The following is a 72,089-nucleotide window of genomic DNA, read 5'->3' as shown; positions in this document are numbered from 1 at the left end:
AACATTTCTCCCAGAGAGTCATTGATGCATCATTTTATGGGCCAAGAAGAGATTGCTCTGAAGTTAAGACTCCCCAAAATAATCTAAGAGTTTCTAAAAACACAGAAAGTTCTGACATGGATCACTACATAGATACTTACTTGAATGCTTCCTAAGCACCATGCCTTAGAAAGAGGCGACTTGAGTTTTACCTTGGAGGAGTTCACACTTAGGGAGGCAAGGCATACATACCCATGGGTGTCTTGCTGTTCTCAGTTACTGCAAGTTTATCGACTTAGAGCACCTCAGCTCCAGGATGCCCTTGCGAGCAGAGGTCCAGTTCTGCCATGGGCTTCATGGGACATCAGGGTGACAGCCCGGCGATAGTCCTCTCTGAGGATGTGGAGATGGTCTTTTCCTTTTCATCCTTGGCAAACTGTGTTCCTAGTCTCACGCCATGGGTCTCCTTCAACAACTTCAGATTTCTTAGATTCCTGTTATAAAGCTCCCTGAACACAGCTGGAAAGGGCTCCTTTTCCAACAGCTGGAATTCTTGGGATGGACCTCCCTGACCAATTCAGAACATTCTCCTTCCCAGCCACCTTCCTCAGTTCCCTTTGCTATGTGGGACATCGCAATTCCAAGGTCCAGGCATTCAGACCTGATTCTTGTGGCAACCCTAGTACACAGCCTCACCGTGACTCCTCACACTCAGTAGAGCGCTCTGTTGGGGCTGGCATCCATGGCAGAATGTAGACACTTGAAGCGGGTGGGCCTTGAGGCATGGATGAGCACACGGATGGGCACATCTTGCGTGAGAGCGCCTGTTGGAGTCCTGGCTTCTCCACTTTGGATCCAGCTTCATGTTAAGGAATCCTTGAAAGTAGCAGGTGATCCCAGTACTTGATTCCTTGGAACACTTGGGGGGAGACTCGCATGGATTTTTCAGGATCCTGACATGAGCCTGGCCGCGTCTTGGTTGTTAGATGCATTTGGGGAAGCGAACCAGCAGGTGGAAGATAGATCTCGCTTCCGCTTTTGTTGATGCTCCGACTTTCACTAAATCAAAATAAGCAATTTCTTTAGATTTGTTTATTTTTATTGGGAAATCAGATTTACAGAAGGAAGAAGAGACAGAGAGAAAAATCTTCCAAAAATAGAAAATGCTAAGGTTATGAAGAAGATGTATTCAGTTTACGGAAATAGATGCCATGTAGACATGAATTTGAATTTATGTCTTTGGTTACAGAAATTATCTATTTCCAAATCAAAAATTATTTCGAGTTTTATTTATTTATTTATTTATTTATTTATTGAAAAGTCAGATATACAGAGAGGAGAGACAGAGAGGAAGATCTTCCATCTGATGATTCACTCCCCAAGTGAGCGCAACAGCCGGAGCTGAGTCAATCCGAAGCCAGGAGCCAGGAGCTTCTTCCTGGCCTGCCACAGGGGTGCAGGGTCCCAAGGCTTTAGGCCATCCCCGACTGTTTTCCCCGGTCACAAGCAGGGGGCTGGATGGGAAGCAGGGCCCATATGGGATCCCAGTACATGCAAGGTGAAGGCTTTAGCTGCTAGGCTACTGTGCTGGGCCCTTAAGTCCAAAACTTTAAGATGTTTAATGTAAAACTTGTAAGTTCTTTATAGTTACAAATTTATTAGTTATGAACCTGATAGTTCTAAATCTATTATCGAATGGTGTGATAATGATCAAAACTAATTTCGAATGTTACTGTGTTCCTAAGATGTACTATTAAAAAGTTAAGCTTGTGACTCTAAGACAAATTGATAGAATATCATTGCAGAATCAAAACAAAGATTAAGAAAGGAAAAAAAGGAGCATGGGAGGGTATGGAGGGCAGAGCAGAACATTCAATAGGCAAAAAGAATCCATGGGCGTTCTGCCAGATATGACTCTACTGGCTTTCAATCTCATTTGTAAACTGGGAGGTTTCCATCACTTAAAAATCTAGCAATTACTGTATGAGAAAATGACTCTCCTTGGAGTAATACAAGGTAATTTACAGTGGTTTTTCATGCATGGGTTTTAGTTGTGCAGTCACATGTGTGGCAAACATATATGCATATTAATACGTGCGCATGTGTCAATGGGCATGCATCAGCTACGCAGGGGTTTTCCTATTATCTCGCAATGCTGCTTGAAGGCAAACGATAAAGAACACTATGAAAATATTATGTGAAAACAGATAAAGCCTATTCAAAGTCTAAACAGCTTTTAAGAATCAATAAGATTGGGTCTGGAGCTGTAGCCTCATGGCTAAAGTCCTTGCCTGGCATGAACCACGATCCCGCAAGAGCACCGGTTTGTGACCTCTCTGCTCCACTTCATTTTCAGCTCCCTGTTTGTGGCCTCGGGAAGCAGTCGAGGACAGACTGAAGCCCTGATCCTGCACCTGCGCAGGAGACCCGGAAGAAGCTCCTGGCTCCTGGTTTTGGATTGGCTCTGGTTTATGGCAGTCACTTGGAAATGAACCAGCAGATGGAAGATCTGTCTCTCCTCTCTGTAAATCTGACTCTCCAATAAAAACAAATAAATCTTTTTAAAAAGGGATCACTAGGGTGAACACTGTAGTCTGAGTTACAAGTGGATAATATCTATCCATGAAGTACTCTGTGGACCTATTAAGAAGGGGTAGCTTCTTCTTTTGAATAAAAAAGAAAAATTACGTAAAAACGTAAACTTGTGGAGTGATTGAGTCAATAGTGACAACGTGTGTTGGCGTTTGGTTTCTATTTTTTTATAACTGATTTTAAGATGTAATTTCTGAACGTGGTTTTCCAGCAAGTAATTTCAAGAGTGTTATTTTAATGCCAATTACCCAGCAAGATGTTAAAGTTGAACATATGAAAACAGCTTATATCTTTAAATTGTTTTATATGGATATACATTTTTGTCACTAGCAGTATTTTATACCATGAGAATTGTGTAGTTTTTGTCTGCTTCCCTATATTAGTGAAAACCAGCATAGATATGAAAAACTTCAACTCATGTTTTAAGTCACTTAAAATATCTTATTTATTTATGTATTTATTAATTTATATTAAAAAGGCAGATACAGAGACAAAAGAAGATACAGAGAGGAAGACCTTTCGTCTTTTCACTCCCCAGGTGGCCACAGTGGTCTGAGGCAATCTGAAGCCAAGAGCCAGGAACTTCCTGCAGGTCTCCCACGCAGGTGCAGGGTCCCTAGGCTTTGGGCCATCCTTAACTGCTTTCCCAGACCACAAACAGGGAGCTGGATGGGAAGTGGAGCTGCCGGGATTAGAACCGGCGTCCATATGGGATCCCAGTAGATACAAGATGAGAATTTTAGCCGCTAGTCTATCATGCCAGGCTCCACTTAAGATATAATGAAATAAATAACTGTTAGATGATAAAGTATTTCCTCATATGATTATTCCAAGTTCCTGTCTTTCCTCTGCATTGTAATTTAAATATTTTTAGTCTGAGATTACATGACCAAAAGAAAATTTTAAATGTTTTAGTATCAACTGGAATAATAATTCAAAGTGAAATGTGTTTCCTAAGTATGTTGTACGTGCAGTCTGATCACTCCGGTTCAAGTGTAATTAATACGGCATAAATGTCTTGACCCTTGACCCTCATTATAATCTCTCTGCAGATGAGCGTGGTGACTTAATTTGTCCAAGTTTTCTCAGTCTGCAGTATAATTATAACTTGCACCAGCTGGCCTTTTTGGCTATCTCAGTGTTTATATTAGCAAAGAAAGAAATCCATAATAAGAAATATGAAACGATAGAATATAAAAACAATATATCATACACAAATTTTGAGTTAAAGATGGACAAGATGCAAAGGTTTCTTCCAGTGACTCGCTCTTAGGATAATGTTGAATCATCAGATGTTGTGGTCATATTTTGGGAAATTCAGAAGTCATGACGCAGGGACAATACACACACACACACACACACACACACAACCCAGAAAAAAATATTAGGACACACTGGTTTGTGTCCCAGCTGCTCCTATTCCCACCCACCTCACTGCCTGTGGTTTGGCAAAGCAATAGAGAATGACCAAACCTTGGGACTCTGCACCTGCTTGGGAGGCCTAGAAGTTCCTGGCCCCTGGCTTTGGATCAGCTCAGCTCTGGCCGATGCAGCCACTTGGGGAGCGAACCAGTGGATGAAAGATCTTTCTCTCTGTATTGCTTCCTCTCTGTAAAGCTGCTTTTCCAATAAAAATAAAATAGATCTTTACAGGAAAGCATATGAGATTAAATAGAAGGGGAATACAGGCAGTGTCAGGAATCACGGGTCCAGTGCTGGAGAAGAGGCACCTTTCTGGAGAATTTGCCAGTCCCTTAGCTTTGTGAAGTCTCCTCAAGTCCAGATGTCAGAGGAAACATCTGCCAAGGATCCTTTCATTCAGAACGAAGATTCCCAAACCCTTACGCTGAGAGGTCAAGTGTGGGGGGTCAACACTGAGGCACTGCAGGGAAAACCACCATCTATGAGGCCGGCATTCCATAAGGGAACAGGTTTGAATCCCAGCTGGTCCATTCTGATCCAACTCCCTGCTAACGCACCTGGAGAGGTAGCTGATGATGAATCAAGTGCTTGGGCCTTTGCCACCCACATGGGAGACCCGGATGTTATTCCTGGGCCCTGATTTAGGCTTGGTCCAGCCCTGACTGTTGTAGGCATTCCGTGAGTGAATGTCAAGATCCATTACATGGAACTGAACCATCCCAGCATCTTTCAATCATCTCTAAGAGAGGCTGTTATATCAGATACACTGTGTGCAGTTAAAGATATGATAAAGACACACACACACACACACACACACACACACACACACCACACTGAGTTCCAGAAAGGGGAGCCTGCCCCCCCATCCCCCCGCCAACTTTGAAAAACCATTCCTGGCTCAGAATGCCATCTGGCTAACGGGATTGCCTCAGATATCCCCAAGATCACAATAAACGCACAACATGTACATATAATAAAAGGGAACCCTTGATTTTATGACGTGACATTTAAGATGCAAAATAAATGGATTAAACAGTTGTTTTGTATAACCTCATATTGTGACTATTTCGATTATCTTACATGATTGATTTTACCATCATTGGCTTCTGACCCTAGAAAAAAAGAAATAGATACCCAAACTGCTGCGTTTGACTCAACTACTGGTGTCTACCACACCAGGTGTAGGGGGCTTAGGCTTTATAAGTCTAGGGGCTCTGCAGATCTAACAAAGCAGCCCACACGTGCACATCCATAAAAGCCAGCCTGACACATAGCGAGGGGTGTTCCTCAACCAGGGCCCCTGGATTCAGAGAATCGCTCCTGCCAACTCACAACGCTCAAAGCGAAGATTATAATTTTAGCTGTGATTTCCTGATGCTCTCAAAGTTTGCCTTCTCTTACAAAAGGCAAAACACAGATCGCTTGTTGTCTTTTAGTCTGACACTAATGTGGTTCGCTCCACCCATTTTACTTGTCTTAAGATTCATTTACGTGGAAGTCAGAGCCAGAGAAAATGCTTCATCCATTCATTGGTTACCTTCCGCAGATGTGGCTGCAACAGCCCGAAGTGGCACAGGCTGCAGCCAAGGAGCCCAGAGCTTCATCCCACCTGGTTGGAAAGGTCTAAACACTTGGACCACCATCTGCTGCTTTGCTGAGGTCATTAGCAGGGGGCTGGATCAGAGATGGAGCAGTGGGGTTTGGATCCACCCCTAACGTGGGATATCAGCACCCCCGCTGGTGACCATACCTGCTATGCCACAATGCCCTCCCTGAGACAATTTCTTTCAATATACATCATGCTATTGCTTTATAGCATGTAGTGACCACATGCAAAGGATTTATTTCTGCTTAAGTATATATGGCATATTTCTAGAGGAAAAATAACCTTGCTATTTTTATCCGCGTGAAATGTCTTACTCTATCATGATGTACTTATACTGTTACAGTCATGTTCCTGGATCTTGGACTGTGGTCTCACCACAAATTCTGCAATAGACTTCCTGCGAGTGTAGCAAAAGTCATGGGTGACTTACTGAGCCTATAATTTGACCGAATGACCATGAGAAGCCTTCTCGTGGATACTCAATGTTGGATTAATAGAAAAACCACTTCACCTTAAGTCAACACACCCTCCAGTCCTGCCAATTACTTTTAATTGGATCATTTAAAAATATTGATTTCTTTGAAAGACAGAGCCATGAGAAAAAAAAAGGCCAAGATACAAAGATTTTCCATCTGCTTCTCACTCTTCAAGTGCTTGTAACAGCTATGACTGAGTCATGCCAAAAGCAGGAGCCTAGAATTCCATCTGGGCATCCTGGGTGGGTGGTGGGAGCCCCAGTGTTGGAGCCATCGCCTGTTACCTCAAAGGGTGTCCATTGGCAGGACGCTGGACTGGGAAGCAGAAGCCAGACTCCAATCCAGACAGCCTGAAGTCACACATGGCCCTCTCAGGCAGCATCTTTTTTTTTTTTTAAGATTTATTTTTATTATTATTACTTTTTAATACGAAGTTAGATATACAAAGAGGAGGAGAGACAGAGAGGAAGATCTTCCGCCCGATGATTCACTCCCCAAGTGACTGCAACGGCCGGTGCTGCGCCGATCCGAAGCCGGGGGCCTCTTCCAGGTCTCCCATGCGGGTGCAGGGGCCCAAAGCTCCTCTTGGACTGCTTTCCCAGGCCCAGGGGCCCAAAGCTCCTCCTCGACTGCTTTCCCTGGCCACAAGCAGGGAGCTGGATGAGAAGCAGGGCCGCCGGGATTAGAACCGGCAATCACATGGGATCCCCGGCGTGTTAAAGGCGAGGACTTTAGCCGCTAGGCCACACCACCGGGCCCCTCAGGGGGCATCTTAACCGCTCCTATCTGGCATCCTTACTCTGTCTTTTGTATGGACGTATTCAGTTGTGGCTGCCTTATTTTGTTTTTTCTACTAGAGAATGGACCAGTTACTGAAATGTAAACCAACTGTAGATTGAGGCAGGAGTCCCAGATAGAATCGTAAGCAATGATCTATTCTGTATCTGCATTGTCCACTAGTGGGGATGGCCCAGACACTTGTGAGGCCACTCAGCACAGAGAAAGCTCTCCTTTTGCTGTATCTCAATCAATTTGTCTTTGAATATGCACATGCCTAGTCTAGATTTTTGCATGGATGTTGAGTCCACTACTCATAATTTTACAAATAATTATCGTCTTGCCTATTTGCAACATGCTTTTGCTTTATGCATTTGCAAATATTTCTTGTCTGACCCGAATTGCAAAATTGGATGACATTTTCATTTAATCTTAACATGAGTATTTCCTTCCTCTTTGGAGAGATCTTCAGAGGAAAATGATGACCTAAAAGGCGGAGGCCAAGAAGACAGAGAAAATGAGATGACAGAATTGCATGGACAGAAAAAGCAGTGCCAAAGGTTAGACAGGCACCTCTTGCTTTCTTAAGATTATTTTTATTTTATATATTTGAGAGTCAGACTCACAGAGGGAAAGATGTTGCTTCCGTTTGCTGGTTTGATTGGGGAGGATCTAGGCTAAAGCCAGGGGCCAGAGGCTCCATGCAGGTCTCCCAGGGGGATGGTAGAGGCCCAAGTATTTGGCTTTTTTCTTGTCTTCCCAGCCACATGAATGCCAATGGTAGTTGGGCAGTATTGCAAACAGAGCAGCCAGGATCGGAACCAATGCTTTGATAGGAGATGTGGGCATTGTCCATGTAGCTGCATTTGCTGTGCCACAGCACTGGCCCCAGGGACACCTTTCTTAGGTGTGATAGGCCAACCTGGTATGGAAGTGTGGGAACCGCTAAAGGGTTTGATTATCTAGTATTAGAGCTGGAAGTAACATTGAAAAGCTCCTCATCTTGTATCTATTTCTATCTGAGGCAGCAGTTCATGGCAGTAAGTTGATACTTGGTTTAGAACCATAATACGTTAACAAGTTAACCCAAGCAAGATTGCTATCATTCTTTTAAATCACTAATCACAACAAGCCATACCTCTTTGATACGCATGCCCCATTTTTTTTTTTCTGGTGTAACAGCAAAGAGAAAGTGAAACAATATATAGGAGATGGTTAAATGGTTACCAGCATAGACTCATAGTATTCCATTTTGTTGGCTGAAAAATGGGATTATCAGGAGACTAAAGTCCCTACGAGTGATCCCTTTAATATGTTGCTCATCTGGGATCTGAAATCAGCATATAACGCAACTAAACCAACAGGAGTTTTAGCTGCACCTTGCTTGTGCCAAACCGTTAACAAATGACATGACTAGTCCAAAGGCACACAGTATTAGTGTCTGCAGATCACAAGGTCAGCCAGTTCTCCATGGTCATTTTTACAATTGCCATTTGAGCTCGAGAAACCTGGGCTTTTGAAGACAAAGCAGTGTGTATGTGTGCACACGCATGTGTCTTTAGCCAAATGCAGGCTTATCAAACGTTTCCTCCACAATCCATTGAGAATTATAATTATTCTCTTATTGATTGCAGGGAATAAAAGTCTTCCAGAGGACTTAGCATCCTGTTTTGGATACACCAAAAGTCCAGTACTTGTCAACTATATTTCAATAAAGAGAAAACAATTGTAGTGACTGTCAAAAAAGAATAAGAGAGTGGACTTTCTTTTTTTTTTTTTTAAGATTTTATTATTATCGGAAAGCCAGATATACAGAGAGGAGGAGAGACAGAGAGGAAGATCTTCCATCCGATGATTCACTCCCCAAGTGAGCCGCAATGGCAGGTGCGCGCCGATCCGATGCCAGGAACCAGGAACCTCTTCCGGGTCTCCCACACTGGTGCAGGGTCCCAATGCATTGGGCCGTCCTCCACTGCTTTCCCAGGCCACAAGCAGGGAGCTGGATGGGAAATGGAGCTGCCGGGATTAGAACCGGCGTCCATATGGGATCCCGGGGCGTTCAAGGCGAGGACTTTAGCCGCTAGGCCACGGTGCTGGGCCCGACAGTGGACTTTCATCATGGCAGTAACCACATCAGTTAAGACGCCCATGTGTCATCCAGGAGTTGTTGAATTTGGTGTCCAGCTCTGGGCTCCAGCCCCCTGCTCATGTGTCCCCTGGGAGGCTGCGGTGTTGGCTTAGGCAATTGGGTTCTTGCCTGCCATGTGGGAGATCTGAGCTGAATCACATTGTCCCTGGTGGCTATTTAGGGAATGTATCAGCACATGAAAGCACTCTCGCTCCCCTTCCCCCCCTGTTCGCAATAAAAACTTGAAAAAAAAAAAGAGATCTCAAAAAAAAAAATTAAAAGACTGAAAAAAAATATGAATGCATCATTATTTAAAAGATGAAGCTGTGCTCACCATGTTTCATGTTTCTGAGATGTCGCATCCTATGCAGAGTGCCTCATTCAAGTTCTGCTTCTGCTTCCGATATCTCTGTACATGGGGTGACAGGTCCAGGCTCGGGTAACTGGGTTTCCAACCCATGTGAGGTAGGCAGGTGCAACTTCTGGCTCCTGGCTTTGGCTTTACCCAGACCCAGCTGTTTTGGGCATTTGGGAAGTGAGCCAGTCTGAGGAAGCGTTCTCTCTGTCTCTCTCTCTCTGTCTCTCTCTCTCTGTGCTTATGTGTTACTCTGCCTTGCAAAGAAATAATACACTGTTTAAAAGAAACAAAGTGATTTTACCAAAATACTTTTGGGTTTGCAACCTAATAAATTTAATTTTCTTGCATTACCCTCAATCACTTGTCTTAGCCAGACTTTGTCTTAATCTCATGCTACTCTGCCTACAGCCCTGTCTTCTCTGAGAGGTAGCAACAGCGAACAGTGCCTACCTTACAGAGGCATCGGCTAGCTTGAACACAGCATTAATCCCTAATAAAGCACACACACACACACACAAATCCAGTAGGGTCATGGTCAGGCAAACAAAGGTTGCAAAGGTCCTCAAAGCGCAGTGATCACAAAAAGAGTGTAAACTGGCTACTTGGGACGCCAAGGAAAGGCTGGCAAATGATTGTCAAGTTCGTTTGGTTTTGCTTTTTTAAGGAGAACACGAGACAGGGGCACGGTGAGCAACAGGAAAAGGGAATGCAAGTGAAACCCTCTAAAGGGCTTCTGTTAATCCCTGTCTTTAGATAACCTTGGGCTTCAGGAACCAAGCTTCGAGCAGGTGGGGGTTTTGCGCCTGGAGGGGGCAGGGAGGGGGAGGGGAGGAGGAGTGTGGGAGGGCCGGGAGGTGGAGCAGCACGCACAAGGCAGATCTTGGTAGCAGATGATTTTAATTTTGCTTAAGGCCACTTCTGTGCAGCATTTCAAGGCTCTGGCTTCACCATCCTTAGCACATTTTGCCCACTTCCCTTCAGACCGTCAGTGGCAGAAACTCCGGGCTGTCACCCAGACGTGCACAGGGTGAGGCTCTTGCAAAGTCCGGCAGAAATCAAGCAACCTGTTGCTCACAGTCATTAGCGCATCCGCCTTGCAGTGCAAGGTGGAATGGGGTGAGAGTTGTGTGCGGTGGTGATTAGCTGCACGTAGTGGAGAGCTGTGGACGTGAGGGGCTTGGAGCTGGAGGTGAGAGGCACACTCATGATTCAGGAACTCAAGCGGACATAAGTTAAATGAAGTGCACACATTCTGCGTGCATTTGGGTGTGTGTCCTGGGAGACAGGAACACGACTATAGGCAGTCCAAGGTCAGGGTCAGGCTACAGTCAAGGCATCTCTCTGTTTCAGAGAAAGTAGTGCCCAACAAGTGAAGTGCATTTGCATCCCGTAGGGCAAATTCGTGCTGATCTGGGAGATTAGCACAGCTTCTGAGAAAAGCTGCCTGTTCGGACCTTGCTAATTCTTCTTCCATTGACACCTTTGTTTCGTTGGTTTCTGTTCAGCAATATTCCAGCCACACTGTATTGGTTCCTTAGGCCACTTTTTTCTACCTAGCTTGCACTTGTCTCGGGCTTGGCTTGAGTAAGTTGGCTTTCCCCTCGGCCGCCCGCCCTTCTCTCCCAGTCTGTAAAAAACCCCTGGGGGACCTGTGTCAGGGTTTAGGATATTCAGACAGGTCTAACGGTGACACTAGACAGAGGGGGGGGCTCAGGGACATTTGGCTGAAAGACAGCCCTTTGCTTCCCTCATAGGCTGCTTCCCCTTTCGCTTTCCCCCAGTAGATATGTAAACACATGTATTTCGCAGTCTCAATTGAGCGAATTGGTCCTCTGCCTGTGCCTGGATTGGGCTATTGGGCTGAGCCTGGCTCCTCCCTTCCGACTCGGATAGGAGCCACTGGGATCTGGAGCTGGCTTCCAAATGGAAGCTGGCCTCTGGCCAGGTGACCTCCTCTGTGGAAGTTTCTTTCCTAAGCAGAGGGGGGGGGCGGGGTGGAGAGGGGGGAGCCAGGGTCTGTTTGGTGGTGTTTGGTGGGGAAGGAGGGGGTGAGGAAGGAGGGGCTGGAGGAGAGTAAAGGGCTGTGTTAAACAGTTTCTTACCGTAAGAGGGAGTTCAGACCTAGATCCTTCCAGTTAATCACACAACAAACTTAGCTCATCGCAATAAAAAGCAGCTTCGAACTGACCGGCTCTTGGAAGCACTGAGCGCGAACAGGACTGCCTCAGCCAGGCACCTCCAGCAGTGGGATCCGCCAGCCCCGCCAGAGACAACATGTGGATGTCCAGACTTGTGCCAGTCCTGCTGTTGCAGTACGTCCTGCTGCGTCTCCTGCTGCTGCCCATCGCCATCCCTTATGCAGGTCAGTGTGTTTCTCATTCAGATGATGATGACGATCTTAACTCTTGCTAACCTTCCTATTCAACTCCCTCACTCTGCCTTGACTCTCAGTATCCTTTCTCAACTCCATAGGGGGAATGGGGTTTTCAAACCTCTCACAGTACTTTCTTTTGGCTTTCCTTTTCCTTTCTGATGCAAAGCATTGAAGATGATAATTAGCATCCCACTGTGCCACATCCCCTCCTCCTTCCGCACTGGCCACCCCCTGCACCCTGCTGTTTGAAACCTGCTCATCTGGGGTTAGCAGAGGCAGGGATGTGGTGCTGAACACGGGCTGCAATTTTGCAGGGTTTGGGCAAGTTTAAGGATGAAGGCGGGAGTCTGGTCTGAACAGGGGGAGAGGTGTGAGTCCGACAGGGACTCCTCTTTTATCAGAAGACAATTTGCCATGGCCATCCACCACTTGGCATCACACAGTCACCCCTTTGTGGGGCAGAGTGCGACTCTGCACAGGTCCGTCTAGGAAGAGACAGATTAAATTCTGGGTAAGACGCACGTTGCAGAACTGCAAGAGAAAGCCTCTGCTGGGAGTGGATGCCAGCTCTTTTGGAACCACAGTGCACGACAGGCAAGACGTGTTGGACTTTGATGAGCGATGAGTGAGGGCTCCTGTTGGTCTCATGCGTTCTCTCCCAGACTCTGCAGGTTTGGGGAGAAGTTGCTTTGAAGCTCCTGCACCCAGGAGTTTTACAGATGTCATTGCAGCTGCAAAAAGTTTTCTCTTGTTATCGGGACAAGAGGAAACTTCGGTATTTGGTTGTCTCACCCCCACGGTAACTAGGGTGACAATAGCAGAGGTGATAAACACCACAATAGACTCAGGGCAACTAAAAAAAAAAAGGATACATGGGCAGATGGTAGACACAGACTTTTTGCAAAGGAATGGACAGCTGGTGTATCTTTTGAGATAAGCTAAGCTAAATGTGAAATTTATCAGACCTCTGATCTACTCTCTGATGTAGTACAACTGTGGAAAATGCCAAGGCTTTGCTAAATGCTAAGGAAACTCACGCCAACCATTTGGTTTTCTTCTACTGTGTGAAATGGTCCTTGTGTTAAAAAAAAAAAAAAAGGACACAGTTTGTAAAGGGCCCATTGAAAGCACTTAGTCAAATTCTGGAGGTGGTGGAAGCACTGAGTTCAGATTGAGCAGGTTGTCCTTCTTGAAGATGAGCTGTCTTAAAGATGGATTTTTCTAGAACATTGCTGGTGTATAGGATTTTGAGTATAAATGGAAATCTTGGCCGATGTTCTGATGGCTTTCCTTTTAAAAAAATGAAGAATTTGCAGTTCTGAAGTAGAATACCGTTACCCGGAATTGTCTGAGTTAAAGCAAAGAAGAAAAGTGTGGAAAACCCAAACAGTAGATCAACCATGGACAACATCTATTTGTTTCTGGCATGCGTTACTGAGTTTTGGCAGAAGAGACACATCTGTAATTATATTTCACTTTGGCTGATGTTGAAATGACTGTGTTTCCTGAGTCTAGGGAGAAATGAGCCCATGTGTGTGCTGGCAGACAGGGAGAAGCCAATTGAGAATTAGAGATATGTTGCGAATAATGCTTGAAGTGGATGAAGCTAAAGTTGTCAATCAGAAGTGGACCCACTTTTGCTTGGGTGGCAAATTTATTTGGATAGTTCTTTCAAATAAGCTTCCAACTGGAAAATGTGGTAACATTCTTGGAACAGATATACAACATTTCCTCTGCTTTTTTTTATGATTATCTTGTGTTTTGTTTTAAAATTATATTTACTATTTATCACGATAAATAGTTTTATACATGTAGGAGTTTTCCCCTTTCCTTCCTCTTCCTCTCTCTGCTCTCCCTCCCCCATCAATATTCCCCAGATGATGTCATCTGAGTAGCGAACATTTAAATGTTCATTCTTCTTGTTATAACCTGCTGTGGATGCATTTTAGTTTATGCAACGAATCCATATTATTGCATAATCTAAATTAATATAGTGTTTAAAAATGAATCATATGCTGTGCTGACTACAGTAATGAACAGAATATGCCATGGAAATACTTTATTAAAAAGTTTCTTGAGGAATAGTTAGTGTTGTGGACACCAGTCGTCCCTGTAGGGTTGGGCTCCGTTGAATGACCCTCTGGGCATCGCCACCTACACTGGGAACAATCAGCCAATTCTTTGTAGCAAAAGAAGCATCCAGTGAGCGTCAGGTGTCCAAGGGACATTGGGGAAGTCGAGGTGCGTGAATGGGAAAGAAACCTGTACTTCCTGAGCACGTGCTGGGGACCAAGTACTGAACCAAGGCTGATTTCATGCTGACAGGACTGGCAGTTCAGGATTCATTTTACAAGAGGAAACTGAGACTTAAAGATGTCGCTTATCTTTATAAGTTAACAAGATAGTTGACATTCCTACCGAAGGCTTTGGGAAATGAAATAGGTGATTCCACAGCCATGAAATGAATGAATGGAAACTTTCTCTGAAAACTTTTTTTTTCCTTTTGAAAAAGGATCTCGTTAAGTAACATAATAAACAATCTCTGTGTGTTAGAAATATGATCATATTGAAAGCAGGCTTAAGGACGAGTTGGTATCCTGAGTAGGAGATGGTTGGCAGCATGGCTGGGACCTAAGTCAGGGGTGACCAAGTATGTGAACACAAAGAGGTGAGAAAATGAAGGGAAACCCTGGAAAGGAGATCCAACAGCAACTGAAGATAGCTACTGGGGGCTGGGGGCACGTGTCCTGGGTGAGGGAGTGGGTTGTTAGGATGGGAACGGTGGGTAGACTGGCTAGGGTTGGCTGCTGTGCTAAACATGTGGTCTCTGTGGTGATTGTCATGACAGGATGATTAACTCAAGTTGTATTTCAGAGTGGGTGCTCCAGTTACTCTTGTAGCAACAGCTGTAGGCAGACACAGACAGCAACCTTGGAGACCCTGAATGAGGCAATGGGGAAGAAGAGAAGGAGACAGAGGATAAAGGGGAAGAGGGCGAAGCCATGTAAGGAGGCTCCTAACCTCATAAAAGCTTCATCTTGTTTTAGAAATTTCCTGGAAGGAACTGCTGTGTTTCCTTCCACACACCCACACTGGATTTTAATCTGCCACTATCTCTTCTTGACATCTTTGTTCGTGATCCAATTGCCTTCTCTAAAGCAGGCATGCTCTAAAGGCCATTGTTGGTTTGAGGAATTACAATGAGAGTCATATGAGTAATCTTTGGCCCTGGGAAATTAAAAAAAAAAAATCTCCAGTCACAGCCATTCCTATCCATGAAATATTTGTATACTTTCATCTTAACATCTTGCCACTTAGAACTGTTGATCACTAATCATGGGAGCATGTCTTGGAATATGTGGAACCGGATTCCTGCTTCTTTCCACACCCTGCAAATCCTTTCCTTGCATGAACTGCCTTTGATGTCAATGCTTAGTCCACGCTGAGAAGAAAATATATGAGGTACTGAGAGAAATGAGTGTGAGGCCAGGGACCAGGGGGAGAAGTGTGTCTTTCTTCAAGCACCTTGATACATTTGACCTTGCTTTTCGTGTGTAGGTTTTTCTCACCAATCCTTATGACTTTCCCCCCGCCCCCAAAATTAATACTTAGGTTCTTCAGGATATATAACTTCCAGAATATTTTCCCATACTGTCATAAAGGGAAAAGAAGTTGCAATTGAAAATACAGGGAAGCATGACAAATCTGTGGTGATCTCTCACCCTTTGAACCAATTCAATATTTTGTTTATAAACTTGAGCTCACAGTCACACGCACAAAAAAACAGCAGGGCCAAATCGGATCCAAAGATATTTTTGAGTTTCTTCCCAAATTAAGCTAGGATTTTAAATGTTTTCAGTAAAACTAACATCAGTTGTTAATACATATGGTAGAGACAGTTGAAACTATTTTCAGCAAAAGGATTTTATTTTCAGATGCTGTTTTCAAATGGCTTCTGTTTGGAAAATTTCTTGACTAGGCATTAATTTTAAAAACGCATAGATTCCTTGTTGCAGAGCTTGCTGCAACTTCATATTTTGAAGCAAGTGGTTATTTACCTGGCATAAGTGACTGACTGACGTAGTGAGAAGTGAAACTCTGGTGATCTAGTTCTGATTGGTCCTGATTCATTTTTGTAGTCTCAGTCTTCTTTAATATCTAATAAGCGAAAACCATAGACTTGTTTTGTTTTCAGAATGCTGTTTGATCTTTACACGGAAGCAGTGGTACGTGACACAGCAGGTCAATTTTAATCTTGTAGTTTTAGCTAACAGAGTTAGCTAAACATATGGGAATATACACATGAATTCTTCTATTTCAGTGGATAGACAATTTTGTCAGGTGTGTGTGAGTGTGTGTATCTACCAGTTATTTCTTTGATATTTTATGGATGATTTGAGATGGTGTATTTTACTCAATGTATCTTTTGAGATAGTCTATTTTAATTTGTATCCTCGTCAAAGGCATAATGGTTTTCCTAAGGAAAAAAAAAAAGCTCAGTAAAGAAAAAGTAAAACTGGTATTCGTTTTGGAGAAGTACTCAGATAGGAAATCAAATGCCTATTACACTGTGTAACATTTCACAATGCCAAGAAATAGTGCTGCAAGGTCAAAGAAGGAGAAGCTCTTAAGTGGGGAGAGTTATCTGCCATTAACATAGTTCTGTGACAGAAACCAATTATGCCTTCTTTGCTTGGGAGAATAGCAATTTCTTCTCTTACGCCATAAATTAACGAATGAAATCTTGAAGACTCATACTTTGCATATTTGTCACATTTTTTGGGTCCAAATTGTTTTCAAAATATTTACTTGGTGAGCACAGCTTACATAGCTCCCTTAAGTTCAAAGTGAATTTAAGCTGTATTTAGTAGATTGCGTAATTAACAGTTCAGGTAATCAGGTAGAGTCATTTGGCAAGTTAATAAGAATGCCAGAATGATCATCTGTCTCTCAACCTTATGCAAGTCGTTTGCTCTGCACCCCATAAATAACATGTTGATTGATTGTTAGGTTGATTGAATTTTGCTGTTAAAATGTCTTTTACATTGTATTTGTTGTGCCATAGCCATTGCTTTTTGTGGGGGGAAAGAAAAGTTAACAATTACAGCATCATTACAGGAAACCATAGAAGTTTTTTTTGGAGATGGTGATTTAAAGTTTTACCAAGCACCAGGCGACTAGAGGACCTCATGCTTTCTCTGATTTTTTTTTCTTTTCGTTTTTTTTTTTCCTGAATTCCAGGTTAGAATAGACATTAATGAGCAGCATCTGTATGCTCAATAAACCAACTGGAGCCAGTGGTTGCTGGCAAACTTCAGTGGTGTGATGCCAGTCTCAGATCCTCATTCTGCTATCCACATTTTCGCATTTTCTGCGCAAAACCTTTCACCCTTGTGTCTTGACACATGTCACCACATATGATGACAATGTAATGCTTTCCCGGCCTGCCATCCAAGTTTCTTCTGTGCTGAGAGTTTTCCACCACATCTTTAGAGAATGTTTACAAACCATGTGTCCATACATATTTGAGCAATTCTTAGATAAACGTGGTGTGGCTCTCAATGGGAGCACTAAAGTCAGGCAGCTAGCTCTCCCCTGTGAGATGCTCTCGGGGATGAGCTAATTGACCTACACTTTGATCATGACTTTGGTTATCAGGGTCTTGCCAAGCACTGACAGACAAAGGCAGACAGTTTGCTCCCTTGTTATTAGCCAGTAGCTGCACTGTGAGGAAGATGACGCATGAATGACTTGCAACTAACTTTGGCCAAATTCAGAAAAAGAAGCAAGTTCTTGATACTCATCTATAAGATTAGGTCTCACATGATGCTTTAGTTCTGTTTTCAGGTTCTGGATTTATTTATTGATTGATTGATTGATTGATTTTTGCGTGGCAGGAGGCCTCATGCTATAGAGTAGCCTTGCACTTTGATGAAGAGAATGGGTGTTGGCAAATTAAATGATGAAGGTTTACATACAGCTGATTTACAGCATTTGGCCAGATCTCCAAAGAAACGGATAAGTGGTATGGAGTAGCAGTGCCCAAAGAACATTGAATCTTTTTTTTTCCATTTTTAAAAATTATCTTTATTATTTTATGATACAGTTGCATAGGCTCTGGGATTTCCCTAATCCCCTCCCCAAATGCCCTTTCCCCTACCACTGATTTTCCCTATATATATTTTTATTATTATTATTATTATTAATTATTTTGCATTATGTGACAGTTTCATAGGCTCTGGAAATCCTCTCCCTCCCCACACCCCTTCCCCCTGGTGGATTCCTCCACCTTGATGCAGTATTACAGTTCAAATTCAATCAAGATTCTTTCCTTGCAAACATATACCAAGCATAGAGTCCAGCTACTTATTGTCCAGATGGGTTGAACAGTTTGTTGGGGAGACTATTTCTGGTCCGAAGTTAGAGCTGGTAGAATATCATCCCAGTCAATTAAGAGTCCCAATATAACATCCACAGCTGTTTGCAACATTATGGAATTGACATGGTTGTGAGTAACCAGTATAGAACATTGAATCTTGATGCAGCAAGTGAGAAAATAAAGCCAAACATCTAAATTACCTACAACACTCTCAAGAACAAATTGGAAATGTCTGCTAGCTACACTGTTGTCAGCGAAGACTTTCTTAGCAGTCTTTGAACTGGTTTATTGCACTATCGCCATAGCTGGCATAAAGATCAGTTGCAGAAAAAGTGAAAAATGTCAACCACGCTGTGAGAGTCCTGTGGCTTTGAGACGTGTTCTCATATCGTTTGTGCAGAATGAACTATTACTATTTTTTTTTCTTTGGGATTACATATTTGCTTCTTTAGGATAAATCCTGTTCTTATTTTTGAAAGCATTCTTCATTTCACAGAGTGTAGATAAATAACTCCCTGATTACAGTACTTCTCCCCACCTTAGTTTTGCCTCCAATCCCTGGAGGACTAGGTTGCCACATAGCATCTTCATCTTTGTAGCTAATTCTTCAGAGTCCGTCTTTCCACTAGGAGCCCTTGAAAACATCTCTCCTAAACGTGTTTTCAAAACTTTCCCATTCAGAGGGACAGAAGAAAAGAAGAAATACGCTTCATGAATTTAAGAAGTCAGCCAAGATGACACTTATCAAAGAAGACCCGCTGTTGAAGATAAAATCTAAAAAAATGAACAGTGCTGATCAATGTGCCAACAGGTGTATTAGGAATAAAGGACTTCCATTCACTTGCAAGTAAGTTACTTAATTTTGTTCTTAGGATGATTTCCCAAATTTGGCATATGCACATTATAATCATGTTTCTTTTATTCCATGTAATTTATCCTGAAACTTAGAAGTGTGACCGTACTCTGAAGCCCATTTCAGTGGAAGGCTTAACTGTCAGTGATGGGAAGCATGCTTTGAGATCACACAAAAACATTAGCTCTGAACTCCAAAGAGGCTCTGCTTCTGGAATGAAGACTTTCTTGTATGAAAAACTGAACCTGGGGGACTATGCCCAGATGAGATGGACTTTTATCTCTTCTCTATTTTACAATCAGTTATTCAGAGTAAACTGATTTCTCTTGCTAGAGAAATGTAGACATGTTCAGAAAGGAAATTGGGCAAATAGCCAAAATTTATTGCAACTTGTATCATTGCGGGGATTGAAATCAAAGGTGTTGAGAGAATTAGAGGAACAATAAAAAGAAACGCTAGAAAGATTGCCTGGGCGTCAGCCAACGCGGGCTGTTTAGGAGAAGTTAGGAAATGCAATGATGAAATCTCAGGTGAAAAGTCATGGAGCAATTCAGTGTCCTGAGACGAATCCACAGAGAGGCGCTTCTCTTTTACTCCCCTCCAGGAAACCTCACAGGGAGGCATGCATGCTACTTTGATCAGAATTGTACAGCAGGAGAAAACCTGTGGTTTTGAGATGGAAATTTGACACTGTCTTCTGAGTGGCCTCCAGCCTGCTGGGACAAAACTTACTGCCTTTCTTGTAGTCTTCATAAACTTGTCCTACCTTTGCGTATTTTCCCTTCTTTCATTTCCTACTTCATCCCGTTCCTAAGAACAGGATTGAACATAGAATTCAGGAGACTTTGACTCAAAGGTGCAGTAAAGTTGCAGTAAAGTTGGGCTGCCACTTTGAGAGTGTTACCTCCCCAAGGGAGTGATCAACTTTGCAAGGATATTTTGTGGGATATTTCCATTTCTTTCCTGGCTTTGCTATAACCACCCAAGCTCTCCCGAGCATCCCCACTCCTCCTTGGAGTCTGCACTGGTTCTTCTCTGCTTACAGAGTTGAAAGGGCAGAGGAAATGCCTTGGGAGCATGACAATTCATTGCCCATTTTTACCTGTACTTTGAAAATAGCCTCTCTTGGACCCACTTGTGAGCAAATATTACTACAGGACAATTTTCACAATTGTCAGCCTATACTTAGAGAAAAAAAAAGTTGTCTTTGGGTGTCATTTAGTGAAGGGAGGTGATGGTATTAGTAAATGTTCACATAACCCATGGATATAAGGCTTCATATTTGCCTACTGATTCTAGACAAGTGATATTGAGTTTCCAAGCTTGTGGCTATTTATGCAGGAAGCCACATGTTCTAAAAATTTGCCCAGAAATGATCACATTTTCTTCATCTGTTTATCCTCAAATATATGTATGTTTGTATGTTTGTATGTATGTATGGATATGTGTGTGTATTATCTATGTGTATACATAGTACTTTTATGTGTATTATATATGTATTTGGGGGTATTTGGAAATAAGTTATTCAGAATCCAGTGGCCATACTGTGATATTCTAAAATGAAATCCCTAATAAGTCAATGTATCTTACTTCTAAACTTGGTATTTGGACTGAAATAATTGAAAAGCAATGAGAAAACCCACACATCTGTTCAAAAATTCCAAAAGATGTGTATGAAAACATCTGGGAATTGAGCTGGTATAGGTTGACCATCTTGAGAGCAAGCTCCTCCCGGTTGAGCAGGAGAGATGACCAAAATATTTACATTCTAAGCTCTACAGGAAAATCGGAATTCATGCATTAAGAGGAGAGAATCAAGATTTGCTTCCTCTAGCCCTGACTCAGTCACTGGATTTGCTTTCCCCAACCCCCCCTCCCCCCACTGCAGGGCTAAACAGCTAGAAATCAGACAACATAAATTCTTGAAAAGAAGATGCTTATGAAAAGAAGGCTGGGGTAGCGACGGTTACATTTAGAAGGAGATGCAGATCATGGAATTTAACAACGGCCCACACTCCATCTGGAGATGTAAAATCTGATAGAGAAGAGTATGTCATGGCACTGGAATGAGAGAAAAAGAGTTAATGACATCAGTAAACTGGAAAACCTGTTACCCAATTTCCAGATGGAATCACTTTAAAAAAAAGTGTTTACCTCTTACTATCGATCATTTTGTGTCTAGTGACCAACACCAAAACCACTATAATACTTGAAAATCGTGGCTTGTGGATTGTCATCCTTGAGCTATTCATTTTTTTTTTTGATAGCAACATTACATTCTGTAATCTTGATAGCTTTTTTTAAATTAAAATGCTGATGCAAGCAGTCTGTTTAGAAAATGCTGAGTTAAATCAGCAAACTTGCCCTCTTACAAAGATGTCTGTAGTGTTTAATAAGCTTCACTGCTTAGTCACTCAAAAAGTGATATTTATGCAAATATTTCTAAACTTGTTTGATTTCACAACCTGTGAGGTTTAGTTCCACCCACTGGTCTCTCATAGCCCAGTCTGGACCAGATGGAAACTGGAAGACAGGAGCTACTGATCTCTCCTGCGGTGGCAGGGCCTAAGTATTCGGGCTGTCTTTTGCTGTCTTCCTAGGAACATTAATGGGGACCTGGGGAGCAGCGGCAGTAGTAGGGATTCCAACCAGAGTTTTAATTTACATTGCTGACTTGCAAGCCTTATGATAAACCTCCATGCCACCATGGCCGTACCCTGATGGAGGGTGGTCATTTTTCTTTTCGTTTTAAAGATTCATTTATTTTTATTGGAAAGACAAATTTACAGAGAGGAGAGACACAGAGAGAAAGGTCTGTGATCTGCTGATTCACTCTCCAAATGGCTGCAATGGCTCATGCTGAGAGAGTCTGAAACCAGGAGCCAGGAGCTTCTTCTGAGTCTCACACACAGGTGCAGGGTCCCAAGGATTTGGGCCATTTTTTTCTGGCTTTCCAAGGCCACAAGCAGGGAGCTAGATGGGGACTGGAGCAGCTGGGACATGAGCCAGCATCCATAGGGGATTCTGAAATGTACAAGGTGAGAATTGCATCACACTGGCCCTGGTAATTTTTCTAATGCAACGAATCATGATATATCAAATAACATTTCCATCTTGCTATGCACTTGGCAAAAAGTAGTTTTCCTAAATAACCCAAATTGTTGTAACCCTCATTTCTCAGTAAGTCATTCCGAATAACCTGAGAACATTTCACAGCACTCAGTTTGATATTTCAATGTGCAACTGCAAAAAGTTAGTTTTATTCTTTCTGGTTTGGTCATCAAAATGGTAAGTTTCATTATTCCACATAATTATGTTTGTAAGTAAAAAATGCATCTGCTTTATATTGCGTTCCTGGGTAAGTCAAATGCCTCATTCAGGTGGTTTTTTCTTCTTTCTTTCTGCAGAGCCTTTGTTTTTGATAAAACAAGAAAACGATGCCTCTGGTTTCCTTTCAATAGTATGTCCAATGGAGTGAAAAAGGAGTTTGGCCATCAATTCGACCTTTATGAAAACAAAGGTAACTGACCTTACCCTAACTACTGCATCAGGAAATGAAGTACAAAAGGCACATTAAGAATTTCCTGCCAAACTACACCTTTCAACTGATTTTTTCCCTATTATTTGCTGTATGGATTCTGCTGCCATTTTATCCATTAAGACAGATAAAACCAATCCAGCATTTTAGACTGAAGAGAGCATTTCCTGTGCGTTCCATAACCCAGCATCCCTCCTCATGTTTTGTGTTTTTCTAGGAGTATCTCCCAGAATTGATTTTCTGCATACTAATTTTACAAAGTTTCCTTGTAAGGATCAGCATAAAATATCTTCTGGCAAATTTTGGACTAACTAATTTATTTATGCCTTAGCAACTTTACATGATTCTTCTCAGTGATGATGGCAATGGCTGATAATAGAAAAATCTGGAAACTTTGAAAAACAGTTGAAGCTGTGCCTTACTCGTATATTTTCAAACATCTTTATCAGAGAACACAAGATCCTAATATATGTTAATATGTCTACTCTGGTGATCTGACATGGTGTTGGCAAAGCAGTTATTTTGTCTGAAAGATGGTTTTATGAATGTGAGAGTTGCAGTGTGTTAAATATGGATTTTCAGTACCTGAATCTTTTATCACAGAATTCATGTGGAATCTGTTTGTGAAAAGAGCACTACATTCTACATTTGTTTTTAGAAAACATTCTGGTTCCCTTCACCTTTGGATACTAGATTCGGATATTTTCATGTCAATAAGATAAATGTCAAAATGAAATAAAACAAAAGCTTATGATGAAAAATAAAATAATCTCTTCGTGCTCCAGTAACCTGCAGCTTGTACATAATTAACTAACTAATCCAAGTCCATTCTCCAATCTTTCTTCAAGTTTGTTAACTGCATGCATTATCAAATAAGATAGGAATATGTAGCTTGGTATAATTGAATCGTGGCAACAGCAATACTGGCAAAAGTCTGGAAAACAGTAACCTTACAGTTTTGGGAATGTAAGGACAATTGATTAATTGTATTACGTTAGGAAAGTTTCTGAATTCAATATTGGTTTTAAAAATCACTCACTTTTCAGTCTAATATTTTCTTAAGTCTGTTAATTAGAAAAAAAATCACATGTATAGCCAGGACAGAAATTCATCTTAGTTGCTGCCCCAGTATTTACTCACAAAATTAAAACTCGATCATTGTTCTGTTCATTTGTTCTGGTTTGTTCTGGAATATGTCATTGGGAAAGAAGCTGTAGGTAATAGATGACATAGCTTAGGAAAATCCCTTAATTATATACCAGTTTGAAGGTGATCTTATTGTAGCTTTCCCTCTTCGGCCGGACAGCATATGTTTGACATAGCTACAGCATTTTCCCTGTTTCTTTGTTTTTTTGTTTTTTTTTTGACAGACTACATTAGAAACTGCATCATTGGTAAAGGGGGCAGCTACAAAGGGACTGTGTCCATCACTAAGAGTGGCATCAAATGTCAGCCCTGGAACTCCATGATCCCACACGAGCACAGGTAAGAATAGTGTGAAGAAAAGACTCATTCAGTATAATTCGATAGTTCCGCACTATCTTCCCCCACTTCACTGCGTTGTGCTAGGCCAAGAAACGTGAACACATCATGGACATCTAGAAACAGATGAATGTGTTTGTCATTAAAATCTGCCTTGTTAGGATCTCAGTGCCTTGATGTGTTGCTCATAGTATTTGTGAAGACCTAATGTCAATTTCGTTCTTCCTCAGTTTACCTTTGGAGGAAATGCAGCCCTACGTGGCTGCTGAGGTTGGCTGAGTGTTCTCCCCATTTAGTGGATCCCAAGGTTGATCATACATCATCATCTCCAACTGCCCATTTTTGAGGAAGCCTGCCGCCTATGTGTCAGCATAGGTCAATTAGGTCAGGAAATCTCCACCAGAAATAAGGCGTCGGTGCCTTCATCAGCTCCCCATAGGGTTACCAAAATACAGTTCACATAGAGAATCATGACTCAAAGCTGGTACGTACCTTGAAACCACCCACTTCTCATTGCATTTGCCGTTTAAAGACTGGAAAAGACTTATTTTATCCACACAAGGTAGATGCCTTGTCTGAAGTGGATGGCTATGATTATTGTGACAGATGGATTCTATTTAAAGACCTGTAAACAAGGTGACTTTTGGATTATTACACTGTGAGTTCTCATGATAGAAAAAACAACACCAAAAACAACAGCAGCAGATGTATCTAATGCCTGCCAAGGTACCAAATATAAGTTTGTTTTCAGGGATTATTTCAGCAATAATTGTAAGAGGAACTAAATAAATTTAAAACAGTTCTTCCATTAACCATGTGCCAAGTATCTTGCCAAAGAGTTTACCTGGCTCACTTTCTTTAATTCCTGGAGGAACTGTCCAGTGGGTAATTTTGTCCTATTCTACATCCATGATGAAACTGAAGTGCAAAATGCTTTTGTGACTTTCCCGGGTTACAAACACTAAGTAGTTTCACTAGAATGTGTGCCCTGCCTGTATTATTCCATAACATATGCTTTTAACAACCCCAGGTATGAAATATTAAGCCCATCGATAGAACACATGCTGTGGCTTCTTTTGGCAAACAGGGTGTTGAGCGCATCCTGATGAATTCACATTGTATTACATTCCCTTCTTTTGGCATAATTTTGTGATCTGATTTTACTTTAGTAAAAGGGAATCAGTTAATTGGCAGAGCATTAAAAAATGAGTTGCATTTCTTCACACTGGGATTAGAAGCTATCATTCCAGACTAGTAAATGTTCAAGGTGGTCATCCGGTAACAGAAAATAAGAGTTTTCCCAAATGTGTTACTTACAACTAAATAGGGTACATCTGACACAAGGTAGTCTCCTTACATTTCAGATTATATAGACTTGGTTTTGTCCTTTTAAGGGCTTGCAAGGTGTCACACATTGCATAGGGGAAAAAAGACATTTCATTTAAGCAGATAGACCTAAGTCTTTCATGAACAAAAGAATAACATTTGAAATCAATCCTACCTATGATGGGAGACTGAATTGGGCTGACCTAGTAGAGATCTTATTTCAGCCCAAGTTCTCTATGATTCTAATTCCTTGTTAGAGGAGCAGATCTGAAATAGATCTCTCTGGGAACTGACTTCGAAGTCTGATCAGCTAAGTTACCAGCGAATATTTCTTGTGATACATAGGTTTGCAGCCCTGAGGAGTTTTTGCGTTAACCGAATCTTCTCGTACTTTCAAGAGCAACATTCAATTTTCCTCAGTTAGTAGCCTATTGCAATATCTGAAGGTTAGCTTAGCACTTTGAAATTAAGTGTTAACTAAAACTTAATTTTATGAGGGCTGGAAAGAGAAATACGTCTCTCTCTCTCTGGAGGAATGATTTAGAGGAATATTTTGCGAGTCGCTTGATTGGACGATGATGATAGATGGGAAAATTAATATCGAGGCTTAACCAGAAAAGCAGGTGACCCAATATCTACATCTATACCCTTCAGTAGCCACCCAGTATTCGTTAATGAACCACATGATGGAATGGATCATATTTGCTATGAACATGCTTTGTATTAAAACAGGGATAAGGGAGGCTAGCACCCAGAGGACCTAGTTTAGATTTCAAAGTATATTTGGGTTTAACCCAATTTGAAATATTTCGCACTTATCTCTCTCTGAAAGCCTTGCTAGCAGCAAGGACAAAGACCTAAAAATAGTAGGCATGCAAATAAAAACTTCGTGCAGAGCCGACTAGCTGGTGAGGGCCTTGTGAGTAGTAACAGATTCTCATAAGCACCTGTTGAGTGACCACTGCTAAGTGAAAGGTGCAGGAATAACTTCATCCTCTGGTGGCCTAAACACCTTGCTTATCCCAGTGAAAGGTCAAATGCAAGGGGTTTTCAGAAAGTTGGCTAAAATTGCTTATAATCAAAACACCTTGCATGACGTAAAAACGTACCTGATTCTACTTTTTTTTACACCTTTTGAAGTAACCTCATACATCAATGAAAAGATCAGCCACATAGCCCATTAGCCCTCTGTAAAAACTAACAAAGAAGGTGATTTTTCTCCTCATTTTTAAAAGTTTGGTGGGAAAGGTCTTTTGGCCATCTTACTTTTGATTTCCCTTAATCTCCTTCCTATTTGTGTGTTTCCTACTCATTTATTGATTGATTCGTTCGCTGCTTCTTTGGCTTTCCACTGGAAAGTGTGTGTGTGTGTGTGTGTGTGTGTGTACCTCTGTGTATGTATGAAATGAAAAACCCCTCTAAATTTTTTTAATATTGAGTATATGTCTATTGACCTTGTGATAAAACCACTATGTAGTTTCCTATCTCAGATAAATTATCACTCTGTACGGAAATGCAGTTTACTCCATTGATCTTGTAAATGAAGCAATTGGAAAACTCAGAGTTAGTAAGTTATCTAAGGAGGAGTCTCATGCATTAGTCACTAGTGCAGAGGAAGCATCCATGTTGGATTTGTGAGTAATGATAACTTACTACTTCCACACTAGTGGACCAGTGACTCCTTCAGAAAAGAGAGTTACAGTGGAATTTTCTTTGGGGCATTTAAGTTTGTCATGGCTTTGTGAAAATATATACAGCAAAAGTGAACAATGATTCTGCCAGAAAGACATGAGCGTTTTCAAATCAATTTCCTAGAAAAAGTCAAGTTTTAAAAACCAAAGAAAATGCATTTGAAACATTACACAAACAAAATCTTGCTAAAATATTCTAGAAGGATGGTAAGAGTGAAAAGTAAGACAAAACACAAGTGACTGCAATTGTCGCAAATAAATTAATAATAATTAATAATTGATTGATAACAATTAATAAAGAATAATTTTGCAAGTAAGAACTATGTAAATAAAATAAGCTTTATTTGCATTATACATTTAGTAAATCATATGACCTAGTCTGTTATCTTCATTTCCCCATAATGGACTGGAGGTAAATGAACATATACATTTATTATCTGATGACATCTTGGAGTCACCTATTGTCTATAGTATGGGTTTGGTTCTTTAAAAAGTTTTATTTAATACTAGATTTTTTATAATTGACCATTTAGAATCTTTTTGGCCTAGAATTTGTGTGTCTCAAGGCTTGCCTATAGCGAACATTCAGGTCTAAATGAAAGAATTTCTTTGAAAAATATTGTGAAGACTCCATTTATGTCCGTTCATTCTGTGTCAAAACATTAGAGACAATTTCTGAACTAGAATTTCCAGTGAGTAGAGAGGACATTTGATTCCTTTTTATTCGTAGACTGAAATCCTTGGTGTTTAAATGCCCTATAGATATCAGAGATTAGTGAAAGTATAAGTAAAGCTTTGTAGCAAAACCAAACTGGACCATTGGAAATGTGATCGCATATTATTGTTGGCTCTGGGTACATAATAATTAATGTGCCGAGTTGTTTCTAGTGCACACACAAATATGGTATGGTTGAGTCCACTATCACAGGGACAATGAAAAAGTCAGTAAGAGCACTTGTCTCTCTTCTGTGCTGAAATATTTAGTGCTAGTGACGATTTTACCTGCGAGGAAGAGAGCTGCAATTATCGTTGATGGCAGCCTGCTGTTGGGAGGTAGCACATGGGAACACCAAGTGGCATCGCAGACCACTTTTCCAGAATTTTGAACAGAATAGTTAGGACAGAGTAGATACTGCCAGGTGAAGTGCCCGTAATAAGAAGCAGGGTGTGTTTAGTGCCAATAAGTGCTCCATCATCTCTGAACTTCCCAGAAAATCTACATCCGGCATCACATGTGATTGGTTATGTTTAAACTCCAAGTCCAGGTAAGCTAATGGGCTCCCGGAGGCTGGCTGCCTAGCAGGGTCTCCTAAGAAGAGAAAGAACTGAAAATTGAATTCTGGTTTCCTTAGTTCTGGAATCCTTTTTTTAAATGTTAGTTCATCAGTGTGTTTTACAACTGTGAGAGGGGCAGGATGCAGGTGAAGAAGAAAGAGAATGGGATTTTTAAAAAACAAAACAGTAAACAAACAAGCAATAATCTCCCATGAGGAATTCAGTAGGGAGGTTGCAAAGTCCCGTAAATACCTTCCTCATTCCCTCTTGCTACCATTGAGTAGCACTTTGAAACTGTTTTAAATAAACTGAATTAAGTTCTAGTACGCTTAACCACTAGCAAATCCGAGGGATAACACGTTCTGAACTTGAAAATGAAAAGGTGAATGCACTGTGCTGAAAGTTAGCAAGATTCAGCTATTTTAAGCCTGGAGGAAAATGTCAGAATTGAAGTTAAAAAAAAAAAAAAGGGGGGGGGGGGGGGCGGGGGGTATGAAGGGATATAAGATAGAGGCAACAGTTTCACCACTTTTAGGACAAACGTATCTGCTAATTAGTACAATCAATAGCCCAACAGTAAAGCTGCATGCTCTTATACTGTAATGATTATCATTTTAAAACTAGCTTTTTGCCTTCGAGCTATCGCGGTAAAGACCTACAGGAAAACTACTGTCGAAATCCTCGAGGGGAAGGAGGGGGACCATGGTGTTTCACAAGCAATCCCGAGGTACGCTACGAAGTCTGTGACATTCCTCAATGTTCCGAAGGTAAATGAACCTGAATGCCACGTGGGGTACTCGATTCCCCCTATGTGTAGATCTGTAACTCCCATTAAAGGTGAACAGAAACAAATCAGTCACCATATACGTGTTGTTTATTCCAGTGCAACTATAAATCACTAGTTGAGCCTTTCTGACACACTATTTTCAAAAGCATCTGATTACCACCAGATGAATATAAAATGATGGAGACCATTGTCGGTCGGGATTCCAACATAGTGTGAAATGCGCCTCTGGAAAGAGCAGAAAGAGGAGCCAGATCACCTCCTGTCTTGAGCTCACATAGCTCCCAATCTGTTCTATCCGTCTCCCATGCAAGGAGATGAATGGAATATGGCTCGCTTAGTAAGGCCACTTTCATTCATTCAGTATCTGCTTCTGCAGAAAACTTTGGCCCAAACCACTCTGAAGTGGTGCTGGCAGGATCACACGCATCCGGAACACAATGAAAGCTTGACATCTCCGTGTGGATGTTGCTGAAAAAGTTGGGCTCGATGTATCACTCAGGGTGGTATCTGCAGGGACCAGGCAGTGGATCCCGGCCAGCTTGAACGTAGGCACCCAAGGGCCACATCTGTGTTTTTAGCTCTTGCCCCTCATCACAGGGCATCGTCCTCGTCTTTGCAGTGGAAATCTGTGAGACTGGCAAGCTGCAAGAGTAACCATTGCAGCCATGTACGTGATTTTATTTTTCCTAGTCATCTAGCTACTGAAAAGCTAGATTTTTCGGTTCTGTTGGAAGCCCTAAAACTCCAGAAATCAAAATGAAATGCAGATTATGTTGTATTCAACATTAAGGTTTTGAGGTCACTTGGGGTTGGTGAGGAGCTGTTTGAATGCTGTGCATTTTTTTATAGTAAGATATATTACTGTGTGCCATTGATCAAATATTCTTGCAAGTGTTTCCTTCATGAATATTAATTTCATATTAGGTTGATAGATATTTATTACATAAAGCAGTAAAGGCCATCTTTGTCACGGAGAAGGTGGATTTGTTTTCTGTTGTTGGTTAATTTAAAACCATTGACTTCATGTGCTAGAGTTAGTCCCATCTCTTGTTTGTACAATCCTACTCTCCATTCCATACCGTATCCTGTTCCCTATAACTTATTCATTGTCTTCTTTTAAAAATAATAAACTTGTCTATGATAACGTTATGCACCAGTCTGGTTTGTATGACTAAGTCTGTGATGAAAATGTGTTGTAAAAGTTTGCGTATGGCAAGAGGAGTCCCGGCATTTAGGAACATACGCACTGTGACAACTTTCTGAAATTGAAAATCACGGGCGACAAATATACTTCCTGTTTTTGTTTGACCTGGCGGAGTGTTTTCAAAAGCAAGTAACTTGGTCAAATTGGAAAGATCTGGGCATTTCCAGAATGAGCCTTGTCCTTGTGGGAAGGTGGGTTTTCAGCCCCTGATTTCTAAAAGAGACTTCGTCAAAATACACAAAGGTAAATCTAAATCTTCAAGAGGAGTTTTAGAACCGAGTGCTACAGAAGATGTGACTGAACCGATATTATTTTCGGTTGTGTTACACTGCACCTCTGTAAAATGCCTTTGTAGTTCCGGGTCACGGCATCCTTAGCAGAAGGGATTGCTCCTTCATATTAATGGCTCATGGTGCCCTGCACAACTGTGGCACTCAGCATTGCAGATCTGCAATTTCTGGAAACAATTAGATGTCTGGCAAGAGTAGAATAACCCTCCCATGGGAAAACAGAATCAACACCTGCCTTTTAGGCTAAACGTTTTTTAGCGAGTGTAACTTGAATTGTGATAGCTTTAAGTTTCAAATAAAAGGAACAGTTTCAGTTTACTTTCAATGAGGACAATTCAAATCATCATGGCCAGTCAATTAGAAGGGAAAACATGGTTATTTTTAAAAGAGACACTGTAAGACATACAAAATCATGGACTTATGATATCCATTTCTACTAAAACACATTTATGAAGCAGACACTTTAAAATAGTTAAATGGTCTCATGTCTGGGCCATATGTTCCTATAAATAATAGTTTATGGAGTAGAAAATTCGAAATGCTCCATCATTATGGATGGCAAAACAATTATCAAGTCACTCTGTATGTTTGAACTTACCCAGGAAAAATATCTCTGACAAAATTTTGAACTATTCTTTTGAAAAAAGCATAAAGAACAGTATTTTTGTTTTGAAATTTGCTACTATGTTAAACATTTTAAAAAATATATATGTATGTATTTTTGAAGAGTAGAGTTCAGAGAGACAGAGAAACAGAGAGAAAGGGCAAGAGAGAGCTCCCCATTTCATAGTTCAGTCCTTGAAGAGAGGAAACTGCCAAGGCTAGAGCAGGTCAATTTAGGAAACAAGAGCTCCCTCTCTGTCTCCCATGCTCACCGAGGCCCAAGAATTGGCCCGTATTTTTGTGATTTCTTGGGCACATTAGCAAGGAGCTGGATTGGGAGTGGGGTATCTGTGGCTCCAGTGCCCATGTGGGATGCCAGCATCATGGGAGGTAGCTTAAACAAGTTATGCAACAATGCTGGCCCTACTACACTCAATTCTTGGGCAAACATTCATCTGAAATTTGTCTAATATCTTGGTTTATGAAGGTAACAGATTTCTAGTGAATGCCATCATTTTGTTTTAATTTAAACTTGAAATATGACGATATTCCAAGTAAAAGCAAATTGACTTTTAGCATATTTAGAATCTTGCAATTGCATAGGGAAAAAAGTTAGAAAAGTACTTCGTATAAAATGGTGTCTACAGTTCATATTAATATATTAAAAATGCTAAGAATTGACATAATATTTCTTATCCCAAATAATTGAGATTGCATATTTGTGTATGTATATATATGAACATATTATATCAACTGGCTGGTTTTGGTCAATGTACTATTTATACGTGTGTGTGTGTGAATATCAACATCATGCTGTTTGTAATTTATTGTGTGCTATTTTAAAGAAAGAATTAATTTAAAAGTTATGGAAATCTGAGGTATATAAAATTCAGTTTCTTGCTTTTGCATTTGCTTGGGATTTAAGGTAAAAGAATCATTTGTCATTGGAGCAAATGCCATTTTTAATGACAAAGATTCAGGTAAACACATTTTCACAAGCCATAATCATTATCGTTGAGTATCTTGTACTTAAAAAAAATCCCAGTGTTGCCAAAACTTTATCTATAGGGTCTAGAGTGAAAATTTTGAAAACACGGATTTAAATAAAACCATTATTTATAAATGTGAATTTGTAATTCTACATCCTAAACATTTTGCTAAGGAAATTGTTTGCAATTTTTTGCATTAAAACTAAAGTCATGAATAGCCTATCCGGATACTTCAAAAGAATTGTTTTAGTCTTTAAATTCACATCACTTTTGAGTTTGCGCTGAAGAAATATGGCTAACAATGTTTGAATTTTGTTGCTCGTTATAATGAGAAATTATGAAATTCACTTTTCATAGGGTACAATTTATATGTGGCATTTTTGACTGCTTCCTACTGTGTAGGCCAAAACTACACTTAGAAAATATGCTGTATTTATTGAACAGAAAAGCTGTTACTTACACTGAATTCATGTGATCTGGGACTGTGCTCCTGCTCCCATTTTAGTGTGTGTGATTACTACTATTATTTTAGATGCGCTTGGTGGGATGGTTTAGTCGGATATTGACCCTGCCCGAGCCAAAAGGTGATCCTCATATTCTCATATCCCTTCTGTTACATCCTTCATCTTTACTTCTTTCCCTGAGTAGGTGGACTAGATTCCCACCTGGACTGCTTGATCTTAAGCTGAGAAAACACAGAAGCTTTTTCAGAATTATGCAAGCTGGCAAAGGAAATGGGAGGTCAAAATTTGGCTTTCTGGAGATAATTTTTATGGCTAACTTGATGGTTTCATTCATGGGTAAAAGAACAAACTTGTCAGTTGTTGACCTTGCTTGGATAAGCCAACCCAGCTAGTGGTTTATGTTCAGTTTTTCTGCTTCTCCTCCCGCAAGGAGACCAATTAGCAGCAGAACAGGAGGCAAGCAGTATGAATATCGACTTCCTAACATTATTACATTCAGTCTATACTCAAGTCTGGCCAAACTTGTAGGAAGTGGTCCAAAATACGTTGGTCAAAAAGGCAATATGAAATAACATGTGTTCTAGATGCAGTTTTGGCATTTTGTTTTAGGTAAGTCCCTTAAATTCTCACTTCCCTCACTGTGCCAATTAATTCTATCTTATTAATTCTCACTTCCCTCACTGTGCCAATTAATTCTATCTTATTTATTAAAAGCATGAAGTCAATAACAAAAAAAGTATATGTACCATACTATGTTTTGTATCCGAATTCTATCTTAGAAAATTTTGAATTTCATTCCAGTAGCCTTCCAATATCCAACATTATTCTTGCTAACATTTTTTGTATTGTTGCACAAACAAATCATGCCCTAATTTACAGAAATGTACTGTATGAATGGATGTCTCTGAACCATTTTATTTGCCTTTTTCTTCCTTTATATATTCCCAATTGTTTTCCACCCTTCAAAGATTGGAAAAAAATCCAATCTTTTCTTTAAAAAAAATATTACGACCAAGCAGAACTTCTAGGATAGAGAATGTTACCTACAAATTTGCTACTCAGAGTGAGGCGCAAGCACCTTGAATTTTGGCATCCACTTGCATCCCGGGGGATGGCCCAGATCCACTGAACCAGGACTCACACTTTTGCAAGCACAGAAGTGATGTTTATCCACATACACATTGGGGGACGCATCAATCTAACACTCATTCTGGAAAGGAGCCACCCAATAGTTATCTGCTTCATTAGTGTGACTACTTTTCCTTAAAATTGTTAGCAATCTACAATTCCAGGAAAAAAAAAATGCTCTGTAGTGATGCTCATTGTACTTTTCAGAAAAGAATCCTAACTGCCGTTTTTAGCAGGAAAGATTGCATTTGCTGAAGGAAATGTAATATACATAGTGTGATTCCTGAGAGTTATGTCCGAGTAAACATTGGTGGATGCTCTGGCTTTGTGGTGATACTGTTCTATTGCATTGCTTCCTTCAATGCAAAGGAACAAAAGACGGTGACGCCAACCTATCGTTTTCTTTGAAGATATCCAAATCATGCATTCTTTTAGGAAAGCGAACTAAATAAATCCATACCTTATTCAAATGGAAAATTGAAACGCAATGATGCATAGCCGATGGTGAACTTTTCAATATGGAAATGACCTTGGCTGACCTGAGTGCCTTTATCAACTGATGGGAAGGGAATTGGTCCCTTGTCCTAGTTCAGGAATTAACTTACATGAGAGGAAATAGATGGGTCAAGCCAAATGGTCACACATTTCAGAAAATTCACTATCGATGTCCTATTCAATTCTAAAAATCAAAGCTTCAAAGGCGAGGAGTCTAAGAGTACATTCTAAACCACCCGAAGTGTTCTCTCAGATTCTAGTGGACGAAGTGAACCACTGACCTCTTTACCTGTTTTCGCCAAAATTAAACCATCAGGAATCACAAGACATAAATGACGTTGGGGAAAATTTGCTGAATTTGTAGGAAAGCCAAGTGATGACTTATTCCACGGATGCTCGGTATACTACAAATCAGCCTACCCATCTTAGCAGTCCAACTTCCAGCTAGTTGAGGTGTTTCAGAGTTTTCACTGTGGCATAAGAAGTCATTCAGAACAATTAATTGACCTTCCAAAATCACCAGTAAGACCCTGAATAATTAGATCAGCTTATAAATTTTCCTTTCCTTTTTTTTTTTTTTTGAAAGAATGGTGACCAGGAGTTCAGGAACAGGTCATCTTCTAAACTAGATAGAAATGTGCACATTTCCAGTCTGGCCAACACGATGCTCACTGAGAGGAGGGAGTAGTGATTTCTTTTTAAATCGTGTCTCCATCCTTTGAATCGTATCAGGATTTATCTGCAGGTCATCTCCATTCTGGTAGGTCCCCATGGTGATATTACCTGCAGGAGTATGATCCGTGCTCAATTAAAGTTGCGAAATCCCTCCCTGCGTGCTTGGAGTGGGGGCAGGAACACTGTGGTGCTGACAACACAGACACAGAAACCCTTACATTGTAGACAATAATGCAAAAACTCCTGGAGTCTAGATTTCTAATTTCTACCTGTTTTTTGCACAGTTATTAAGAGTTAACTGGACAGCATCCTGGCACTCAGGTCATTCAGTCTGACACATATGAGACAAATCCCATTTAAACCATATGAAACCTTCTGCGGGGTGTATTTTATGCCACTGGGGATGGACATTAAGATCTCCTTTAAAGAGAGAAGGATGTGTGAATGGTGATTTACAATTCTTTAACTGCGACAGGGGTGTTCTTGATTTTGCTGTCAGAAACCATTAACGTGCCATACTTTAATTTTATTAGTTGAATGCATGACCTGCAATGGGGAAGGTTATCGAGGCCCCATGGATCACACAGAAACAGGCAAGATTTGTCAGCGCTGGGATCATCAAACTCCTCACCGGCACAAATTCTTGCCCGAAAGGTAAAAGAGTATTGACTCACGCTTCCAGCGATTCTTCTCGCAAGATGTTATTTGCTCCATGATAAATGTCCACAGACGTGCTCTTTTGATGATGTTCTGTTCTCTGATTGCTCAGGATTCGACCGACAGAATTGTTGCAGGTTGCGCGCGCGTGTGTGCGTGCGCACAGCATATAGTCTTAGGGTTAAAAAGTTTCAGTAATGAGATCTGGGTGTATAGAAGCCTCGCTTTCATTGGACCTTGGCAGAATAGGTTAAGAATTTCTAAAATCTGGCTCGTGCTGAAGTTGGGACCCATGAGCGGAGTACAGAGTAGATGCACTTAAAGGAAGCTCCCTTCTTTCTCCTGGAGTGACAGCAATGAGATGGGGTGCTCAGTCATGGCTATTTTTGACAAGCCTTTGCTGTGGGAGTGGTTTTTGCTGTGACTCATAGGCAGGTCTCCTTGTAGACAGCTTCTTCAGAGACTGGGGAACTCCAGACTCACACAGGTAACACCTTGACTTAGGTCATGTACACGGACAGGGAATGAAGGTGGAAAAAACTTGTGCGATTGCTCTCTTCTGCTGTATTCTAAGGATATTTTTTTTTTTTTGTATTTCTACATGTGAAAAACAGAGTGACTGAGAAAGAAAAAGCAGATAGAGAAAGCAAGAGAGAACTTTCATCTTCTGGCTCTTTCCTCAAATGCTTATAATAGCGAGGGAGGTCCGCAGTCTCCATCTGTTTTTCCAAGCGGAGAACACAATACAAGTTTTTAGACAGTGATCTGCTGCCCAAACAGGTGCTTCAGAACAAAGTTGGATGAGAAGTGAAGGTGGGTCTAACCTCAGGCAATCTTGCCAGGAGATGTGCGCATCCCAACCAGTGCCTCCCTTCACATGCCACAGTGCTCGCTCTTATTTTAGTATAGTCTGATGTTGCCAAACGGGTGGCAATGTGACGAAGCTAGGCAGCTAAATCTGTCTGGTTTTCCATGAGTAAATTTTGAGTTAATCCATTTCCTAAGTCAAGGATGTTTAACGTGCGTTTCACATAACACTTTTGAATTAAAAAAAAAAATGCCAGGAATTTTTTTTTTTTTCTGCTAAGAGTTGAAACTACATATAATCACACAGGAAACTTCATCCCCAGCTGTCTGTGGAAATTGCTGGAAGATGCATTTGTTTCCCTTCCCCTACCTGTATTGTTTTTTTGGTTTGTTGATGTTCTTTTAAATGCAATTGAAACTCTGGGATGTCTTTAGAAGAATTTTTTTCTTTTGGTGCGTCTTTTAAATGCGTGTTTTTGTTTCTTGCAACTGAGAGGGAAGGGATATGTTAGCAATTAGTATCAAGTCACCAATTGCAGAGGGGATTTAAAGAGAGGTGTGCTAAGGAGAAAGCTTGGGTTATTGCAGCGGTGGTGGCAAGGGCATGACCCAGAGAGGCTCTGTTTCTGAAACTGAGCTATCATTCCTAACAGCGCTATTGAAACCTCACTTTCAGCTTGAACTTTAAGCCTGCCCCAGAAGAGGAGCTGTTTTCTTAATGAGCATTCTACACGAGGTCATGTTTATGTCAGCTGTCCTTCGCCGAGGCTCTCTAAGGAAGGGCTCTCAGCTTGGCACCTCCATGGGTAGACACGCAGCAAGTGAACCTAGTGTATCAGCAAACCAGGGGGATCTATGCTGAGTGCAACATGCAAATGAGTACACTTAGTAATCAATGGTGAGCAGTTGTTGCAGGGCAGGCATAGTCCTCCTGCTGTAGCTTGTGGTATCCAAAGTAGGAGCGGAGTGATGCTGTGAGCTGAGGAGTGGGTGGTGTGTCCAGGCAGATTTACGTGACAATTTTCTTGGTGTGGTTTGCAGATATCCTGACAAGGGCTTTGATGATAATTACTGCCGCAACCCCGATGGCAAGCGGAGGCCGTGGTGTTATACTCTTGACCCTGACACCCCCTGGGAGTACTGTGCAATTAAAATGTGTGGTAAGTTAGGGTCAAATTTATTGCTTCCTTTTCCTTTCACAGACTGGATCTAAGCAGGCGATTATTAGCGAGACAGAATAGCATCTTTCTTATTTTTTTGCTTGATGCTTTAACTTGTGCAGGTTTTCATGTTGGTCGAATGGGTTACGTTATCCCACTTTAACTTTTGCATTTTCAGAGGGCCATTATTTTGGAAGAGGTTAAAAACACAATATGCAGCAAACGGTTATTCTTGAAGGAAAGGGTAAACTAGGTCACGCAGAGCCCAGAGAAAGGGGATGTGCCTTGCATGTGTGGAATCACTTCTCAGTCTGGGGGCTGCATCCCGTGGTCGGGAGAAATACTGGGAACGAATAAACAAACAAGAAGCCAAGCTGGGGAAGTGGCGTGATGTTACATTCTGTGTGATTTAGGACAGAGATATCCAAAATGTTGTCCATGAAACCCAGGGAAGTACAAAAATGCAAACGCTGCTCCTGCGGGTCTGGGCGCATGTATAACCTAACCATTTCTTCTCCTTCCACGTGGATTCTTTCTCAAAGTCCACTGCCTGAGCCGCAGCGGCTCCTCAGTGGTTGAGCAGATGTAGCGCCTGATGCTCCTTTCCTCTGCCACGTTACTGACCTGCTTTGCTGACCTGTAATGCCTTCTGGATTTTGCCAGATTGCCTTGCCCTGAAAAAGAGCAGTCTAAGAAATGGTGTCTATGGTTTGTGAACTACAAATCATTGCATGATGCTATGCAGAGCATATACATACATGTGTGTGAATTTGCTGTGTGTGTGTGTCTATGTGTTTAGTATCTATGTGTTTAGTATCTGGTTTAGTATCCTTGTAGTCACAGGAAAGTAAAAAAATTAATGCTTTCAACATATGAAAGCTTCTCAGAGAAATATGAGGTCAGGCAGAAAAGATTCTACAATATACAAGATGTCCTGTGCATCAAGGTAATAGATTACAAAAAGGAAGGTGAGGAAGAAGAGAATAGTGTGGAAAAAGGTAGAATGCAGGGGGTTGGTGTTGTGGCAGAGTGGATCAAGTCACTTGCGACACTCCGATATGGACACTATCAATCTGACCATACCACTTCCCATCCAGCTATGCGCTAATGAGGCTGGGAAAGAAGATGGTCCAATTTCTTGTGCTCCCCTTAGGAGAGACTAGAAGGAGCTTGTGGCTGCTGGCTGTGGCCTCACCCAGCCTTGGCTGTTGAAATTATTTGGGAGAATATGTACGTTCTTGGAAGACTTCTTAGTGTCTTTCCTTCGCTCTCTTTTCTCTCTCTTCCTCTGTGGTTATTGCCCAAATGTTGGCCAAAGATGGTGCTGGAGGAGGAAACAGAGCAAGTTTAGTTCCAGTCAAAGTGAAGCAGAGATGTTTGACTGTTGTGTTTCCAGTGGATCTAAGTTCAGTCTTCCCGAAAAGGTATTCAGTCCACTCTAGAAGGTCATGGAACATCTCCAGTGAATAGGGATGCTAAAAGCCTGAACACAATGCAATCCCCCATACAGCACATGGAGAATACCCAAAGGGCTGTTGGCCCCCGCCTATTGCATTTATTATACAGATGCTTGGTGAGCAGCCATTATTTGTCAAATGCTTTTTTTCATGGTAAGCTGCAAGAGAACAGACTGAGGGTTATGGTGGGGACTGAGTGTGCGGGGCTCTAGCATAAGCGTTAGACCAAAAGCTGAAGCTTCGTTGAGAGTCAGAGTTTAAACACTGCTGCCAGTTTTTTGTTGACTGAACGAGCTTCGCATGCATACCTGCCATTTAGCCTCCAAGTTTCCATCTTAGAATTGGTATGGCGTTCAAAGTGAAGGATGGTCGTTGCTTGTTGTCCCAGAAATGCGTGTCAGAGTGATCTAGGCCTTCTACATCTGCCTTCATCTCTCTTTGCCGGAAAGACAATCTGCCTAAATGTGAGCAGCCCACAAATATTCCAGCAATGCAACTCTTAACAGAGTTCTGGGCCTAGGGAATTTTACAACATTGCAAATGTGTAACAGGATTGAAAATCCTGTATAGTAACAAGAAAATGGGCTTTTCTTAGTTTTTTTTCCCCCCATAAAATACATTGGTACTCTGAATAACAGTTTATTCTATTCTGCTATTTCATATCAGAGAAATAACAGTATGGTTGGGACTAATTGTGTTTCTCCAAAGTGAACTTCAATGGATCACCAATATTTGAACATTTTTTTGTGTGATTGCTGTCCCATGGTAAATCTCATTGACTGGTTGCACCACTCCACACACTTTTGGGACACCTTTACGCGATTTATCATTCTCAAGAGATCCAGACTATTAATGTGGATTAGAAAACAAAGGTTCTAAAATTTTATTAAATGTATTCATTGTATTAATTCCTAGCAATAAAAAGACAACCTCCCTGGGTGTTAATAGGCAAGTTGTTATTGAAAAAAAAATCAGTATTTTTTAGGAAAATAGGAAAATCAGTGACATTGTAGCTAAATACCTTTAATGTCACCCTCATAGAAGATATTATGTCTTGTATTTTTTTCTACCTTCTCTTTTTGGGTATATCACACTTCATAAGCCATCCAGAAATTCTGCTGTGAAGAATGTGCGTATACATGTGCATGTTTGTGTATGTGTGTGCATGTTTACACAACATTTTAAATTAATGTTTTACTTACATAGCTTAAGTAGTGATAATTTCACACATGTAACAGATGTGTGTGAAGATGAAATCAAGCTAGTCCCCGTTTCTTTCACCTTAAATATCGAAAAGGAATATTAGCCTCCTAGATCCGTCTCTCCCATCCACATCTTACTCAACTTATCCTAATGACTACTCTACTTTCAAATCAGCTATCGTTTAGGTTTCACAGGTTAGAGAGAATATGCTGTACTTTCCTTTCTTAGTCTAACTCACATAACCTATGTACTATCCTCCTGTTACAACCATCTTGCTGTAAACAGGAATATATTATTTTAAATGGCTGAGTAATAATGGAGTTTTATCCATTTATCTATTAATGGCTATCAAGGCTGACTCAATGTCTTGGCCATTGCGAATAATGCAGCAATAAACATGGCAGTTCTAGTTCTTTGATATCAAGATATCAAGTTCTTTGAATATCAAGAAGTAGACCATAAGGTAGGTCTATTTTTAGTTTTCTAAAGAATCTCCATACGGTTTCCCATATTGGTTACACATTTGCATTTCCACCATTTGTTGCTATCTTCTTGACAGTAGCCAATCTAAACGTAAGAATGATAGCTTATTGTGACTTTTACACCCTTTTTTTTATGATGGCTTAGTAGTGATGACATGTTAACATGATCACAAAGAGTCCCTAAAAGGGTCTTGAGAAACCTAGATGTCCCTGGGTTCATTGGGAAAAGGATTTGTTGCATGTAACAACATAGAAAGCTGATTCCAGTCTCCCACATGGGTACAGGATCCCCAGGCTTTGGGCCATCCTCCAATACTTTCTCAGTTGATAAGCAGGGAGCTGGATTAGAAGTAGAGCAGCCTGGGAAAGAAATGGTGACCACAGAGAATGACAGCACTGCAAGGTGGAGGATTAGCCAATGGAGCCATCGGGCTGGCCCTGATGGCTTTCTTTCTAAACTCGTAACTTGCCTGTGCTGGTGACACATTTCTTGCCTTCACTAGGATGGAAACCTTTTCCTCTTCCATTCTCACCTACATGGCACTTGTTCAGATTCCAATTAAGTTGTCATTCCATCTATTATCAATTCTTTATTAAGCTTTCTTACTTGGTCAAATTCCTTCTTCTATTTCTCATGACATTCCATCACATCTCCCCCTTCTGCAGGTTCTTCTCGATGTCTTGGGTGTGTATTTATGCAAATGTGGAAGCTCCAACAAAACAAGGCCCATGTTTGTTTTTTTCTCCTCCTGCTCCTCCTCTTCCTTCTTCTCCTCCTCCTCCTCTTCCTCCTTCTTTTCCTTCTTCTTCTTCCTATTCTTCCATAAACAGAGATCAAGAAACATTTGCTGAAATATTGAATATGTATGCCACCTTCCTAGAAACTAAAGGTATTTCAATTGGATATGCCTCTTGATCTACACATACAGATTTCATTTTCTTATGAGACACCAGCCTTCGTGGCCTATTCTTGATTTTACAACACACCTCTTCCCCCAGTCATGCCCAGGTTTCATTCTCTCCTGAGTTTGTTGTGGTCATTTATTGTTTCTTGTTGTGATGAGTTTTCTTTTACCACCAGTATAAGTCAGTCTTGCCTTGTCTTATTTTTTCGTTTTTTTCTTCTTTCTTCTTTTTAAAATTTCCACAGTCATTTTTGAAGTGTGACCTAGAAAGATCTTTGGTAGGTAAGATTTCTGTTTCGGTGTACTCCTATGGACTGAGCCTTATCTTGATCCAGTTCTTATGCTGATGTCCTAACCCAAATGTGATTATCTGTTGGCTCAGGGGTTTTAAGATGCAATTAATGTTAACTGAGATCATAAGGATTGGTACTAATCTTATAGGATTGGTAGCCTTATAGGAATATGGAATCTCTCTCTCTCAGCATAGCAAGGAAGCAGCCATATGCAAGCCTGGAAGAGTATTCCCACTGGGAAGCTAGTTGGCCTGAGCCCTGTGGTCTTGGGCTTCTCAGCTTCAAGAACCATGAGAATTCAATTACTATTGCTTGATTCATCAAGTCTATGATGTTTTGTTGTGGCAGAATGAGCAGACTTGTATGCTGCCTTTGGTAACAGTTGCAGAATATGCTGCTTCTTAGTAACCAATGGACACTGACAGTGTCTTAAGAGACCGTTTTCTTTCAAAATTTACTGTGTACATTGGAAAATAATTTTCACAAATCACTTTCTGTCTCAAAGAAAGTTGATGGTCTCCTTGGAGTTTATTAATCCATCCAAGGCAGCAGATTCATACAAATTAAATCTTATGGTATTCTGAGTCATGCAAAAGCAATGCTACTGATCTCCTTTCTTAGGGGAAAAATTTGGTGCTTGGAGGTCCTTTCCAAGTCATCTTCTAAGGAATAACGCTATAGAATTGAAGGGTTTTCATGAAAGTCATGTCTCCAGAGCATTTTGTATTAGAAGAGACTTGGATAAAGTCCAGAGAAAAGTTTCAGATACAAATCCTGGCTGCACATGGAAAACAAACGTGTAAGCAATTTGAAGCTTGTACTTTGGAGGTCTTTACTATTTTCCCATGTCAATTTTAAAACAAGAAGCTCTTTACAATGAGCCTGGTCCTGCCCTTCATGGCCTGAAGAGCACAAGGATTGTTGATGAGAGAGTAACTTTGTGCACTGTTCTCAATCTCCAGGGACTATGTTAAAAAAAAAAAAGTAAAACAAAAAGAAAAAACAAAATCCCATTTCACTTCTCTTCAGTAGCTGGGCATAAGAAGCAGTGAGTAATCAGCTATTTGTCCATTGGCTTGGGAAACAACTTGCTCATAACATAAGAAGAGGAAGAGTTGTATCTCGTCTTCACATGGAAATCCAGATTTTCTTTTAGTAGGGGTGAGAAGGAGGATGGGGAAGTTTAAACAGCATGGGTGTGACTCTTCACAATCCGTGTGTACACTGGGGCCTTCTGGTGGCAGTTCCCAGGCCCTCATCAGAGCGCCATGGCTTCCCTGAAAGCTCTGATCAGCACTTCACAGCAAAAACTGATCATCTGTATCCTTGATCTTATTCTACCGACTTACACCTGTTGGAGGAAGGGAACATGATGTTTATTCTAAAATGTAGTTAGCAGTCTCTCTAGAACCTGAGGCTCCCTCCCAATTGTGACAATCATCAGATTCCAGCAGAGCCGTAACAGCAAAATAAAATTCACATTCCATGAGGTACCCTTGCATTTGATCATGGCTTCACAGGACAGGAAAATTTTAACAGCAAGTGGTGTTGTCCCTGAAAGCATTTCCAAGGAGAAAACTTTGTGCCAATCATCAAAGGAAAACATAAGTTTTCATTCCTGGGCCACTGAGGATCACATCAATATTTTGGCATTTGCTTGCATAGTGTGGTTGCCACTAACACCCCTGGCAAACTGATTCGTGAGGAGCTCTCGGAAGAGAGAAAGAGAAAGAGAGAAAGAGAGAGAGAAAGAGAAAGAGAGAGAGAGAGAAAGAGAGGGAGATTCCATTCTTGGAATTTCTTGCTTTCTAAATGTTTCTAACACCCAGATGTGGGCTAAGCTAAACTTTTCAGCCTGGACCATCGTCTGAGTCTTTCCAGATGGTTGACAGGGACCTAAACTGCTGGGTGATAGCTGCTGCTTTCCAGGCAGAGTACCAGGGAACTGGATTGAAAACAGGGCAGTTGGGACTCAAACTAGTACTTCAGTAAAGGAAGCTGGCATTGCAGGCTGCAGTTTAACTCACTATATTGTCACCACACCAGCCCCTTATGGCTGGCTATTTTAAAGCCTGAGATGCTTATTAAAATAAAGTACAGAAATAAAGGTGTTACTATTTAGATTCCTGGCATCTTGATGAGAAACTACTAATAGAAAGTTTTGTTTGTCTACTAGAATATTGTGTTTTCATTAATGTGATGTCATTTTTTTTGCATTCTGTAATTCTCAAAACTCCAAAAGATTTTGTTTGCTACTTCAGTTTAAAATCTAAACAATCCAAGTCACTTCAACCAAATGCAGACGTTTGACTTTAATCTCATCATTTTACTATTTTGTGAATAGTTAGTGACTTTTAAGACAAATGTATACTTTTATAAAGCTTTAAAATATAGTAATAAAAGTTCTGAAAAGGCTGCTCATTACAGTGACTCAAATGAAGAGGGTTTTATAAATTGCTTTTGTTTTAATGGTGATTCACTAATCCATTCCAGTTGGAAGTCTATGCCATTGTGAAATATTTTGCTCAGTGTTTTTATACAGATTTTTTTTTTTGTCATTTGGATTTGCCTTTCAACAGAAACTCATAAATGGCTCCCAGTATCTGTCCTGGCAGGAAGTTAGTCAGGAACTTGTGTTGGGTGTTGAACTCAGCTACTTTGGTATGGGTATGCTACCTGCTAGCAGTCAAGGATGGCCCAGGGTCTTGGGTCCCTGCACTTGTGTGGGAGACCCAGAAGAGGCTCTGAGCTCCTTACTTAGGATCAGTGCAGCTCCAGCTGTTGTGAACACTTGGGGAGTGTATCAATGGATGGAAGATCTTCCCCTCTGTCTCCTTCTCTCTGTATATCTGACTTTGCAATAAAAATCTTTTTAAAAAAGAAGTACTATTTACATTTTAAGAAATTAAAAATAGCAAAAATTGGAGTGTCCATGTTTTGGTGAAAATCTAATTTTATAATTATTAGTGTGATGGTTTTATGATTTTTATGGGGTGTGGGACGTATTACAATTGGAGATGGCAAAAAAAATAGGATATAGAACCTTGTAGCAAAACTAATTTTTTTCATGCTACCAAGCTAATCAAATGAGAAAGTTAGCAATCAATGTAGAATGTATTCTGCATGTTAGGAGGAATTTATAGTTTTTGTAAAACTGAGCCATCTGATTTTAGAAATAATCGCATCATCATTTCAAAAATACTACTTATTCCTTGTGTGTAAGTTACAGGTCTTGAAGGAAGTCTTCAAGTATAAACTAATTTGGTGTGGTAACGAAAGAGATATTCTTATTCTACTGAATCATTAAAAATTATTCAATGACAGAAAAGTCCTGGTGGCACAAATACAAATGGACTCAAGCAGGGAGACGACATGTTGAAAGATGTCATTGTAAGTTACACGTCTTTTTACCAATAGCTCACAGCGTTACGAATGAGACTGATGTCCCTATGGAAACAACTGAATGCATTCAAGCTCAAGGAGAAGGTTACAGAGGGACCGCCAATACCATCTGGAACGGAATTCCTTGTCAGCGTTGGGATTCCCAGTACCCGCACCAGCACGACATAACACCTGAAAACTTCAAGTGCAAGTGAGTAAATGAAGCAACTACCATACATTCCAGCAAGCCCTGGGGGAAATGAGACAGCATGGTTGCGTGTTACTAATTCCTGTATTAGTTGCACTTGATTGTGTTCAGAGATGATCAGGGGTTATAAGGTAGGTGCTTGCTCACTCGGTCATTTGGATTCATTAACTCTGAGATGAGGTTTGGCTGTCAAACATGCATATTTATAAGCCTCTCTGTGATTCTGATCTGGAGGTTTTGATGCATGCTGGTTTGGGAAATAGGTCTTTGAACTCTGACTTTAGGTTTTGACTGATGTGTAATAACCTGTACACGCTATGAGATACAGGGCAGTATGTCACATGGTACACAGTGCAAATCATTCAAGTGAAGCAATCAGCATCTTTATCCTCACATTCCTCCACCGTGCTGGGAGATAAGTGGCTTCTCTTTCTCTAGTCTCTTATACACTTAACAATACATAAGAACTTACTCATTTGGTCTGGCTCTGTGCCTTTGATCACAGCTTTAAACTTCAGATCTATTTAATACATCAATTCACAGTAAAGATATCTCGACTGATCAAACTATCCCTTCTCCAATTGGCAGGTTATCTTTGAGGAGGGGATGATGACATATATATATATATATATTTTTTCCTATTATATAAATATTCTAAACGTTCAACAGCATTTGGAATTCATGAGTTGGGGACCTTAAAAATATCCAAGAACAAAATGATTGTCCAAAGCTCATGTGAACATTTTCTGCTGGTTTGGGAGTTTCGTTGGGGAAGTAAAAATGAATCAGTCCCAGGGCTTGAGTGTTGGCCATTCCTTGGCTGTGTTCTTCTCGCTGGCTAGATTATTTTTTCGACCATGTGATTTTTGCTGGACAGACACAGCCACAGTGCCATGTGTTTTTAAATTGTCCACCTTGTTATGAAGAAAATCAAATGATCGCTTTTCAAATTTATGACACACATGTCAGTCACAGTGCTTTCTGAACTAGCACCTATAAATAATATTTATTGGCTTTATGTAATTGGCTTTTAATAAGACACTCTAACGTTTTAGGGCAGAGCACATAAATACAGGTTGGTCCATCCACTGGAGAAGGGCAATGTTTTGTGGACTTGTGTGTGCTTTAGCTAATTCGGTTATATATTCGTTAAGACACTGAACGGCCATCTGTTAAGATTGTTTTTCATTATTTTAGAATAACAAAATTTATGGTTGTCATTCTAGGTTTATTTCTCTCATTTCCTTACTAACCATTCACTCTCCATTGCTTACCCACTCGCACCTCAAGTAATACACCAAAATAGAGAAAGCAAAGAAAATCAGAGAAGAGTAATTGGAAGTGACAAAAGAGACAGCTGCAAATGGCATTCACACGTTTTGTTGACTTTTGATGGTGTCTAATACTCAAATCAGCGGCGTATGTGATGATACACAATGAACTTCCTCAGAATAATATTTTTTACAGGAGTTTCATGCATAAACCTTACCATTGTAACTTATTTATCAGATGTCTTACTGTCAAGTTTTATCGAGTTTTAGCTCTCCTGTCTTAAATGGGTTATTTGACCAGAATAGGCAATGAAAGTGTCAGCCAGACCAAAGTGAATTAAACTGATAAGATTTGACTCCATGTTCTGAGTATTGATTTTTCTCTTTACTATGAGAGGGTTTTTTTTTGTTTGTTTGAAAATTCATGGAAAAGATGGAATTTAAAAAGTTTATTTTAGGACAAAGAAGTGCTTGAAATCCACACTTTCTTTTCATAATAGGCATTTTTACTGAATGGAAAATTCTTCTTAAGCATGGTTTTTGACATTTTCCTGCAAAATAAGCTTACCCTTTATTGCCATTTTTCTGCAAGTGTTGGAGGTACTCTCATGTTTATAATTTGCTAAACTAAGTCTAAATGATCAGGTGTCTTGGATTCATTTAAACTTGATTTGCTACAACGTTTAGTCTTCTTACAAATATAGTTTCTATAGTACTCTAATGAACAAGTCTGTCAGGAATCTGTGTGAATCATAGAATCATCAACTCATTTTAGTAGTTGCAAATAACTATTTCTTTAAGTGAAGGGAAATAAACTAGAAAGAAAAATTTGTAGCAAACCTCGACTCCTCTTTAATGTAATACAGCTTATTGAGTTTCTTCTGCTTTAAAAAACAGGCCTAAGAATTGAAATAAAGAATCTTTAATTAATGAATTACTTGGCTTTAAATGAACAGGTTAAAACAATTGAGCAGCAGTACATAAAAATGTATGTAAATCCATAAATATGTATGTAATTGTAAATATGTAAAGTGTATATAAAACTTAATGCCTTTTATATTGACATTGATTTTTCAAGCATTAGTATATGTTTCCAAGAATAGTAGATTCTTCATCTATCCTAATTAATATCTTTATAAAAATGCTAAAATTTGACCATGAGTCATAACCATGAACTCTTACCCTACAATGGTTCTCATTATTGAAAACCCGCTGTTCTCACACCTTAAATAACGCAGTGACAGGATCCATAGGGACTTGGTTGACGTTACTTATTCACTTTTCAACCAAAAGCAAGCTTCTTCCTCAATATTTCAGTTTTGGATGGTCCATTTGGGTTTTGCGGTACTTATGATTGAAGTTAAGTGATGCAAACACTATGATGTCTAATAGGATGATTATTAACTGTGTTAAATTACTAATCTACTATCCAAGAAACAACATATGGGCATGCTTACTATTACAGAGTGTGTTTTAGGAGGATGGATAATTAATCCCAAGTTTTATTTTATGTGTGCTTTATATTTTGTTAGACAACCACCTAAATCCTTTTAAATAGAGGGGGTACAAACATAGTCATTCTTCCATTTGAGAATTATACATTTCAAATGAAAACATCTCTAACATGAAGGATGCCAATGGACTACCAGTTTGTGGTTAGATTTTTCTATAATTTCTTTAGGCTTTAATTTTGCAGAAATGTTTGCAAAGAATTCAATGATGTCAAGAATTACTTTGTAATTAAAAAACAAAACAAAACAAAACAAAACAAAAGCCTAAGCAGAACCTCCCCCTGTGATGTCTGCTTTCCCCTCATGAGCACTGGTTTGAGTCCCAGCTGCTCCTCGCCCTACGCATCTATCTGGTAATGTGTGGAGATAAACAGCAGCAGATGGCTCAGGTCCTTGGGCCCTGCACCCACGTGGAATAATGTCATGATCCCTTATTATTTTTTTATGGAGTAGTAAAGTTTGTGTGGAACTTTCTGCCTATGGTAGATCCTGACATCTGACAGCATTTATTTTGATAATTAAGGAAGTATCCATTGTGTATACTGCCTTAAAACAAGTCTCCGCTTTCCTAAGGCCAACAGCTTGCAGCTGTATTTATAAACAGCATAGAACCTGGGATTCTCAAAATGTGGTACTGTTGACTTTACCCATGTAAGAACTCAATTTACATGAATGTGCTTCTCCTTAGGGACCTGCGAGAAAATTATTGCCGCAATCCAGATGGGGCTGAGTCACCCTGGTGTTTCACCACTGACCCAAACATCCGAGTTGGCTACTGCTCCCAGATTCCAAAATGTGATATGTCAAGTGGACAAGGTAAGAGTTGATCTTTTCTAGCGTGGGCATGATGCAATTCTAGAGAAACAAGTAAAAAGCAGGGTACATTTTTACTGCTGAGGAATTGGCTTATTGAGTCACAAATTTTTCTGGTTAGCAGGAAAAATTAAATGTGTTCTTGGATTTCCTTGGTATGTTCAGTTGCTTAGCATCTGTTTATTTCATTGTCTATTAATGGTAGGATTATTTCTAGATATTGCAATTATATACCAAACAAAACTCAATTCTTGGAGCCTAAGGGACAGAAAATAAGGAAAATCAAAATGGTTATAAATCTTTAGTGTACTTGGAAATATAATTTCTGTTGAAGACAACTGTTTTAGGAAGCCATACTGAAACAGGTTTACAAGGCAAATGATTTGCTGCAGATTATAATGATATCTAAATGTTTGTTGGTGTCCGATGAATGGAAAGTTAAGATTTTAAATGTTTATTTATTTTATGTATTTGAAAGTGGAAAGAGTAAGAAAGACAAAGACAAACATACACACACACACACATAAACACAGAGTCAGAGAGAGCTCCACTCACCGATTTATTTCTCAAATGTTCACAACAGCCAGGGCTGGGCAAGCCATCGGTTAAAAGCCAAGAACTTCATCTGGGTCTCCTATGCGGCTGGCAAGGACCCAAGCGACTGAATCATTAACTGCTACCTTTTACAGATTTTGGAGTGTTTGTTTTCAATTTATGTTAATCTTCATGTACTTAATGAAGAGTCTTAGTTTTACCCTTCCTAATTTTTTAAAAAAAATTTTTTTTCCCTTTCTTTTAATTAGATTGTTATCGTGGGAATGGAAAGAATTATATGGGCAATTTATCCAAAACGAGATCTGGACTGACATGTTCCATGTGGGATAAGAACATGGAAGACTTGCATCGGTGTGTAGATCTTTTTTGTTTCCCTATAGAGGATGGAGTGAAATCAGGAAGCATACATATTCCTGTCTCTTTCCATTATTTTATATGTTAGAATAAGCTGATAAAATATGAGATTGACTTTTGTGTACAACTGCTCATAACATTGACTGTTTATGTAGCAAATGTCTAATTGTGCAGCATATACATCGTGTATTGTATACATCATGTATCTTTATATATTTTCTGTCTGCACTCTGTATCACAGCAACCAAAAAATGGACACATCTTTGGTTTCACATTTGAGGAAGATACAGTCAGTTTAAGGAGGCAATTGCATACCTTACAGAGACAATGCATAATTAACTCAGGAATATGATATTATAATGTGCATTTTATGATTATTATATTCTCATCATTAACTGTAGTTTTGAGAAATCAATGTAGTTTTGAGAAATCACACTCGTAGATACTTGGTTTATTCACTCAAGCTTTTTATATTTTTATCAACAAAGAGCTTTGTGTTGCTTTGATCTTAATTTCACAAAATTAGAGGAATCTATTTGTGCTGGAAAAAAGCATGTACTTTCTGAAAACTTACCAATATTTATAACAGACATCTTCACAGTCAAAAAAAGGTGGGATTTATTTGGCCCTGCAATGGCGCTACTGTTTAAAGGAAGTAAGACATTTAGTTGTGTTAGAGTTGATTTTTAGTAAACATACTAGAATGCCTACCTCATAATTAAAAAGAGGAAAAAAAAGTTTTATGCAATCAAGTGTTTAAATATTCTTGCTTTGTAGGGGTTGTTGTTTGTCTCCCATTTCCTACATGGAAGATAATTCCAAATGTGGATCAAAATTTAATGGTATAGAGAAGTTGACTTATATTATTTTGTCCTAAAGCCCCCATTCTCTTCCAAAATATGCTCAGTGGTTGCTAATAGTTTCAGCTAATTTTTTTTTTACAAACACTATCCTAAAGCAACGTTCTCTAAATTTCAATACAATGCAATTCCCAAATGGGAATTTTGTAATTTTACTTTGTAATTTTACTTTTTGTAGTAGTCACTAATTCAAGCAGTGAAACAAGAAACAGGCAATGTTAATCTCTAATTTTTAAAACAAGCTTATTCTATTTAACATTTATTAAAAATCTCCACATGGACTCGATTTCAAAATTACTAATGGCATCTTCTATATTTTCTTCATGCTACATGTTCAAAATATTATAGTGACGTATACCACACATCTCTTTGTGGACTGGCCAGTAGTTACTAGATTGGACCCTGTAGCCTTAGGATATCCAGGAGCAGCAGAATTCTTCCTGCATGGATCTCACTCTCTAGGATGGGATGGGATGTGTAGATACCAATAGGACATGTTGATGCCATATTATAAAGTCTAAGAACATTGTCTCCTTTGATACTATGGGAGTGGAAAGAAGTAGGTATTCAGACATAGGAGGTTTTAAAGCAAAGGACACAGAGTCTGAGGCATGTATGGTAAGAGAGAGCTAGCCTTTGGAGTTTCAGGGAAAGGATATATTAGACAGGAGGTTAGCTTGTGCAAAGACTGGAACAGTAAAGTGTTTGGTGATGGGAAATTATTTCAGTAAGGCTAAAATAGTATAATTTGGCCAGTGTGCTCAGGAAAAGAATCCTCCATGATCATAGCACATGGAGTGTAAAAAAACTTCGAGATGAAAAGAATTCATTAAAGAATTTAAAGAAATAATGTGATTGAAATATGTTTTCATTTAAACCTGCTCTTTTATTTATTTAGAATTTTATTCATGTATTTCTTTTAAAGGCAGAGAGAGAGAGAGAGAGAGAGAGAGACGGAAAAAGAGAGAGAGAGAGAGAGAAAGGGAGAATGTCCCACCTACTGATTTACTTTCCAGGATACCCACAGCAACCAGAACTGAATCAGACCAACAGCATGCACCCAGAACTCAAACTCTAAGAACCCAAGCAATTGCACTATCAGCTCCTGTCTGCGGAGTGTGCATTAGCAGGGAGCTGGAGGAGAGACTCAACCCCAAACTCAACATATGGCATGCAGGTGTCCCTGTCACATTGTAATGCCTGTGCCAAATGCCCTCCTCACCCTGTTGTTCTAAAAGGCTCCTTTGGAAACATGCAGTGGTGAGTGGGGGCAGCCCTAGCTCTCGTGGACTACGTAACTATTCTCCCCAAAACTCCCATGCTGCCTTTCTTTCCCCCCACATCTGAAGCTTGAAATATTCTTGGCGGAAGGATTTATGACACATAAATCAGCCAAGGCTAAGATATTGACTCCCCCATTCCTAACCTGCACACTCCTAGGAATACCAGATCAAGGTGTACCAGCACACCATGGAAATATGCAGGGGCTGTTCTATGGGTAGCAACTTGTAATTCACTGAGTTTAGCTTTGGTGTCTGGAAATTAGTGCAAGTCATTTGGAAGCAGCTTGTAAATAATAAATGATTAAGTTGGAAGACAAACAATGCATGCAAGAATGGCATGGCGGTTTGGGGTATTTAATTCTGGAAGTGCCATGGATCATGTGGCATCAGAATAATTCTTTAGAGTTTCCGGGTTTCAGTGTGTGCACAGGTAGCATGATAAAATCTTCAGATGCTGACGTTGGCTTGTACTATTGGAACAAAACTTGTGTCTGGAATGACAGCGCACATACCTGTGCAGGATGTTTTTGTGCTGATTTAATTTACAAGGACACATCAGTGAACTCAAGTGTGTCAGTTAGTAGGAACATGAAACAAACTCCACAATCTCTGATTGAAGAAAATGTAAATACTGATGCTATAGGAAGGGTCGTGGCCTAAAAATACAGCAGCCTGCTTTTCCTTTGTTGTAAACTTGAACACAAACTGCTGCTTGATTCTGTCTCAGAAAATCATGTGACTATATGACCACTGAGATTTCAGAATTTAATTACATTATCATGTCATTTTTTCGGTATCTCTTATACATTTCTGGACTGATCCTGCTGGTGATAAATCATATGCCAATCACACATGAAGAAACACTTTGTGCAGCTCCCTGCATCTTCTAGTGTGTTTTTGCCATGTTCATCTTTGCCATATGCTCACTCTTGATTTCTGTGTTCGGAGAGATTGTTGTCATGCTGTGATTAAACAGAAATAAAGGGATAAGATGTATCATCATGAAATAGCTGCTGAATGTAGAGCCATATTCTATATGCGCAAGTAAGAAAATGTGTTTTTGGGGGTGGGTGTCACAACTCGTTCATCTACTATTTGGGACCCCTATATTTTATATTGGAGTGCCAGCGGGAGTCATGGTTTATCCAACTTCCTACTCAATCAGCTGACAAGCCAACTGGTGGTGAGTTAGTTTAGGATCCCAGCCATGCACTTCAGAGGCCAAGGTGAGTTCTTGGCTCCTTTTTCTGGCTTGGCCCAGCCCTGACTGTTGTAGATATTTCAAGAGTGAACCAACGGATATGCGATTTCTTTTCTCTATGTCTTCACCTCTCTCTGTCACTTTACTTTTGAAATGAATAATGAGATTAACACATCTGGAAAAAAAAAAGGAAGCAAGAAAGCAAGAAAACAAGAGAGCGCCTCCACGTAACAGCCAAACAAATTGCAAACCAAATACTGAAAATTTACATTGTGTTGTGAATTTTGTGTCGTATCTATCATGAAAGAAAAGGATTGGCATGGTGGTTTCTTGTACAACAGTGTTTCCTGGGTGTCCTAAGCGGCTTCCAATACTCAGAGCTTATTCTTTCTGCAGCCATATCTTCTGGGAGCCAGATGCCAGTAAGCTGACCAAGAATTACTGCCGGAATCCCGATGATGATGCCCACGGCCCCTGGTGCTACACGGGGAACCCTCTGATCCCTTGGGATTATTGCCCTCTCTCCCGCTGTAAGTACGCACCATGCTGAGTGTCAGTTGGATATATTAAAGGTGCTGCATTTCCTTTCAAATGATAACTGAATCAGAGAAATAAATAATATAGGACGTTTGGCATTGATTCCAAAGACGATGCTCCCCAGATAGATCAACACACAACAAACACACACACACGGCACACCGTACACAGTCTGTATCTCTCTCTGGCTTCTAGACAAGAAAGAATTTCACTGATATTTAAAGCAAATGTTCTGGGCCCGGTGCGATGGCGTAATGGTTAAGGTCCTCGCCTTGCACACCAGGATCCCATATGGGCGCCAGTTCTAATCCCGGCAGCCCTGCTTCCCATTCAGCTCCCTGCTGTGCTCTGGGAAAGCAGTCGAGGACGGCCCAAAGCCTGGGGATCCTGTACCCGCATGGGAGACCCGGAAGAGGCCCCTGGCTTCGGATTGGCTCAGCTCCAGCCGTTGCAACCGCTTGGGGAGTGAATCATCAGATGGAAGATCTTCCTCTCTGTCTCTCCTCTCTGTATATCCACCTTTCCAATAAAAAAATAAATAAATCTTAAAAAAAAATTGAAAAAAAATAAAGCAAATGTTCTCCTCTAAGAATCCTGTTTGCAATCCAGGAGCAATTATTGGCCCAAGTTACTGACACTATTGGGTTAGAAAAAACTGTATAGCCCCATCAGACCTCGTCAGACCTTGGGCTTCTAGTGCAGGTTTGAATACAGCATAACTCTCAGCCAGTCTCTGCTAACAGACTTCTGCCCTTAACCTCCCGAGACAAAGGAGCACAGAGCTTTACATCCGCTTTCCTGTGTCCAGGATGATGTTATAAAGGGATATGAACACACATGAGCAGTCAGGCCATCTCAATCCTGCGGTATCTGCAATACATTGCAAATTCTATATACAAATCAGATTGGAGATTGTATCAAAGATAACAAATATTCGTAAGGAGCACAAACTTGCAGCCTCTGCTCTCTCGACATTTGATTGGCTAGTTTGTTACGTCAGGAGAGATGATGTTATACAGCGGAGGGCATTGCTAATGTCACTTGCGTAGCCACGGTATGCTACATGACACCTCCTTTTTCCAAATTACAACCATCAAAAATATCTCCAGAACCACGAACGCGCATTAATACGCATGGACATGGCAGTATGCTCTCAATGTATATATGTACTCTCAAGTTGGTAAGAATCTCTTACATCTTGTGAGGCAAGCCAGTAGCCAGCCACTTGAACATGCCTGCAAAGTCATTGTCATAAGAAAAGAAATGGACACGCTGGTTACTCTGATCGAATCCCTGGATGCCATGCACATGCACGGAGTTATCACACTGTACCTCGTATATAGGAGTTGTCATATGTCCATTAAAACTAAATAAGACAAAAGCAGTCGGCTGCAGAAATGCTCGTTATGAAAAAAAAGGAAATATAAACACGCGTCCAGATTTTCCATCATTCTGGTCAAATGAACGAGGTGGTTTTTGTCACAATAAGATAAATGCTAAATAGTCATGTTTTATGAAATTGCAGCATGGTAAGGCAAAAGAGTTGCATATGATGTTAACCAAAATGCCCTTGATTAAGACTTAGAACTGCTCAACCTATTTCTAATAGCTTAGGAAATTCTTTACAACAAAATGTAATTCAGCATCCAATATTTGCAGAGAAATGCTATTTCCTATTATATTTTCATATCACATGGTATGATCATATCCTTTCAGTTTAACTATTTTTCCCCCTAAGATTGTGTCTTTTTTCTCATATTAAAGTTGCGTAGATTCCAACAGTGTACTCTCCGGGAAAATGTCTTCCATGTTTGATGATGAACTCACAAGCAGGCTTCGTTTCCCAGGGAATGTCACACACAAAGGTTAAGGATTAAAATCTTACATTTTCTCAATGTTAGCTTTGCTGCAGCAATATTTTTGTGAGGTCTGTATAACTGAGAAGCTTGAAACAAAATAATCTTTTAGAAGTCAACAGGATAAAGATGGCTGTCACAGGCTAGGAAGGAAAGAGGGAGTCAAGAGTGAGGAAAGGGTGGTTAGCAGATACTAACGGAAAGATCAACATGAAAAACATCTACTTTGTGTTGCTTGGTAGAGGGGAAATTGGTCATGTTCATGTTATTCTGTTTAGAAGTGAAATCTTGGAAGATAGGTTTGTGAATGTCTTTATACTTTACATAACATCCTATGATAACCTACAGATGCTTGCAACTTTTATGTGTCTGCTAAAATTTTTTAATAACAATTTTTTAAGATTTATTTATTTTTATTGGAAGGACAGATATACAGAGAGGAGGAGAGACAGAGAGTAAGATCTTCCATCTGCTGATTCATTCCCCAAGCGGCCACATTGGCAGGAGCTGAGTCGATCCAAAGTCAGGAGCCTGGAGCCTCTTCCTGGTTTCCCATGCAGGTGCAGGGTCCCAAGGCTTTGGGCTGTCCTTGACTGCTTTCCCAGGCCACAAGCAGGGAGCTGTTTGGGAAGCAGGGCCGCCGGGATTAGAACAGATGCCCATATGGGATCCTGGCACGTTCAAGGAAAGGGCTTTAACTGCTAGGCCACCATGTCGGGCTTAATTAATAACAAATTTAAACCAACAAGTAATAAACATTCACCAAATATACAATGAGGGGCAGGCATTTGTCCCAACAGAGAAGACTCTGCTTGGGCCAAGAACATTCCACATCAAGAGACAGGGTTTGACTTCCAGCTCCGCTTCCACTTCCAGCTGTCTGTTAATACACAGCCTTGGGCCAGCAGGTGATAGATAAGTATTGGACTCCTGGCTACAAATGCAAGTAACTCAGATTGAGTTCGAGCTCCTGGCTTCAGCCTGGCCCAGCCCTGGTAATTGTAGGTTTTGAGGGGCATGAACCCCTGGCTGGAACAACTCTGTCTTTGCCTCTCTGTCATTTAAACAAGTAAACAAACAAACAAAAAACAACTACAAAAAATGTGCCGTGATCTAAGAAGAAAGGGAGAAGTTGGTTATCTGGCTTTTAAACATATTACTTTCCCTACAGAATTCCTGATTTGGAAACGAGTCGCAGTTGCCCAATCTAGCTTGTAGAGAGAGTATTTCTGTTGAACCTCAGGACAATGTGATTTGGTTCTTAAACTTAAGGAACACAGATTTTGTGATTTAGAAGTTCTCAAAAAACTTTCCCACTAATATTTTAAAACTACAAGTCAGTAATGCGCTCTTGAAAGAGTTTAGAGTGTTGCTAGTATTTGATGAATTGCTATTGCAGATAACTCATTTTTATTTCGATGTATATCAAACATTAATTCCAATACATATTTTTGCACTGTCATTTTGCAACCAGTATTTATAGTCAGGATTTATTTATGCTTTTCTTCCTGGTGAAAGGCTACTAAAATTTATCTTTAGGAGTTTGGAGTTCTTATCATTTATTTAACTGTGACAACTGTATTAACCATCTCCACGCTGTACCTTTCTTTCAGAAAAGATTTCTTTCAATTTTTCTAAAATATTTATAAGCTAACATATTTTCAAGTATGCAAAATAAAATTAAAAGTGCCTAGGTATATTTATATAAATACTAAATTCTTCCTGTGTCTTAGAAATCCTAAGTGTTAACTTCTGAAACTATGGCACTTAAGAGCTTCAACTCAAACTCCCTGAGAAAGAATTCCAGCTCACTAACTTTGTAACTGTCTAGGGAAGTTACTTAGCCTACTTGAGATTCCTTTTCTGTTTTCATCTTAAGTTGTACGATGAAAATATCTGATTACTCAGCTGTTAAGGATAGTGCTATTGCGTGTGCTTAAACACTGAAAAACTTAACTTCCGTTGCTATTTCCATTTATCCATAAGTTTGTAATCTTATTGAGCTGTTTTGCATGTAAAGTCCTATATCATATACTATGCATTTATTTGAAAGGCAGGGTGAGGAAGAGGAGAAATGGGAAGAGATTGGCAGAGAGAAAGACATAGAGAGAGAGAGACACATAGAGAGAGACAGAGAGAGAATTTTACCCAAGCACTGCTTTATTCTCCAAATGACCACACCAGCCAGTCCAAAGACAGCAGCAGGCACTCCATGAAGGTCTTTCCTTGGATAATAGAGGCCCCAGCACTTGGATCATCTTCTGTTGCCTCCCAGGTTCATTGGCAGGGAGCTGAATGGGAAATGAAGCAGCCAGAGCTCTAAGTACACCAGCTGATATGCGATGCCAGTGTTACATTGCTGTGGCTTAGAGCTGGATCACAACACTGGCTTCAGGCACCAAGGAATACGATGATGTGAACAATCACAGAGTGATTTAATCTTTTAATATAAATATATGGAAGGGAGCATAGATTTTTGCATGGAGAAAAATGTTATTTGTAAGCTTTACACTTGAGCCAAACCCCAAGAATATCGTAAAACAAACATGTTTTCCTGTTTTCAGAAATACCCATGTTTATTTTTGATATTAAACAGATATACATATATTCACACACACACACACACCCCTATACTTTGCCCTAGATAAAACTTTTGTCATTGATGTGATTTCCTTTCCCAAATTTCAGCTGCACCAGATATCATATTTACATCACATTTTTTATCTATAGAATGTGACCATGATGGTGGAGAAAATAACAGACGGCAAATAGAATGTGTTAGTGAGACCATAAATGCCTATAAAGTAGATTGTTAAAGTTTCGTTCAAGTGCATAACAGAAGAATATAGGGTGCTTTGTCAAAACTCCAGATTTATTCAGAAACCTAGGATTTCTGGAAACTTGATTCTACCTAGTATTTGAGCTTATCCTAAACTATGACAAACAATCAACTACAGGAAACCAAGCATACATGTTATTGTTAATACTTAAGACTCCAAAGAATTATCTACACATGCTTGAAACTTTAACTATTTTAATTAGACACATCAGTGGACTGAACACAAGGATTGGCTTATTAACATCATGCTTTGATACCAGAGGCACGAAATAGAATTATGTTAGAATCAACAGTTATGCATTTCTCAATGAGAAAATAAGGAATAAATGCCTAATCAGATAAAAATTTCAAACAATTGATGAGTGGAATAATCAATGTCCTAATGCTTTAATAACCATAGTCTTCCTCAAACCTAACCCATCCCATGAAATAAAATACTGACCTCAGCTTTCTCTAAGATAAAACCCTCCCCAGGACAAACTAAAGGGCAAGGGAGGTAATGAAATATATCCGGTCATCTTTACCCTTGTTCATCGAAGATATCTAGGCCTGGAAAATGAGCATAAATAAAAGCCTTTTAGCAAATATTAACACTTTTGCATCCCGTAACTGTTCAGCAAGCCTACGTCTGACTAAAGAATCCACGCACCGTGACTGTTGCTGGTTGATTTGAGTCCAGGACATTGAAGGGATCCACAGCCAGCTGAGTATGGACAGTCCCTGCCTCAACTCTCTGCCCCCAGTTCTGTACAGGCAGACAATTAGCTCCAGGATATGTCTTGTGTCTCAGCTTTCACTACATAAAATGTTTCCAAGTCCTAGTGTCATCCAAGCCTTTCTCTTCGTGGCACATGAACAAGAGATAGGGTGTGGGGTTTTAGAACTGTTGTATATAGTTTCCAGTCTTCTCTTTTTTCTTGCACTTATTTATTTTGGTTAACATCTGGAAAACCAGTGGTTGAACTAGCCTAACAACAAAACCTAATATTATCTTCTTCTTCGTTTTCCATTAGTGACACTGATTTCTTTGCAGAGATTCTACAGTATGTCCAGTTTCTGTGATCCTCAATCACGGAAAATAAAACTTGTTTCCAGAAGACATTATTTAAATTACAGTTCAACAAAAATGATCCACCTGTAGGAAATATCCAAGCAAAGAATATTGAGCATTAAATCCTTTCACTGAAATGCCTGTTTGGCGTGATCTTGAGCGTCTTAGCAGATAAGACAGCTTCTTGCTGCTAGCCTGGTGACTCCAATGACCATCTGCTGTGCAATCACACGCAAAGACCCTGGTACCAAAGCATAGGGCTTGCCTCATATCATACAATCATAATAAGCACATTCTTATAATGTGGTCCATTGTAGGACAAAATTGCTAAGACTATATTTCATATTTTAATAAGACACCAGCAATATTTACATTGGAACTTCAACACATTTATTTTATAGTAGAAATGTCTGCATGTGAATTAATACAAATGTTTGCATATTTATTTTCGCAGGTGAAGGTGATACTTCTCCTACAATAGTTAATTTAGATCGTAAGTAACCTTCAAAATTTGAATCTATGGGTGTTGGAAGTGATGTCACTGTTTTCTTTGTGGAAGATTATCTGTTGACTTCTGTCATAAGGATGCATTGAGGTATTTTCATCTAAAAAATGCCGGGTGCTCTCTATGTATCCGTGTTCCTTAAGGCAAGCTCACACTGGATAGCAAACTTCAATTCTATATCAGAAATATGTAAGTTGTTACAAATACCTGTGACTGTGAAAGAAGCCTTTGCGTTGACTTATCATTGAAGGGGCAGCAGGGAGAACCTACCACCTTTATCTATGCCATTCTTCAGATGAATCAGGGAGTTAGAGACAGAACGAAAGCTTGCCAGCCGACTGGAGTGCTACTAGATCCTTTCCGCTGCTTTGTCTTTGAAGTTCTTTGCATGCCTAGAATTATATTATATTATCTAAGATGTTCTGGTAGTCCTCTCTTGAAGAATCTTGGAGGGATTTGATTTTGACCCTCACTTGCTTTTTGGAGATGAGGGATGGTATTCAAGGATTGGGGCTTCAAAGACTACCTGCTGTGCCCTATGGGGCTGAGGGAGCGGTGGAAATCCTTTCTAGGCCATGGGCAGAGGTAGAGACAAGGAGAGGTGAGCTTTTGGAGGAATCTAAATAATACTCCGAATCAGTTTGTCTCATGTCATCGGATACATGGTTTTGATGCACTAGCTATGTAAACTGGGTACAATATTAATCAATCTAAAGCTGGTACTACATTTCAATATAATTATATTCCTACTGCATACATTCAGAAGTAATAACAGAGTTTCCACCTCTGGCAATTGATTTCTATGAACATTTAGAAATAGCCACTATGAACGATTATCGCTTTCTGTTGAGGATGGTCAGGCAGGGACGACATCAGCTTGAGGCCTGAGAATTTGTTCTTAGGGCACTGCGCACAAAGCCACTGTCCTTCTCACAGCATTCCTGTTTGCTCCGAGTTGATTCGTTTTCACGTGTCGCTCGATAACAGAAGAATGAGAATGGCTTGATGTGGCACTATGGTTACATAATATCCACTCTCTTCAAAACGCTCTTCATGGTGTTACGGTATTTCGTGCCATCTGGCTGTGGTTGCACTTAAGAAACAAGAGACATGTTGTATTTCAAAATGCTGTGTGTGGTTCTGTTTTCAGATCCTGTAGTATCTTGTGCCAAAACAAAGCAGTTGCGAGTCGTAAATGGGATTCCAACTAGAACAAACATGGGATGGATGGTTAGCTTGAAACACAGGTAATTATTACTGCCTTTTTTGATGTTTACAAAAGCCCTGGATTTGTGACCCCTGACTCTTATTCCAAGTGGTGCTATGGTTCTCACTGAGTAGAGACACCTAGACAGAGGACTGCTACATACCTTAACGTCACCGCTATGGTTCTGATGTATGCTGTATTCATTTTCAATCTAGGATATCATGGCTTCATTTTTTATCGTGCTTAGGTATAATCATTATCACAAATCTTGTATTTATCTTTAACTTCTGATTTTTCCCTTGTCATTCCAATGAAAGATGGCAATTTTTTATTCCAAAGCATTCATTACGAACGTGTTAGCAATCTATGTTAATACCTGCATGGGCTTGACATTATGGTAGTTAATTTAGATAAAACTTTCTTAACATGTCTATGTCCCAGCATTTCCGAAAATCAGTGACAGGTGTGGACATGTGGCTTAGCAGTTAAGACAGTGGCCAGGCTGCCTGCACCCAACACCTGGGTACCTGGGTTCAAGGCCCGGCTCCTGCTTCTCAATCCAGCTTCCTTATGAAGAGACACATGGTGCTCAACTGACGGGCCTTGTTGGAGCTCCTGTTTCCCAAGTCTGCCCATTTGTGAGCATCTATGTAGGAATACAGCCACTGGGGAGTTGTTTCTTTTTTTTTTTCCTCTCTCCCTCCTTTCTCTCTCTTTTGTGTCTCTCTATTGCTCAATAATTTAAAAATACAATCAATAGTCGGTTTCACAGAAAATCATTTTGAAAGTAAAACTGTGATTCGAAAGTTAACTTAAGTAATTATGCTGTAAGAATCAGATACGAAGAGACCGGTGCAATAGCTTAGTGGCTAAATTCTTGCCTTGTGAGCACCGGGATGCCATATGGGTGCCAGTTCATGTCCTGGCTGCTCCGTTTCCTGTCCATTTCCCTGCTTGGGGCTTTGGAAAGCAGGAGAAGATGGCCTAAAGCCTTGGGACCCAGCACTCACATAGAAGCTCCTGCCTTCAGATCAGCTCAGTCCGTGCTGTTGGGGATTCTTAGGGAGTGAACCAGCAGACAGAAGATCTTCCTCTCTGTGTGGTCTTATATATATAGCTATATTTCGGATACACACACAGATGTATATAGCTATATATATATATATCTCATAACCTGTTTATGTAACCTCCAAATACACCTGGATTTTAGGTTTATTTTTGCTTGTGTTCTATATATCCCATATTTCTCCCTCCAATCCCACGTGCTGTTGTTTCCACTACATGTTGTAGTCTTCACCCTCGACATTTTATGCCTAAACATCGCCTTCATCTTCAAGTCCCAGGTATTGATTTCGACTTATTTATTTAAATCTCCATTAAAAACACATTCGTTTCTATGAGAGGCAGAAAGACACAAACACGCAGAGATACAGAGAGAGTTCCTATTCACAGATTCACCACCCAGTAGTCACAACAGCTTGGCCTGGGTCAGGATGAAATCAGCAACTGAGAACTGAGTTTCCTGGCTGCATTTGCATTAGGAGAATGCTGAAATCAACAGTAGGGTTTACACATCCTAAAATGGGATGCAGGTGGCCCAACCTGTATCTTGCAAATATCCACTCCAACTTGTATATTTCTTCTTTCAGTAAGCTCTTTATTCCATCAACCCTAGTCCTCCAGAATAAAGTAGATAATTAAAGTCACAGTGCTATCTAAATATAATAGTAACAATTGAAACTGAAGTGCATATTTTTTTGCAAATATGGAGTTTCTATTCTTTGATGCATATGATTTTAGGTGGCGCCAAGCATTGTAGGAAATAGTGTAATGATCTCCTTTCATGCGTTCTCCTCTCAGGAAATTACTTGAAAGATTTCATAAATATTTCTCTAATAATTATAGTATAACTGTCCTAGGAATATAGTACTGAAATAGAACTGGGAAGCTAACCAGAATGTTAAACCTGATTGAATAAAAAAAAAAAAAACTAAACACACATTTAATAAAGAATAAAGGATTGGGAGTGTTTAATTTCCTTTTTTGTAGAAAATATGCTTCATTATAGAAATTCAATAAAGTTCAAAGAATGTCATTTTCCTTATTACATACTTTTTTTAAGAATCTACGTCTGTGAGTTGTGATTCTTTCTTAGCCCCCAAACGCAGAAACAAGGCATTTACTTCGTTTTTCTTCTTATATCTACTTGAGAAACACATACACATATACACAGAGATAGAAACAGGAAGAGAGAGACAGAGACAGAGAAAAGCAAAATAGAGAGATCTTCTATCTGCTGGTTCACTACCCAAATGCCCACAGGAACTGTGAGACTAAAGCCTGGAACCAGGCGCTCAATCCACTGGACCCACATGGGTAGTAGGGACGCTGAAATCTGGGAGATCATCGAAGCCTGCCAGTGTTTGCTTCATCAGGAAGGTAGAGACAGGAGCTGGACCTAGGCAATATTCAAGTCCACAGCTGTTGCAGTAGGCATGCCAGCTTCTAGGCCCACTGAACCATAGTTGTGCATTTTTAACATTAGAGGAATCTCTAAGGATACTCCTTGATTTGTCCCCATTCTTAGGGAAGCAGGTAAGACAGCCCCCAATCTTTTTTTTTCCCACTAGACAGCTATATACTTCAATGTGTGTTGTCTTTAACATCCCAGTTCTTGAATAACAACAGCTGTTTAGTTTTTATTCCAAGAAAACATATTGAGTGTAAAGGAAGTTAAAACTCAATCTATACTCTTATCTTCCTGTGTGGTAAAAGTCGTGAATATTGGTGGGCTCGGTCTGGGGAACTTCGATTACCCTCTGAGCACTGAACAGCTGTACTCCTTGGAAGCGTAACTTGAGATCTGGAGTATCAGCAAATATATGTGCTAGGACTTGTTATTCTCCATAAACATTTTATGGAATTCCCTTTGATGATCTGCCTTCCATTTATAAATGAAACATTATATTGCTGATGCCACATGGAATAAAGAATTTGATTCAAACTCAGTTGTGTTTTAACATTGAAATATAATTAAGACTAGGAAAAGTACAGTTCAGAAACATTATAGTATGTAGCTACCACTGAATGGTTTATGGGGTTTTACTAAGAGGTTACATTTGCATTTCTTGTAGCCAAATGCTTAATTTAAAACAAGCCCAGGCTGTTATATTTTTGTTTGTGCTTTTCCTAGATTTGTAGCGTATGTCTTCTCTTACCAAGCTAGATGTATGTGTGTCAGCAATGGACAACAGTGTGTGAACATGGAGTGTTTCATACAGAAGTAGGACTGATTGCAGAAAATGACAATCACAATGTGAGAAAAGTATTTGCTGCACTGACCAAACACTTTTGATTAACAGAATGACTGCTCAACTGGGTGGACATCCATGTTTTCGTTTCCAGTCTATTCATGTTTGCCAACCAGAGTCACAGGTTTTGCATGAATTGGCCTCTCTTTCTGCCCAGCGGCTCCTCATTTCTTGTTCCTCTTTCTCCTAGAAATAAACATATTTGTGGAGGATCATTGATAAAGGAAAGCTGGGTTCTCACGGCCAGACAATGCTTCCCTTCCAGGTCAGGTGATCTTGAAAGTACTATTTGTTTGGGACATTTGCTGGTTAAATTTAGTCTTGAAATATATGTTCGTTGTATAGCGATTCATCAGCAGTGGGGTGGGGGAGTTGGTGAATGCAGTCATTTCTTTCTCAAATTGATTTTAGTAGTATTGACTTCTTTGGGCTTCTCATGCTGGGGAAACTGTATCTTTTCTTTTTTTGTGATCAGCATCTATGACCCTTACAGTAAAGAATTGGTTACATTCTATATTAGTCTATGTCTCCACCTCCCACTCGCACTGGGCCAGGATAGAGACGCCTTCTGAATTATCCACCGTCTTCTCCCAGCCCTAGCCCCTCTTTGCTAACGTGTGGTCAACCCACAAAAATGAGCTTGCATAAGCTAACTCCCTGATGCTCATCAAGTTGACATTGATTTTTGTCTGTGTAAAACTTCAGCCTTTTTGAATGTAGCAAACATATGAATCACAGAGACAGAGCAGTATGTGCACCAAGTTATAAATCATGTGAGGTGTGAGGACCTTAGGTGAGAATTTTTCACAGGTGACTCACTCTCTAAGAAGTATAGTCAAGAGCTGTTTTAAAATAACCATCCAGGAGTTCAGTCACTAGAGACATCTTTTGATCTGTTCTTATGAGCAAATACAATTAAGCAGAGATGTGAATAACACTACACAATTTTTTAATTAGGTATTTACATTTTCATTGTTATTTTTCCCCAGAAACAAAGACTTGAAGGATTACGAAGCATGGCTGGGAATTCACGATGTCCACGGAAGGGGCGATGAGAAGCGTAGGCAGGTTCTCAATGTCTCACAGCTGGTGTACGGGCCGGAAGGGTCCGATCTGGTTTTACTGAAGCTTGCGAGGTGGGTTCCTGTGGAACAATTTGCTGACTCAAGCTAGATTAGAATCACTAAAGTTGCTTCTTTAGCTATATTAAAATTCTTTCGCACTGGCATAGATATTCTGAAGGCATGGACAACATCTCAGGTACATATATGCGTATGCGTGTGCATTTGAATATATTGCACTTAGAACATTTTCGAATTTGACTACGTGAAGTTGGGCCAATGCTCTGATCAGCCTGTTTTGAAACCGAAACATCATGTGTAATTCCGTAATGACTTTCAAATGAAGAACACTCATCTTTGAAAAGAATACAGTGACTGTTTATCATGAACGCTTATCAGATAAATGACTCATTTTTTATGACTTACTCCATATTTCTTCATTGTCTATTAAATATCCCTTCCCACTTTTTTTTTTTTTAGAAGCAAGGCCCTTTTCTCTCTAAGTAGGTTAAACATGAGCACTGTGATGTAAACGCTCATTTTCCTCGAGTTCATTTGAGGTTTACTAATTGGATTTAATCTCTCTTTCAGGCCTGCCATCCTGGATGATTTTGTTAGTACAATTGATCTACCAAATTACGGATGTACAATTCCTGAAAAGACTGCTTGCAGTGTCTACGGCTGGGGCTACACCGGATGTAAGCTGGTTTTAAAGGATGAAGCAATTTCTCTATTGTCATCTTGACTGTGTGCTCATTAGCCGTGTCTGTTTTTGCGCCTCTCCAGTGATCAACTCGGATGACCTGCTACGAGTGGCACATGTCTACATCATGGGGAATGACAAATGCACCCAGCAGCATCAAGGCAAAGTGACTTTGAAGGAGTCTGAGATATGCGCTGGGGCCGAGAAGATTGGATCAGGACCCTGTGAGGTAAAACAGAAGTTCCTTAAGCACTAGCCAATGATTGATAGTGTAATGCCGCATGCTTTTCTATTTTTCTGTTTATTTTTTCCAGCATATCCTCAATTTTTCTAGGAGCATAATTGGGGAGAAAAATAGCCTTCTCTTTGAGATTTTTTTTAAACCACACAAAAAGATAACCCATACATCATTCGCAGCAAATTGATGCTATTCGTTTTGCAAAGGACATTAACCCGATACAGCCACAACCCTGAGGGAAAGCCGTCCAAATTAAAAATATCCAACTCCATTTTTTATAGGAACTTGCATTTTTTTTTAGAATGTTTTTCTCAATTTATCTGATTTTTCCCCCAAATTTCTCCCTAAATGATCCCCGTTAATGGTATTGCTGAAATATACATGCCTGGTTGCAAGCTTTGCAATATGTTTTTGGTTAAGTTGGCATCTGTGGAAGTATCCAAACAAATTCTCTTTAGAAAAAAAAAAAACTAAAGGTCAAAGATTGTTGACTCTAAGAATTTGGACATTTTGCTTTGTTAGGCAACTGTTCTTTCAACTTGGCAGCGTTCCTATCGCAATTTTACATAGACAAGCTGTTAAGTGGTTATTTTAGATGCATTTTGGAAGGAAGAGACTTGTTCTCCAGGCCTTAGAACTGTGGGCTTGTGGGATAGATGGACAGCAAGGCATGAGGTAACTAATAAAAATAAAAGCATGGCTCTTGGACGAGTGTGTAAATGAATGATTGAAGTATGGGGCATTGCATGTGTCAAAATGCATGCGGTGTATACCTGGCTCTGAGGTTTTTATTTCTGAAAATGTTGAATGATCTACATTTTCAAAAACGACTTTGAAATGGTACTGTTAGATTTTGTGTTTATAAGCACTTTCAAATCTGATGTCCTTCTGGCAAAATACTTATGAATATGAGATTCTACCATGCGAAAAATAAGTATTTTGAGAGGGAGAGGAGGAGAAGACAGAAATCCATCATATCTCATGAGCATTGATGCTTCTTCTGCATAGAAGCTCCTCTCTGGCTGCACAGAATCTTACCACAACTTCCAGGAAGTTGGATACTTATCCCAGCTTCACTGAAGTTACCAGAAGCAACTAGACAGTCACCTCCCAGAAATAGCATTTTGGGCCTGGTGTGGTAGCCTAGCAGCTAAAGACCTAACCTCGAATGTGCCAGGATCCCATAGTGGTGGTGGTTTGTGTCCCAGTGCCTGCGAATCAACAGACAGAAGATTTTCCTTTGTGTCTCTCCTGCTTTCTGTGTGTCTAACTTTCCAATGAAGATAAAATTAATCTTCAAAAAAAGAAGTAGCTTTTTGTCAGGTTTATGAAGCACGGCCAACTTAGCCTCCTTACTTAACAGGTTTTGTGATTTTTTACCTTTGTCCACAAGACTGGATTTCAGATCGATTCTATTACTTCTCAAAAAAATACGCAAATTTTTTTTTTCCCACCATAGCCTTTCTATAGCACCTGCCTCTCCTGTTTCAAGTTAGGTGTTGAAAAAGAAACTTACCCAATGCTTGTGCCCTAACAACAGCCTCACACTCGGTGAGTCTCTAACATGAATGGCTTGGAGAGCCCTTATCCTCGGCCACTCCCGCAACTGCGGGTCGTCCGGTGGGGCGTGATTTCTGCAGAGGCTGTGAGAAAGAGCACTTCCGTTTTGCTGTCTGATGCTGGGCTCCATCATCTCCACCTTGATGTTTTCTCATCAAGAAGTGTCGATGACTCTCTTCTTTCCACAATGATTTTATTTTTTTTTTTGCCGTGATGGGATGTTTGTCTCGCTACATCCCTGATGGGGAGACATTCCAATAGTGCCAAGTATTCTTGTTCATTGCAGGAAGCCAAAACCGCTTGTTGCAGTCTTAGGAAAGTGTATGTTGTATGGAAGAGGTGTGACAGAGTTGTAATGATGATATGTATAACAATATATATGCATATACATGCATATGGTTATATATATGCATATGCATATGGTTACACATATCTGTTGTCCATCTCTGTCTGTTGGTGCCATGGTGTTACCTGCCACAAGAGAGGGATTCCGTGAAATTAAGTTGCGCTTCAGAAAGTAAGTCTAGTTATGTCTGCCAGAAGGCAGTAAATACAGTAGCGACTTACGTTATCAGCAAATGGGGGAACATTCATTGACAGGAAAAACAATTTTATTGTATTAGCAAGGTTTTTACAGTCTTTCAAATTATCTGAGGCAGGGTTAGGGGAAGAGGAAAGAACATTGAGTAGGAGTTCAATCATTAAAACTACGCTGTTACAAATGGATTTGTCCATTTGCTACAGTTTCCGTATTTCCTATGTGTGATATATTTTGAGCATCAGAGGAGTAAAATAAATATGAAAGCTGCCTTTTTAATGGTCTCAATGGTTATATGTTAATTTTTAGTTTTTACCCAATAAAACCAAGGACATTTTACGGTTGATTATTATTATTATTTTGGAAAAGGCAAGTAATTCTTAAGTGAATGCCATAGATAATATAGCACTTTGAATTTTCTGCCTACTGGCAGACTCAGTAGAACAAAGTCTAGCACACTGATTTGTATCTCTGCCCCTTCTCAGTTGCCCCATTCCCTTTAATATCCATTCATCTTTGAACTATAAATCAGTATTAGATAAGGCTGCTGAATTGCTATTTTTATCTCTAAAACCTTAGCTTGTTCTGATCGCATGCCTTCTCTTCTAGGGAGATTACGGTGGCCCACTTGTTTGTGAACAACATAAAATGAGAATGGTTCTCGGGGTCATTGTTCCTGGCCGTGGTTGTGCTGTCCCGAATCGTCCGGGTATCTTTGTCCGAGTCGCCTATTATGCAAAGTGGATACACAAAATTATATTAACGTATAAGGCGCCTCAATCATAACTGAAGTGTGTCTGAGGTATCCATCAACACAGCTCTTTCCAGGAGGATTTCAGAGGACATGAAATGAAAGTGTCACAACAATCCTGCAACAACTACTTGAGTGTCATGTTTGTTAAGATACTCATTTATATATATATATATGTATGTGTATATATATGGATTTTTTTGTTTTGTTTATCAGTGTTATTTTGTAAATGTCGAAGTGAATTAAGGTACATGCAAGTGCAGTAACATATCTCCTGAAGATACTTGAATGGAATTAAAAAAAATAAGCGAAGTTATAATTGTTGGATGATAAAAGGTTTAATGAGAAAGATTTATCTCTCTACACTGCTTATCAAGGTTAGCGTCTTAATAACCAATAACCAAACAGTACTTTAATCTTCTCAAAAAGAAAAACAACACCTTGTATTCACAAACTGTAACTCAATCTTTAATTACCTTTCAAATGTCACATATTATGGCTCCTTCATCTATCCGCATCAGGCAGCTCGCCATCTTGATGCACGGGCACATGGTTCATAGAGCCCACATCCATGTACACATGCCCACGTACATATGTGTACACACTACAGTCAGAGCCTGATATAGCTGATGTCATCTCCAAATGTTATGGAAGTGTGTACCTGTTTTTTTAATTTTATTATCATTTTGTTTTCTTCAAGAAAGAAATTCCAAAAGCCACTAGATGTGTTAAGAAAAGCTGTCAGGCGGAAGGGACCATTTGTATCTTAGCTGAACTTGACCCAGCTTTTTGACACTTAAAAATGTGACTGTGGCCCACAAATGACACTAAATGCAGGTGTCTACTCGTGTTTATCATCCTGATTATTTCTTATTGTCTCTAGCTCTTAAAGCAATGAGATAATATCTGTATTTATAATATTTCTTTCCTGCAAATTTAGGGCCGAATATGTATGCAAGGTATTTGTTTATCTATCTGCCTTAGGTGCTTGGGCAGTGTATCTTACTGAGGAAGTTGCAAGTGTTTTGGGTCACTAAAAATGTATTTAAATAGGTTCATTTCTTGCTGCTGCAATTGGCACTAAATTCACTATCTGTATATTTTTTAAACATTATTTAAGAGGGCAATTTCTTTATCTGTTGAAATTCTGTAAATAGTTCTTCATAAAGTCATACATTAAGAAATAATCTTGGAGAAAAAATAGGGGATTTTTTTAAGCTGGAAATCTTTGAAAGCAATAAGGCTCATTTCAAGGCTAGGGAAAAAGTGTGAGAGGGAAGGCAGGAAAACAGAATTTATCTAAACTAGAGTTTCATCTTGATTGTATTTTATCAACATATCCTCATTTCTTAGCCCATTTGACATCATTTTTTTTCCTGGTACCCTAGGAGACACTCAAGTAAGCTGTGTTCTGCATGATGACAGCCACATTGCCATATTTATTATTGTGTTATGGGAGGATAAGAAGTAATAGGATAGCTCTGAAACTTCATTAAGTCTTTCTGCACAGAACATTTCAAGCACATAATCGGAATGCTGGGAGTCTAGTATTCCATTATTTGCCTTGATCTTCTAAAATGATTTTTGTCAAGGGCAAAGATCTAGATACTGTCCCAGGAGCATTCTTTGCTCAATCTTGAGCAACCACGTTTTAAACTTCACTGGAGAGCTGGGTTTATACAGTAGAAATCTTATATGAATTGTGCCTTTTTACTTTTATTCTTTGGCGATAAAATACTAGGGTCAAGAAATGGGAAATAAAAGCAAAGGGACAGCCAACCTGCTGCCAGTTCTTATTCTTTTATCTGATTGTATTGCTCTCCTGGAAATATCGCCATTTCCAAGGTGTATCGCCAAAACAATATGTTTCATCCTTTCCTCTTGTTGAACTGGCCAAATTGTATTAAGTCACATATATAAATGATATTTGTAAAACTTTTATGAAAATGCAATCATCTTGAATGCTCATATTTCCAAATATTCCATGTATTTTTCTCCAATGTTTCCCTAGAAAGAGAGTTAAAGATGACCTAAATAGAAGGTGCAGCTAGATTTTCAGACCTTTTATTTTCTCTATCCATTGACAAATGAAAACACCTACATCAATAAACCATCAAATATGGTGTACAAAGCAATTGTCTTTGGATTTCCTTTGTAATAGAGGGTGTTGGACACAGCAGATAACAAAAGCTGGATGTGAAAGATTGGCGTGATTTCTCTGCTGAAAGATGCTATTTATTCGGTATATTCTTTCCTGAATAAAGTTATAAAATGTAAATGCCCAAGTCATCCAAAAAAATTCATTTGATTTGGTGCCATCCACATAAAGTATCTCTTAAATGCTGTTTTGTTTTGGCTGTTGAGATAATGGTTATATGCTGTTCTAATGGTAGACATTTTGTTATGTCTCCTGGGAATTAAAATGTCAAATTAAAATATCTGTCATGATGCCTCTGCTGTGCAGAAGGGATGACAATCTTTTTGTATACTTCCTTATTTGTATTGTACAATGTGTAATGACTTCTACCTGTTTGCTGTGGGCAGGTCCCCAGTAAAAGGGTTTACATTGAGTCCATCTTTGGTATTAACAGGCTCTTGTTTGCTTTCTAAGTGTTTCAAACTATGGGACCTGTGAAACGC

At 39.9% G+C, this 72,089-nt stretch overlaps 1 protein-coding gene across 2 annotated transcripts; it reads left to right on the top strand.

The window, feature by feature from the left end:
• Positions 1-11,398: 11,398 nt before the first annotated feature.
• Positions 11,399-69,514, top strand: HGF (hepatocyte growth factor). Of its 2 annotated transcripts, none has more exons than XM_058657557.1 (18): positions 11,399-11,700; positions 18,773-18,938; positions 22,352-22,464; positions 23,853-23,967; positions 28,896-29,023; positions 35,425-35,545; positions 37,397-37,515; positions 45,273-45,447; positions 48,915-49,042; positions 49,843-49,945; positions 53,689-53,822; positions 60,030-60,068; positions 61,231-61,327; positions 64,789-64,863; positions 65,588-65,734; positions 66,251-66,357; positions 66,446-66,591; positions 69,308-69,514. In XM_058657557.1, exons 1-18 carry the CDS (start codon positions 11,613-11,615, stop codon positions 69,482-69,484), a joined length of 2,178 nt encoding a protein of 725 aa, XP_058513540.1. In that variant the 5' UTR covers positions 11,399-11,612; the 3' UTR covers positions 69,485-69,514. The 2 variants fall into 2 exon arrangements, with proteins under 2 accessions (XP_058513540.1, XP_004591398.2); XM_004591341.3 differs by having other exon boundaries at positions 28,881-29,023.
• The last annotated feature ends 2,575 nt before the right edge of the window (positions 69,515-72,089 follow it).

This window comes from Ochotona princeps, chromosome 32, assembly GCF_030435755.1.
Source record: "Ochotona princeps isolate mOchPri1 chromosome 32, mOchPri1.hap1, whole genome shotgun sequence".
In the NCBI taxonomy this organism is placed as follows: domain Eukaryota; kingdom Metazoa; phylum Chordata; class Mammalia; order Lagomorpha; family Ochotonidae; genus Ochotona; species Ochotona princeps.
The sequence above is the reverse complement of the archived record's forward strand: the minus strand, read 5'-3'. Positions and strand labels throughout refer to the sequence as shown.

Excerpts from the sequence above, each read along its gene's own strand:
- HGF (XM_004591341.3), top strand. The coding sequence starts at position 11,613 with ATGTGGATGTCCAGACTTGTGCCAGTCCTGCTGTTGCAGTACGTCCTG. Across the intron at positions 23,968-28,880 it reads ATGATCCCACACGAGCACAG|CTTTTTGCCTTCGAGCTATC; the intron begins GTAAGAATAGTG and ends TTTTAAAACTAG. Across the intron at positions 61,328-64,788 it reads ATGGTTAGCTTGAAACACAG|AAATAAACATATTTGTGGAG; the intron begins GTAATTATTACT and ends TCTTTCTCCTAG.